A 72,089-nucleotide genomic window follows, 5' to 3' on the forward strand; every position below is an offset into this window, starting at 1 on the left:
GTCCTAATTCCATTCTTTTACATGTAGCTGTCCAGTTTTCCCAGCACCACTTATTGAAGAGGCTGTCTTTTCTCGACTGTATATGCTTGCTTCCTTTATCAAGGATAAGGTGACCATATGTGCGTGGGTTTATCTCTGGGCTTTCTATCCTGTTCCATTGATCTATATTTCTGTTTTTTGCCAGTACCATATTGTCTTGATTACTTTAGCTTTGTAGTATAGTCTGAAGTCAGAGAGTCTGATTCCTCGAGCTCCATTTTTTCCCCTCAATATTGCTTTGGCTATTTGGGGTCTTTTTTGTCTCCATACAAATTTTAAAATTTTTTGTTCTAGTTCTGTAAAAACTGCCATTGGTAATTTGATAGGGATTGCATTGAATCTGTAGATTGCTTTGGGTAGTATAGTCATTTTCAAAACATTGTTCTTCCAATTCAAGAACATGGTATATCTCTCCATCTGTTTGTGTCATCCTTTATTTCTTTCAACAGTGTCTTATAATTTTCTGAGTACAGGTCTTTTACTACCTTAGGTAGGTTTATTTGTAGATATTTTATTCTTATGGTTGCAGTGGTGAATGGGATTGTTTCCTTAATTTCTCTTTCTTATTTTTCGTTGTTAGTGTATAGGAATTCAAGAGATCTCTGTGCATTAATTTTGTATCCTGCAACTTTACCAAATTCATTGATTAGCACTAGTAGTTTTCCGGTGGCATCTTTAGGATTCTCTATGTATAGTATCATGTCATCTGCAAACATGACAGTTTTACTTCTTCTTTTCCAATTTGAATTCTTTTTATTTCTTTTTCTTCTCTGATTGCCATGGCTAGGACTTCCAAAATTATGTTGAATCACAGTGGCAAGAGTGGACATCCTTGTCTTGTTCCTGATCTTAGAGGAAATGCTTTCAGTTTTTCACCATTGAGAATGATGCTTGCTATGGGTTTGTCATATATGACCTTTATAATGTTGAGGTAGGTTCCCTCTATGCACACTTTCTGGAGAGTTTTTATCATAAATGGGTGTTGAATTCAGTCAAAAGCTTTTTCTGAATCTATTGAAATGATTATATGGTTTTTATTCTTCAATTTGTTAATATGGTGTATCTCATTGATTGTTTTGCGTATATTGAAGAATCCTTGCACCCCTGGGATAAATGCTACTTGATCATGGTGTATGATCCTTTTAATGTGCTGTTGGATTCTGTTTGCTAGTATTTTGTTGAGGACTTTTGCATCTATGTTCATCAGTGATATTGGCCTGTAATTTTCTTTTTCTGTAGTATCTTTTTCTGGTTTTGGTATCAGGGTGATGGTGGCCTCGTAGAATGAGTTTGGGAGTGTTCCTTCCCCTGCAATTTTTTGGAAGAGTTTGAGAAGGATGGGTGTTAGCTCTTCTCTAAATGTTTCATAGAATTCACCTGTGAAGCCATCTGGTCTTGGACTTTTGTTTGTTGGAAGATTTTTAATCACAGTTTCAATTTCATTACTTGTGATTGGTCTGTTCATATTTTCTTTTTCTTCGTGGTTCAGTCTTGGAAGGTTTTACCTTTCTAAGAATTTGTCCATTTCTTCCAGGTTGTCCATTTTATTGGCATAGAGTTGTTTGTAGTAGTCTCTTAGGATGCTTTGTATTTCAGCGGTGTCAGTTGTTACTTCTCCTTTTTCATTTGTAATTCTATTGATTTGAGTCTTCTCCCTTTTTTTCTTGATGAGTCTGGCTAATGGTTTATCAACTTTGTTTATCTTCTCAAAGAACCAGCTTTTAGTTTTATTGATCTTTGCTACTGTTTTCTTTGTTTCTATTTCATTTATTTCTGCTCTGATCTTTATGATTTCTTTCCTTCCACTACCTTTGGGTTTTGTTTGTTCTTCTTTCTCTAGTTCCTTTAGGTGTAAGTTTAGATTGTTTATTTGAGATTTTTCTTGTTTCTTGAGGTAGGCTTGTATTGCTATAAACTTCCCACTTAGAACTGCTTTTGCTGCATCCCATATGTTTTGGATCATCATGTTTTCCTTGTAATTTGTCTTTAGGTATTTTTTGATTTCCTCTTTGATTTCTTCAGTGATCTCTTGGTTATTTAGTAACATATTGTTTAGCCTCCATGTGTTCATGTTTTGTATGTCTTCTTCTCTGTAATTTATTTCTAATCTCATAGTGTTGTGGTCAAAAAGGATGCTTGATATGATTTCAGTTTTCTTACATGTACCAAGGTTTGATTTGTGACCCAAGATGTGATCTATACAAGAGACTGTTTTGTGTGCACTTGAGAAGAAAGTGTAATCTGTGGTTTTCAGATGGAATGTCCTATAAATATCAATTAAATCTATCTGGTCTATTGTCATTTAAAACTTGTGTTTCCTTACTAATTTTCTGTCTGGATGATCTGTCCATTGGTGTAAGTGAGGTATTAAAGTCTCCTACTATTATTGTGTTACTGTTGATTTCCTCTTTTATAGCTGTTAGCATTTGCGTTATGTATTGAGGTGCTCCTATGTTGGGTGCATATATATTTATAATTGTTATATCTTCTTCTTGGATTGATCCCTTGATCATTATGTAGTGTTCTTCTTTGTCTCTTGTAACATTCTTTATTTTAAAGTCTATTTTATCTGATATGAATACTGCTACTACAGCTTTCTTTTGATTTCCATTTGCATGGAATATCTTTTTCCATCCCCTCACTTTCAGTTTGTATGTGTCCCTAGGTCTGAAGTGGGTCTCTTGTAGACAGCATACATATGGGTCTTGTTTCCGTATCCATTCAGTGAGCCTGTGTCTTTTGGTTGGAGCAATTAATCCATTCACATTTAAGGTAATTATCGATATGTATGATCCTATTACCATTTTCTTAATTGTTTTGGGTTTGTTTTTGTAGGTCCTTTTCTTCTCTTGCATTTCACACTTAGAGAAGTTCCTTTAGCATTTGTTATAGAGCTGGTTTGGTGGTGTTGAATTCTCTTAGCTTTTGCTTGTCTGTAAAGCTTTTGATTTCTCCATTGAATCTGAATGAGATCCTTGCTGGGTAGATTAATCTTGATTGTAGGTTCTTCCCTTTCATCACTTTAAATATATCATGTGGCTACCTTCTGGCTTGTAGAGTTTCTGCTGAGAAATCAGCTGTTAACCTTATGGGAGTTCCCTTGTATGTTATTTGTCATCTTTCCCTTGTTGCTTTTAATAATTTTTCTTTGTGTTTAATTTTTGTCAAGTTGATTACTATGTGTCTCAGTGTGTTTCTCCTTCTCTTTATCCTGCCTGGGACTCTCTGTGCTTCCTGGACCTAGATGGCTATTTCCTTTCCCATGGTAGGGAAGTTTTCGACTATAATCTCTTCAAATATTTTCTCGGGTCCTTTCTCTCTCTCTTCTCCTTCTGGGACCCCTATAATGCGAATGTTGGTGTGCTTAATATTGCCCCCAAGGTCTCTTAGGCTGTCTTCATTTCTTTTCATTCGTTTTTCTTTATTCTGTTCTGTGGCAGTGAATGCCACCATTCTGTCTTCCAGGTCACTTATCCGTTCTTCTGCCTCAGTTATTCTGCTATTGATTCCTTCTGGTGTATTTTACATTTCAGTTATTGCATTGTTCATTTCTGTTTGTTTGTTCTTTAATTCTTCTAGGTGTTTTTTCTTTAATCTTCTAGGTCTTTGTTAAACATTTCTTACATCTTCTTGATCTTTGCCTCCATTCTTTTTCCGAAGTCCTGGATCATCTTCAGTATCATTATTCTGAATTCTTTTTCTGGAAGTTTTCCTATCTCCACTTCATTTGTTTGTTTTTCTGGGGTTTTATTTTCTTCCTTCATCTGGTACATAGTCCTCTGCCTTTTCATTTTGTCTATCTTTCTGTGAATGTGGTTTTCATTCCACAGGCTGCAGGATTGTAGTTTTCCTTGTTTCTGCTGTCTGCCCTCTGGTGGATGAGGCTATCTAAGAGGCTTGTGCAAGCTTCCTGATGGGAGGGACTGGGTAGAGCTGGGTGTTGCTCTGGTGGGCAGAGTTCGGTAAAACTTTAATCTGCTTGTCAGCTGATGGGTGGGTCTGGGTTCCCTCCTTGTTGGTTGTTTGGCCTGAGGTGACCCAGCACTGGAAACTACAGGCTCTTTCATGGGGCTAATGGGAGACTCTGGGAGGGTTCATGCCAAGAAGTACTTCCCAGAATTTCTGCTGCCAGTGTCCTTGTCCCCGCGGTGAGGCACAGCCACCCCCCACATCTGCAGGGGATCCTCCAACACTAGCAGGTAGGTCTGGTTCAGTCTCCTATGGGGTCACTGCTCCTTTCCCCTGGGTTTGATGTGCACACTACTTTGTGTGTGCCCTCCAAGAGTGGAGTCTCTGTTTCCCCCAGTCCTGTCTAAGTCCTGCAATCAAATCCCACTAGACTTCAAAGTCTGATTCTCTGGGAATTCCTCCTCCCATTACTGGACCCCGAGTTTGGGAAGCCTGCTGTGGGGCTCAGAACCTTCACCCCAGTGGGTGGTCTTCTGTGGTATAATTGTTCTCTATTTTGTGAGTCACTCACCCAGCACTTATTGGATTTGATTTTATTGTGATTGTGCCCCTCTTTCCATGTCATTGTGGCTTCTCCTTTGTCTTTGGATGTGGGATATCTTTTTTGGTGAGTTCCAGTGTCTTCCTGTTGATGATTGTTCAGCAGTTAATTGTGATTCTGGTGCTCTTGCAAGAGAGAGTGAGCAGACGTCCTTCTACTCTGCTGTCTTGAACCAATCTCCTAATGTGTTGCTTAAGGCCTGTGTTTCCTTATTGATTTTCTGTCTGGATGATCTGCCCATTGATGTAAGTGAGGCGTTAAAGTCCCCTACTATTATTGTGTTACTGTCAATTTCTCCTTTTATGTCTGTTCAAAGTTGCCTTATATATTGAGGTGCTCCTGTGTTGGGTGCATATATATTTACAATTGTTATATTTTTTTGTATTGATTCCTTGATTATTATGTAGTGTCCTGCTTTGTCTCTTATAACAGTTTTTATTTTAAAGTCTTTTTTGTCTGATATAAGTATTGCCACTCCAGCTTTCCTTTGATTTCCATTGATTTGGAATGGGAATCCCCTCACTTTCAGTCTGTATGGAAACAATTCCATTTGCCATTGTATCAAAAAGAATAAAATACATAGGAATAAACCTACCTGAGGAGGCAAAAGACCTATAATTCAAAAACTACAAGATGCTAATGAAAGAAATTGAGGATGACACAAACATATGGAAAGAAATACCATGTTCTTGGATTGGAAGAATCAATATTGTTAAAATGACTATACTATCCAAGGCAATCTACAGATTCAGTGCAATTCCTATCCAATTACCAATGGCATTTTTCACAGAACTAGAACAAAAATTTTTTAAGTTCATATGGAAACACAAAAGACCCGAATAGCCAAAACAATTTTGGGAAAGAAAAACAGTGCTGGAGGTATCACACTCCCTGATTTCAGACTATACTACAATGCTATTGTAATCAAAACAGTATGGGTCTGGCACAAAAGCAGACACATACATCAATAGAATAGGGTAGAAAGCCCAGAAGTAAACTTGCACACTCATGGTCAATTAATCTACAACAAAGGAGGCAAGAATATACAATGGAGAAAAGGCAGTCTCTCCGATAAGTGGTGCTGGGAAAACTGGACAGCTACATGTAAAAGAATGAAATTACAACACTCCCTAACACCATACACAAAAATAAACTCAAAATGGATTAAATACCTAAATGGAAGGCCAGACACTATAAAACTGTTAGAAGAAAACATAGGCAGAACACTCTTTGATATAAATCACAGCAGGATCTTTTTTGACACATGTCCTAGAGTAGTGAGAATAAAACCAAAAATAAACAAATGGGACCGAATTAAACTTAAAAGCTTTTGCACAGCAAAGGAAACCATAAACAGGACAAAAAGACAACCCTCAGAATGGGAGAAAATATTTCCAAATGAAGCAATTGACAAAGGATTAATCTCCAAAATTTACAAGCAGCTTGTGCAGCTCAATATCAAAAAAAAAACCAACCCAATCAAAAAATGTGCAGAATATCTAAATAGACATTTCTCCAAAGAAGACATACAGATGGCTAGTAAACACAGGAAAAGCTGCTCAACATCACTAATTATTAGAGAAATGCAAATCAAACCACAGTGGGGTATTACCTCACCAGTCAGAATGGTCATCATCAAAAAACCTACAAGCAATAAATGCTGGAGAGGGTGTGGAGAAAAGGGAACCTTCTTGGACCGTTGGTGGGAATATAAATTGATACAGCCACTATGGAGAACAATATGGAGGTTCCTTAAGAAACTAAAAATAGAAGTACCATGGGACCCAGCAATTCCACTACTGGGCATGTAGCCAGAGAAAATCATAATTCAAAAAGACACATGCACCCCAATGTTCATTGAAGCACTATTTACAGTAGCCAGGACATGGAAACAACCTAAATGTCCATCAAAAGAGGAATGGATAAAGAAGATGTGGTACATATATACAATGGAATATTACTCAGACATAAAAAGGAACAAAATTGGGTCATTTGTAGAGACGTGATCGATCTAGAGACTGTCATACAGAGTGAAGTTAGTCTGAAAGAGAAAAACAAATATCATATTTTAATGCATATATGTGGAATCTGAAAAAAATTGGTATAGATGATCTTATTTACAAAGCAGAAATAGCTACCCAGACGCAGAGTACAAAGATATGGATATCAAGCGGGAAGGAGGGATAGGATGAATTGGGAGACTGGGATTGACATATATACACTATCGATACAATGTATAAAATAGATTAACTAATGAGAACCTACTGTATAGCACAGGGTACTCTACTCAATGCTCTGTGGTGACCTAAATGGGAAGGAAATGCAAGAAAGAGGGGTATATGTATATGTATAGCTGATTTACTTTGCTGTACTGTAGAAACTAATACAACATTGTAAAGCAAGTATACTCTAATAAAAATTAAAAATAAAATAAAATTACCAGAAAGCTAAAAAAATAAAATAAAAAAAAAAAATACAAAGGAATAATAAAGAAAACCCCCCAAACCCCAAATAAACAAACAAAAAAATGCAGACTGCATTGTGGATTATAATGGCATTCTATTTTCCCTTTAGAGTTCCATGGGCCCTGTATTCCCTGCATATGAGAAAATGCAAAATGTTCTTGGCACAAAGAAGGAGTCTCCTTCTGCTTCCTCTGCTGTGACAAGTGACAGAGTTGGATAGTCAGAGCTGTAGTCATCTAGGGAGGGCACCACCCATGGTGTGCAATAAAAGAAAAGTCATACCTGAGGTACTGCTTTGCTTCAGGAATCCTCCATGGCCAGGTTTACTAATGTCTCTGAGCCAAGCTGGCCTCAGCCAAAGTAATTTTCTTCATTGAACATATTTATCATGGCACTTTAAAAAAGTGCCATGATAAATATATAGAAGTTAAAAGTCAAATTTAAAAGTTTCTGTGAGAGCTAGTACATAAGATTGGAAGTCAGAGGTGAGGAGTTGGGGATCCAGTATTGCCGCTGACTGGCTCTGTGACGTGGGGCTGGCACTCCAGCCCCCCAGATGACTCTTAAGGTGTCAGTCAGCTCTGGTTCCATTGTACTTTGTTATCCAAGGAAGCACGCAAGTACACCAGTGAGATAACACAGGAAAGAGTTCATCATGCTCTCTCCCCAACCAAGTGTTTACGTTTCTAATCTTGACTATCAGAAAATTATTTTTTTACATGTGTCAGTTTTCTCATGTTATGAGTTAAGTCAGAGGGGGAAAATATTTTTTTTCTGCATTACCTAACACTATTTCTAATATTATAGTTGATTAAAAAATTAATTGGATGACTGGATTTTTTTAACTGAAAATGGGAAACCAGGGGCCAGATGATCAGCATAGCTCTACCATTATTGACAGACGATGTTACTGAAAGATGAGTTACTAGCATTCCATATTCTGAGGTTTATTGCAGTTTTTTTCTATACTAGAAAGGCCACATCAAATTAATTTGGTGATTCTAGCATAATGGTTCTCCATTCTTTTTTTAAATTATTTTAATTTTTAAAATTGAGGTATAATTGACATAACGCTATGTTAATTTCAAATGTACAACATAATGATTCAATATTTGTATATAATGCAACATGATCACCACAATAAGTCTAGTTAACATCTACCTATATATAGTTACACCTTCTTCCTTGTGATGAGCACTTTTAAGATCTGCTCTTAGCAACTTTCAAATATGCAATACAGTACTATTGACTCTAGTCATCATGCTCTACATTACATATTACATCCACATGACTTATTTATTCTATAGCTGGAAGTTTGTACCTTTTGACCCCCTTCACCTTTTGCCCTCCCCTCACTTCCTGCCTCTGGGAACCACTAATCTATTCTCTGTATCTGCAAGCTCCTTTCATCTTTTCTTTTCTGTTTTTCTTTTCTTCTTTCTTCCATTTCCTCTTTCTTCTTTCCTTCCTTCCACATAGTTACTAGCATTGCATATTCTGAGGTTTATTGCAGTTTTTAAAAGTGAGATCATACAATATTTGTCTTTCTCTGTGTGACTTATTCACTTAGCATAATGCCTTCAGGTTCCAACCATGTTGTCACAAATGGCAAGATTTTATCCTTTCTTATGGTTGAGTAATATTCCATTATATATATATATGAGCCACATATTCTTTATCCATTCACCCATTGATGAACAATTATGTTGTTTATGTGTCTCCAGGCCTTAGCTATGGGTTTACTCCCTGTGTAGACCATTAACCTATGTACAAAGATCCCAAAGATTTGCTGCCTTGGAAAGCTAGGTTGTTAATCATGGGAGGTACACTGAATGGATGTAAAGATGGCTTGGTGTAACCTATCACCAAAACTGGAAAAAGTGCTATTCTACTTTATAATCATCTTGGTACTGGCATTCACATCCCAGAGTCATGAAAAATTCAAATTAATCTGTCAGGCAGAAAGCAACAAATCAGGGTGAGAAAGTAAGGGGCAGTGAGTTGAATTAAACATATTTAATGTAAGTATGGAAAAAGCTCCTATACTTCTGAAAGGGTTTTGAGATATCATTTAGATTTGAGAGTCACCAAATTAAAGGAGGTTCTCTAGCTCCCAAGCTATATTCATTATTTCTATAAACATGCAAGTAGTTGCCATGTTTTTGGTGGATCTGTGCCATCATGGCCAGATATGGATGAAGGAAGCTCCAACACATAGAAAACAAAGCAGACTGCTACACAAGCCTCTTTTATATAAAACTGTTCACTTTTTACTCCTTTTATTAGGACCAAGCTGGATTTTAAACATTTATAAGGACTTCTCATTGCTTTTATTTCCCTTTTGGGGTTTTGTATTTTACAGAAGGTATGTGAAGATAACTTAATCCAAAAAGCTTGCATTTAATATGGGGAAAATACATTTACATGGTATCCAGATCCTTTATCCAATTATATTTTGCATACTCCTCCAGTTTTTTATTGGTAACTTTTTCTTTCCATGTTCCACAGTATTATTTATCTTTCTGGCATTTACAGAGCTCCCCTTCTATTTTCTCCCTCACCAATAAGTATCTTTCAACTTTTGGCTCCTTTTCAGTCAAAAACACCTCTACATAGCTTATCTTCTTTCTTCCATTCATTTGGATCACATTCCCCATAAACTTGCAAATAAACTTCTAATAAACCCTAATTTGGGATCTATTCCTGAAAAATAATTCAAGTTGGTATAAGTGTTTTAGATTCTCTTTTCTAGGAACCTTGAGAAATAAAAGTTAAACGTCATTCCTTCAATTTTACATGTAAAGAATATAGTTCTAATAGCATTTGAGAAATATACCTATTTATAGGCTATGGATAATAAAAGATTTAGAAGGAATCTGACCAAAACGACATATAATATAAGCAGCAGAGGGGTCTTTAAGTAACACTGTCTTATCTAAAGCAAAGTTCTTTGGCCTGACTCTAATGCCTATTGAGGAATTTTTCTTTATTTGGTTTCCTTTATACTTGGAGTAGAAGAAAAAGGAAAAAAGAAAACTGGAAATGTAAAACAACCCTTCAGTCTACTTCCAAGAACATCTTGTGCAGCTCACAAGATAACATCTCCACCTAGTGTCATTTTAAGGATCCTACAGCAACTCCTTAAAAAATGATTAAACTTTTCAGACTAATATGTCTAACACAATTTTAGTTAGTTTAACCTTAAACATGTGTTATTTAGAATTAATTAATTGGAATTGAGGAGGCATCAGCATGAAAATTAAGAATGTAAGGAATCTTTTTCTTCAGAGAAATAAAAAGAGCAGCCACAAATAGTAATCAATATGATAGAACAATTATCATCCTTGTAGTTCCTGAAGTGGAGAAATGACATGTTTAAAAAAAAAAAAAAGCTAAGTAGGTGTATCCCATCAGTCTAGGTTTTCTGGTTGCTGTACTTTGAATGCATGCAGCCTATATAAATGAGATTGGTATTCATTGACTGAAAGGCAGAGAGTTTAGGGAAGAGTATTTGTTGAGCTTCTAGTATGCATTGAGTATTATGCCACTTGTTTCTGGACACACTTTGAGACAGTATAACATAGTGGTTTTGTCTGCAGGTTTCAGAGACAAACTGGGGCTACTTATCTGCTATATGACCTTGAGTAAACTACTTAAGCTCTGTGTGTCCCAGTTTCCCCAACTGAAACGTGGGGCTACAGGGGGCTAGCATGTTTGCCAAAGTTACTGGGAAAAATAAATGAACTAATATGTGAAAATCCCTTAAAGTTGTTTCTGGCACATAGTAAGTGCTCATTATTAACATCATCATTTAAACCTCATGAACCCCATTTTAAACTGGGGCTCAGAGAAGTTATTTCTCCAGGGTGTCATAATCACAAAATGGTAACATAGGGATATGAGCCCAGATCTGTATGACTCCAAAGTTCATTGCTCATTCCTCACTGTTGGAGTATGTTAAAAAAAAAAAAAAAAAAATTCGTTAGTGCCTCGAATATATGGAGACAACAAATTGAAATCACAAATTAGTGTAGAAGAAAGCAACACGAGGTTGGGAATTAGGGGGCCTGTGTTACTGCGTTAACTCAGTGGATTATTCTGGGCATCAAGTTCCTCCTTTGTTAAAGGAGAAGCTACATGATCTAGGTTCTTTCCAGTTCTAATATTCCATGAATCCATGGAGTTGGTTCCTAAAGTCATGTTTTTCTTTCGTTGTCTGCCATATAAACCCAAGCTCTATCTTTAAAGGAGGCAAAATTCAGGGTTATGCGTGCAGAATGCGACACAACCGTATCCATGAGAGCTGGTTTTACACGAGTACAGCCTGGTTCTTCAGCTCCACCACCGCCAAATCACTCTCCCAACTGATTAGCGGTAGAGTCCGACCTGTTACTACTAAGTCTCCGATTCAGCCCAACCTCTTGCGCACTTAAACTACTCAATCTTTACAAGTCTAGTCTATTGCAAATCCTCCTTTTCGGCTTATACCTCCCCACCCCCACCCCCACCCTCAAGTCCTTATTTAAAGAGGTCCATAGTTAGTATATATGACTGTCTTGGGTCAGACTAGCAGTTTAAGACTTGAAAACGCTGAGAAAAAGAACCTTTACAATGCATCCACATTCCCCCCAAGTAAGAGAAGTACGGAAGTTCAAATCACAGCCCTTGTTTTTAAACGTCTCAACAAAACACGCAGGACCCTTTTTTGGTATCAGTCTCTGCCCAACTGCGCCGACAACTGGCTCTTCTCGCTCCAATTGGCTAAAGCGTCTGTCACTCCAAGAGTTTTTTTCTCCCCTTCCAAGAGCCACCTTCGGATTTAAACCTTGGTCCCGCCCGCTCCCCCGCCCTCCCTCCCTGGGGCTGGTCACTGATTGGTCGAGGCGTCATTCCGCGTGGGCTGCCAAGGCCACCAAGCGCTGCGCCAGCTAGGCGCGAGGACCGCGCGAGCTCCTCCACGTGGGCTCCCCTCCCCCCTGCGGCGACCACCGCTCCGACCGACTGGCTCCGAAACGGTGGCGGCGGTTTGTGGTCGTTGGTCCCAGGGATTTAGGACGAACATTTGAAGACTCGAGGGGTGAGGAAGGGATGGGGGCCGCGGGGACACTGCCAAACCGCCGGTAACGGCTGGAGACCCTGCCTCCTGGCTGCAGAAAGCCCTGTCCGACTCCCTGCCCCGGCAATTGCGCAGCGTGGACCCAAGCCCGGCGGGAGGCGGTGTTTGCGGGTTGCCCCAGCCCCGTCGAGCAGCGGGAGGGCAGGTGCCCTCGGCGTGGCTTCCCGCCCCAGGGGCATCTTTTGAGCAGACTAGTCCCGCCGTCGCCGCTCGCCCCGCGTGGCCCCGCAGGCAGTCCGGCCCCAGCCCCGCGGTCCCGTCGGGGCCCCTCTGCGGCTCCTTCCGTCCGCGGCGCCCTGCCCTCTCTCCGCCTTATTTCCGCTCTCCCCCGCCGCCTTCCGGCCGCTTCCCATCCGCTTACCTCCATGTTCTTCTAACACTCTTCTTCTGTCGATCGCCGCAGGTCCAGGCCGCCCGCCTGACCTCCCGGCCGTGCAGCCGTTGTCGCGCCCGCGCGTCCCCTCTGGAGGCTTTGGGACGACTCCCTGGGCGTCCGACTGCTGGGTGAGATTTGGCAATTACGTCGTTCTTTTCATCGAGTTGTAACGGGGATGAGCCTCGAAGTTTCTTCTCTGCCTTGGACTCTCTTCTGTTCCTCCCCAAGGGCTCTCTTGTGTGTCGCGTGTTGACAGTGGCGGGCTGCGGGTGGAGAGGGCGATACCGACCCCTCTCCCCCGCGACAAGCGGCGTGCAGCCATGGACGGTGTACACGCGTGAATACCCGCACAGTATCATCTTTGTTTCCTAACGCCAGATGATTTTAATTACTAAGTAAATAAAAATATTTTTTGGAGGTACCGGAAAGACCGCTGAACCTGGAGTCAGGAGACCTGGGGTTTCATCCTTGCATTGGTTTGAATTCTGAGATCCTTGTGAAGCTGCTTGGTTTATTTGGGCACCGTTGCTTCATATGTGAATTTAGTTTAGCTAATGTTGACGTTTCTTTAAGCTGTCTCTTTACATTCTTGATGAATACTCTATAGCCTATATCGTATATGGTGATTCTAATATAGGCCAGTATCATGGAACATCAGCAGGTGCTTTTAAAGACTTGCCTTCTTTTACACATCTGTACCACTTTGTGTTTGAGTATGATGCTATAGAACCAGGAAGCAGGATATGTTGCATGTATAAGTAGACTAACATATAAATAACATTCGCGTGTTAATAGAATTTTGCTAATTTAAATAATTAGAAGGTATTTTCCTTTGAAGAATCACTGCAGTGTATAGTTGAGGAGTTCGACAAACTTCCATTTAGAGCTTTTCAGAATTAAAGTTCATCATGGGCTCTAATGATATATTCCTTTCCAGAGTACACATTAAAGATATTCTATTTTAAGAATAGCTTGTTTGCAATTATGTGCCATTATAGACATAAAGATTACTATTAGTGCTGCAGTTATTAAATATTAGCAGTGCCGTAATTAGCACTGCTTCAATTGCTAATTTTCACTTAAGAAGATGGAGTATTCAACTTGAACATAATTACCTAAGATTATAATACATATCAACACTTGAAATATAAAGTGAAATGTAAAGTATATTTTATTGAAAAATAAGATGTAGCATTACTAGATATATAATGAGGTAAAAATTATTAGTAACAAGAATATGCCCAATTTGTGGACAGAAATTAAGCCTTATATTTTTAAGGGTGTCATTTTTGTTGTTAGGAAACTTAGACATGCTAGTTTAAGGAGGGTTTGGTGTAAAATCTGTCCAGATATGCATATTAATGCTGGGTGTTGTTTCTCATTTTATTACCTGAGAGTTGGTGAAGCACGAAAATGAGGGAAGAAAATACGATCTCTGTGTTCAAATTGTAACAGATTTCAGGTGACAGATTATAGAAAACCTTATGTAAGCAATAGTAATGCATAATTTTGTAGTAGTGTACAACAATTTTGGTCCTATCATGGATAGCTTTATCCGAAGTTCAAAGAACATATTACACTTTTGTATCCAAAGCACTATTGTAAAAATTTATTTTTAGTTACAATTATTTTTTAAAGTAGTTCAATTTTTAAGTCTTTTCTGAATTTAAACCTGCCCTCCACAGTATTGCTAGAGGTTGTGAGACACCTAGTACTAAAACTTTTTATACTTTATGTATTTAGCTTCTAGGAATAAAAATGTGCTCTCATTCTTTTATAAAAGTAATGGAATTGAACTGATCCATTTATATACCCTTTTAATGTTAGACTTACACATCCATACATTTTTGACTAATCCTTCTCATTTTTCCAACCATGTTCCTGTAGTGCAGTCTGTCACTAAAATGAGTTGTTGCTAAAAAACCTCCATTGACCTGCTAACCAGGTACCATGTACCACACTCAGTAACAACTGAACAAGTGAGGAATTTAATGCCATGTAATTTGAGGGATGCCTTAAAGATCTAATGTGCTTTCTATAAATGTATTTTGATATTTTCAAAATTAATACTTTTTCACTATTGCATTCAGTTTTTAAAAATCCAAATAAAATTTATAAAATGTTCATTTTCACAACTTCATAAATTTTTACAGTAATTCAGAAGATGAAGTTTCAATTTAAGTAGTTTGAACACAACTGACAAGTTCCTTTAGATGAATGATTAATTTTCATTTATATTTTGCTAAAATTGTGCTTGTTATTTTTTCATTAATATATTTTCTATTTTGAAAGGCAGTAGGAATTTGAAATTTTATATTTTTGTTAACTTATTAAGATGTTTAATATTAATGAAGATATAGTTAGCATTTCATGCTAAAGGCTTGATTCAAATTGCTGCTTGAATATCTATCCTGTGATTGCCTATGCTATCTTGGACTTTTGCTTTATAGCTTAGTGGATTTTTTTTTTTTCTTTTTCTTCTACTTTTGAAACTGAGATGGAGAGGAATCTTTGAAAGTCCAAAGTTTAGGAAAAAAAGATTTAGCTGTGAAAGCTAGAGTTTATAGGGTACAACAACTTTTAATCTACCCTTCCTACTTTTTTTTTTTTTTTTTTTGCGTAAACCATGTATGCCATTCTCATGCTCAGGACCCTCCTTCCTTTACTCAGATTCCTTGGGTCAGCAGGGTAGGAAGAAAGTTTGTAAAACACTTAGGACTGTGAATACACAGCTGAAAGTGGCAGAGGACTAATTGAGCCTTGGAGGCTTCAGTTGGTATGTCAGCTTTTGTCATAATGTATTGGACTGCTATGCTTCCTTGGAATTTTGGTAATTCTCAGATTGATTCTGGAACATTTTGGAATGAATATAAAGATATTGTATGCCTGTTTTAGATTTGACTTATAATTCTCTGGTTGAGGTTCTTGAATTCTGGCTCTTTTAGAAATGTATTTTGGTTAAATTAAGTATGGTCTTCATGTTAGATATTTTTAAACTTTCTTAATTGTGACTTAGATATGTGTATATGTTACTTGTGTTTTGGAGACTTTAAGATAAGAACATACTCCTTTTTAAAGAGAGGGTAGGATTGGTGACTTTCCAGTATATCTTATACTTCTGTAATTTCAAGTTTTTATATTTTGATTGAGATTTCTTGAAATGTACTGAATATAATGTACGTTTCTAGTATTTCTTTAGTGAAAAGAGTCTTTAATGTGGAGTCTGGCCTATTGGGGGCTTTAGATAATGTCTTCAAAAATATAACTTCAGTGACATGGATTAACCCAAAATATATGTCTATAAAGTAATTGGAGGGGTGAGGTGAGTTGCAGAAATCAGCCATTTAGAGCAGGCTACGCATTACAGTAAAAAAAAAAAAAAAAAGTCCAAGACTTCTTTGGATAAAATGGAAGCAGAAGCAGTATTTATCTATTATGTTTATAGGCAGTAAATTTCATGTGTAAGGTAGCATATTAAACTAGAGTCTTTTTTTCCTCATCCTTCTTCCTGCAGCCTGTTTTAAGAATGGAAATCTCACACTTTGCTTTTCTCCACATTGTATCAACATGATGTCTTTAGTGTAGTGGGCCAGTATGATGTCCTGTGGGATGTTTATTCCATTAAGTTTCCTGTAGACTAAATGATAGAAGAGAGCCAGAGTTTATAAATCTCTGAGGGCTTGAGCCTCAGGTCTTTTCAGTTACTAGTTTTGTGACCTTAAGCAAATTTCCTTACCTTACCTTTTGATTTTCCAATGTATAAAATTGGAGGCGGTTTGAGGTCCACTTGCAATTATAATATTTTCTTACTGTAAAGTCTTCAGTGATGGTATAATGGCAGAACGTAGAATAAAAACCATCTTAAACGGAGAAAGGTAGTTATATCATTTAAAATGCTTTTGATTTTAAAGGAATGATAGTAGAAAAAAATTGTGTTTAAAGACAAAAGGTTGGTTAACTAATCTTTCTCTCATTAATGATTTTGATTGTCAAAGAGTAGCATCTCTTTTATAAGAATCTATTAATAATACATTGATTTATTTATTGGGATCTGATGTCACATTAATAAAATATATTCCTGAAGTGTAGTGTAAGGTACACAGCTGAATATACAGACTTAAGACTTTTCCCTTGATAAGACTTCTTTCCTACTTCTGCCATTTAGTAAATATATGAGGCCAGTAAATTAAAAGAATCTGAAAATTATATAAAGAGAAATGAGACGTTACTAGCCATGATGAAATGAACATGGAAGGAGGAATCGAGGAAAAGCTGAACAGCTTTTTACCTTTTCTGGAGATGGGCCTTTACAATGTAGCTTTATTATTTAAAACAAAAGTTCTTTAGGATATCACATATACCTGTTCTTCAAGTGTAAATACATTTTTAAAATGAATTATCAGTACCCAAATAATATTAATGGGTGGACATTCTGTTTTATTACAAGGATGACAGAATGTTGACTATTTAAGCCAATGTTGAATTCTGTTACTATTCACTGGTTAGACTAGGGAAGATTTAAGTTGTTTTTTTATTATATTTGGAAAGATAGCTCTTAATTAAGCTTGGACATATGTGAAAGTTGTGTCTTGGAAGAGGGGGATAAGTTAGGTCATTTCATGTATGGAGCACCAGTTGGATTAGAGAGGAGGGTGAGAAGAACTGGTGGGTTAAACCTAAGAAGATGAAATTCAGTATGACTCTAAAATCTGGTTACGTGATATAGTCTAGGACAGATTTGGGTTTTTTGGTTTTTGTTTGTTTTTTTGACAGTTTGCTTAATTTGAACTGTGAGTGTCATGCAGCTGTGTAAAACATGTAATCTTTCTCTGTACTGGTGGACTTTTCAGTCTTGGCCATCATGCTTTCAAAGGAAAAAGAGGATAGTGAGGGAACATGAAACTATACAAGAAGCAGTTAATACACCCATTTTTCCAAATGGCTCTATAGAAAGCTAATAGAGGTACTAAGGAAAGTTAGGGTATCATATTGAAATGTTTGGAAAACACTGAGTTAAACAAAGCTGAAAGGTTTGTTTAACTAAAACTTTTTGTGGGCTTAAATATGCTGGTGTTCCTTGTGATGCTCTTAAGAGGAAGGTATAGTGATTCTCAGATGTTTTTAGGCATTGAACACAATTTTGAGGCCTATTTGTTAATAACTCCTGGAATAATCATTTTAGGGACATCAATTTAGAAGATGTTGGGTTAAAGAAACTGATAATGTTTAGCCTAGAGAAGAGAAGAATCGTTTTTCAAATGCAGTTGTATGAAAGAGGCATGTTCAGTTTGGCCAGAAGAATAGAGTCAGAACCTATAGGTGAAAGTTACAAGGAAAGAGATTATGATCCATTAAAAGGAAGAACTTTCTTAAAGAGTTAGCCAAACTTACGTTGCTCTAGTGGATAGTGAGTCTGTTGTAAGAATTCAAGAATAAGATGGATAACTGCTCTGCAGCAATATTATAAAGAAGATGTAAACATCAGGTGGATGGTTGAATTAGATGATTTTTAAGGTCTCTGATAAGTTTGAAATTATTTTATTAGGGGTTTTCCAAAAAGTTTTTGTTGATGGATTTTTTTTTCCCTCTAAGTTTGTACAGTGTTGTGGTTTTTTTTTTTTTTTTTAATTGTATTGTAGTTTTTCAAAGAAGGCATGAATAATTGATTAGTTATTTTAACCTTTTTTTTTAAACTATTCTGAAAAAAGTCTGGATTCAGGTACTGGTATTGCAGTTTATAAGTTATATGATCTCCAGCAAATTATATCACTCTTTGGAGATCTCAGATTATTAAATAACTAAAATGAGGGTAATATAAAGTAGGGGTTTAGGAGTCCAGTATTTAGGCAGACGGGTCTCTAATTTGCATATCTACCCTACAAGTGCTATGACTTTTGTCTCTCTTAGTCTTAGTTTATTTATTTTTAAAATGGAAAAGAATACTTACCTCACAGGGTAAGTACTAAATGAGATAATGTGTATAAAGTGCCTGTCGTCATGCAGAGTATATAATGTGGTAAATAAATGAGTGCAGAAATAAGCATAAAATGGAATTTCAGAAATTAGTAAAAGTGTAAAGTGATTTGTCAAAGGTCTGTTGACTGAGAAGTAGAACCCAGGTCCATTACTTTTAGTTAAACCACAATGTCTCTCCCTCCCTGTCTCATTCATTGAGAATTAAACATATGCCAGGGAATGTACATTGTGGTAGAGATATGGAAATAAAAGACTAGACCCTTCTAAAACCCTGTCGGGGGTCGGAGAGGAGGAGCGGTAGGGGTTGACAGCCCAGCACTCTGAGATGGTAGCAGTACAAAGGAATACAGTACCTAATTTAGTGTTGAGAAGGGAAGGTCGACAGGGGTTTTTTTGGAAAATATTAAGAGTGGGAAAGGCAAAGAAAGTGAGGAAGGACTGTGGGAGTAGCCTATGCAAAGGCTGGTATATGAGAACATGGCACATTTGCGAAATTGCAACTAGATAAGTGTTGTTGTTGACATATAGTAAGAAATGAAGTTGGAGAGGGGTAGGTGGGCCAGGTTAGGAAAGGACCTTTATGACTTTTCTAAAAAAGAGTTTAGATTTTATCTTTACGGAAGAGTGGGAAATCCCTGAAAGGGCTTTCTGCTTTTAATAAAAGTAGCATACTCTTGATATTCACAGAAAAGTGACAAATTAAGGTCCCTTAACTCCTCATTCCTACTTACCAATGATAACTACTGTTAAAGTTCCTTGTAAATTTTTCCAAAATTGTATGCCTTAATTTTTGTATTCACAAGCATCTGTGAGTATATACATATATATCTTTAAACAAAACACACAGTTGATATATAGTAAAATGTATTGTTCTCCAACTTACTCTCATGTGATATTTCTTGAATATTTTTCCATATCAGCACACACAAATCTATGACATTCTTTAATAACTACATAACATTCCATTGTGTAGTTATACCATAATTTTTAAATCACTCCTCTATTGGTAGACAACTAGATAGTTTTTAGATTTTTTATTTTGCATACAATGTTTCAGTGAACATGCTTGTGCATATATCTTTATATACTTGTGCAACTATACCTATAGGTTAATTTCTTAGTAATTGAATTACTGAGTATATGTACATTTTAGATTTTAATAAATATTAACAAATTTTCCTCAAAAAAATCATTACAATTAAATGCATACCTGCCCAAAGTGTATGAAGTTATGTTAAGAATTTTTTTGAATTTTCTGTTAGATTCTTCATCCAACAAATAATTACTGAGTACCTACTGTGTACCAAGCACTGTGGTGGGTAACAGGGAAAGTGTTCAAGGCAGGTGGGATCTCTGCTCTTATGCAGCCCAGAGTTTAAACCACAGAACGTCTGCAGGTATTTTGTTTGGTCTCTACAGTTTTTATTATTGTTTTTTAAATTGAATTTCCAGTTTTTTTTTAAACCCTGCAACATTTTGTTTTCAAGGAACTATGAATCTCTTGTAGAGATAATGCTCTCTGAAATGCAGGCTTAAAACATAGAAGGCACCTAACTGGATGATGATGATGATATTACTCTTTCCTGAATTGTAAGTCCTTTTAAGGCAGGGTCTACGCGTGAACTCTCTTTGTACTAAATTTTGGAAGGAACGTTAAAAGCCACATGGTCCAGCAATGCACCCTTTGTTTGAATCTCTCCATCATGTCCAACCTGTATTTGAATACTTCAATTTGGCGGGAAGATACCTTCTGTTCAGCCCTTTCCAACTTTGTGCAGTTCTCTCTGCTTAGTAGAACAATATAATAGCCAGGTGTTCCTTTTAAAATGAAAGATCATATTACCCTTGTGCTCAGAATCTCCAGCGGCTCCTCATTTACTCAGAATAAACCCTGAAGTCCTTCGGCACCTGACTTACAAGGTCTGTGGGATGTGGCAGCTTGTTACCTCGCTGACTTCATCTCCCACTGTTCTTCTCTTGGCTTTACCATACTGGTCCCCTTGCTGTACCTTATATGTGCCATGCATACTTCTACTCTTGGGCCTCTGTCCTCATTTTTCCATTTGTGTTGAATGTTCTTCCCAAATAACTGCAATGGCTAGGTTCCTCAATGTTATAGGGAGGCCTATGCTGGTTATCTGTTTAAAATTACACCCTGTCTTCTGCAAACCTCTTCCCCACCCATGTGCCCTATCTCTGTTCTTTTTCCCCCTACTGTTATCTTTTAACATATATTATTTACATATTACTTGTCTTATCATTTGTTTTCCTTACTGGAGTATAAGCTGTACAAGGGAGGAATTTTGGTCTTTTACTTACTGATGTATCCCAGACATAAGGAATAGTGCCTGGCACACAGTTGGTCCTTAATAAACATTTCTTGAATAAATGAATAAATTTGAGTTTGCAGTCCCTGGTCAGCAGTTTGTTTTTTTATTGTTTTATTAATTTATTATACAACAGTATTATTTTATTAGAAATTACTATTAATTATATATTGTATTATATTAATTAGATAGTAAATACATTTATAGTGCTTATATGCAAAATACTATTTTAAGCACTTTATGCTTAATCCTGACAATAACTCTATGAAGTAGAAACTGTTACTATCTACCTTTTAGAGACAAACTGAGGCCAGACTTCCCCAAAGTCATAGCTAGTAAAGGGGAGGAACCAGGGTTCACATTTAAGCAGTCGTTTAGGTACCTGAATTTGCTCTCAATTATGACACCATGCTGCTCTTTTTATGTGAAGGAAATTAGCCTTTTATTATGTTGTGTTGCAGATCATTTTCCCTCTTTGTGATTTTCCATCTTAGTTTTGTGGTATTTTTTGCCTTCAAAATAGTTAATACTTAGGTAGTATAAATAATCTAGTAATATTTTTCTTTGAGGCTTTTTGTTTATTTTTTAGCAGGGCCTTCTTGACTCTAAGATTTAAAAAATAAATTTACCCATTTTTCCCCTTAGTTTTGATTTGTAGGAGAAGCTTAAAGTAGTCATATACATATTTTATATCATCTTGACAGCATTGTGGAGATTTTGTTTGTAAGAGACAAGGCTAAAACCTGGAACAATGGTTAGGAACCTAGCATAGTTGGCCCTCCGTATCCATGGTTCCACAGCTGCAGAGTCAACCAATCTTTGATCAAAAACATTTGAAAAAAGAAATTTCAGAAAGTTCCCCAAACTTGAATTTGCCAGGAATGCTGGCAACTATTTATATAGCATTTGCATTGTATTTACAGCTGTTCATATACCATTTACATTTTATTAGGTGTTCTAATAATCTAGAGATGATTTAAAGTATGTGGGAAGAGGTACATAGGTTATAGGCAACTACTATGCTATTTTATGAGACTTGAGCGTACGTGGGTTTCGGTATCTTTGGGAATCCCCTATGGATACTGAGTAATGAGGAACGACTATGCTAATTCAAGTAAGCGATAATTGAGAACAGGCTGTGGGGATAGACAGGAAAAGATTGATTTCAAGAAATATTTAGGTGGACACAAAGCACCAAGCTGATCTCCCTATGCTATGCATCTGCTTCCCACTAGCTATCTATTTTACATTTGGTAGTGTATATATGCTTGTAATCTCTATATGGCAGTTGCCTCTCGATGAGAACCAGTTCTTGCTGGTACATTTACCAAATGCATTTCATTTTTGAAAAGTAGAAATTAATTACGTGCTCCATCAGCTGAAGGAAAGGAGGTCAATTTATTTCGAAATGGTAGAATTTACATGGAAAAATTCAGCCAAAAGAAGTAAGAAATATGTATTGTAGGGTTACATTCAAGGTCTACAGTTGGTTCTACACGATGTTCATGACTTTATTTGTACAGCATTCTTTTTTTTTCCAGATTTTAAAAATTTTATGTTGCACATAATAGAGTTATTTCAAAGTTATTGAGAACTGTTAAATGTGATAAAAAATAAAAATTCTTTCCTTCAAAAGAAAAGAAAAAAAATATTTAGAAGGGAAAATATTCAGGTCTTTGTGACTGATAGCTGTGAGTCAAAGGAAGGACTCAGGGTTAAGTCCCAAGTTTCTGGTTGTGACAGTTTGGAGAAGGAGTAATACATACTCCTTGTGGTGCCGTTTATTGGTTGGACGGATGAATTGACGGAAGTCAGGTAAAACAGGAAGGAACATGTTTGGAAGATAAAATGACATTCAGTTCTGGATCTGTTGAATTCAAGATGCCAAATGAAAATCTCATTCTCAGTGCTCGTTAGGCAAACTCAGTAGGCAGTTTGATAAATGACTTTAATAGTAGTTTAATAAAGTAGTAGTTTATTAAGTTACTTTATAGTAGTTTAATAAAGAACACTGGGCTACTAAATTTAAAGCAATGAGGTAGATGGCAGGTAGAAGCTGTATGGGTGCATGAGCTACTCTCCTGCCGTGTTCAGAATTACATCATTGGATGCAATAGGATTGCTTGGAAAGAAATTTAAAGACTGTAAAAAGATTGTGTGGGTGTGATGTGTATGATATGGATGTGTTTGTAGCTGTATTCCTCATCACTCAGAAAAACTCAGATATTTTAAAACTAGGAAGGACTTTGGAGGTCACCTAATTTTAGCTCTATCACTTTATAATTTCTGAATACTTTGTTACTACTTCTGCTTGCTTTTTTCTCCTCCAACTCCCTTTCAGTTACTTCTGTTTTCCCACTTTTGTTTTTGTTGTTCCCTTTCTCTTTTTCACTTTTGACTTCCTTTCTTTGTAGCTTAGGCCTTAAAAAGGTACTGCTTAATTTATCAGAGACATTAAGAGGTTTCCAGCTTCCACTGTAGGGAAGAACTTTGGGGGCAGGGCTACAGTGATAACCAAATGTAGCAGCCACAACTATCCTTGTTTTTTTGCTACTCAAAGAAATGCTTCATAGATTCCTCCTAGTGCTCCATGTCATAAACACTGCTTTTAAACTTTGCTTTAGGAGCTGCAACCATGAATGAAGAAAATACAGATGGAACAAATGGATACAGTAAAGTCCGAACTGGTACTCAGAATGAAGCAGCATTACTTGCTTTGATGGAAAAGACTGGATACAACATGGTTCAAGAAAATGGGCAAAGGAAGTTTGGTGGTCCGCCTCCAGGTGTGAATTTGTTTATGTTCAAAAAATTGAATCTTTAATGTAGTCATTTACATCAGGTATATATCTCCACAAGTATCCCAAACAATAGCTCTTTCCTTGTAACCGCTGTAAGACGTCAGCAATCATTTTTACTGTTGTGAGGGAAAAGAGGTAGATTATATGTGTTATGCATGTCTTTCCCTTACATTTTTTAACTCTCCTCTTGGTTTAAGAAGCAGTTGAGAAAGAAGTCAGGATTAGGTCAGTCAGGAAAGGGTACTCTAGCTATGAAAGGGGAGGTCATTTGGGGAGGAATGTGAGAGTAGTGAGTAGAGGAGTGCTGTTTATACTAGATGCAAACAGGTTATTGGATATAATGTTTTGCCTTTCTACCAATAGCCAGTACAATTTCCTTGCTCAAACCCTCCAATTAACTTTCTGTCAGACTTTAAAGAAAATCTTGGCCTCTGACTGCATTGATGGCTACCATTTTACTCCTCCCTCAAGTATGCATTTCCTATACAGACCTGCATGCTCTGGTTGTTCTAATATAACTAATATAAAAAGCACTTGCTTTTCTTTTTTCTGATATATCCTCAAGGCTCATTCCCTCATTTCATTCAGGCTTTATTTTTCTCCAGAGCACTTATTACTCGTCTCCTTTCTCTGCTGAATATAAGCTTCATGAGGGAAGGGGGCTTCTAGTTTGTTCACTGTTGTATCCCCAACACCTGTAATAGTGCATAGCACATAGAAGGCTCACAGTAAATTTGTGGAATGAATTACTGAATAGTGAACATAAATATCTTATTAGAATTTATTTGTCTGTTTATTTATTTTTGTCTTTCAGGTTGGGAAGGTCCACCTCCACCTAGAGGCTGTGAAGTTTTTGTAGGAAAAATACCTCGTGATATGTATGAAGATGAGTTAGTTCCTGTATTTGAAAGAGCTGGGAAGATATATGAATTTCGACTTATGATGGAATTTAGTGGTGAAAATCGAGGTTATGCTTTTGTGATGTATACTACAAAAGAAGAAGCCCAGTTAGCCATCAGAATTCTTAATAATTATGAGATTAGACCAGGGAAGTTTATTGGTGTGTGCGTAAGCCTGGATAATTGCAGATTATTTATTGGAGCTATTCCAAAGGAAAAGAAGAAGGAAGAAATCTTGGATGAAATGAAGAAAGTTACAGAAGGAGTTGTAGATGTCATTGTTTACCCAAGCGCAACTGATAAGACAAAAAATCGCGGTTTTGCATTTGTTGAATATGAATCTCACAGAGCTGCTGCTATGGCTAGGCGAAAACTAATTCCAGGTAAACTTATACTTTTTCAAAGGTTATTTTTCTGTGTTAACCTTACTATACATATGGACAGACAACAGTACCTCATAGATCAATTTATGAAAATATGTAGTGCCCTTAAAGAGGAATGGAGATTGTTTAAGGAAGTAAAATAAATCAAGTGATTCCAAAAGACATGAAGCTGATCTTATGAGTCATTATTTATAATAATTTACTGATTTACTGAATGTATACATTTTAATTTAGCTGTTAATTGTTGTTGGATAAAAATACAAAGGACAGTACCTAATTCTTCTAATAAAGGTCCATCTTTGAAGTGGTTTTGTTCTTTTGACTCTTAAAATTAATTTCACCATAAGTTCTGGCTAGGTTTGCCTTAGTAAAAACTATTTTGTGAGTAGGAAACTAATGCTGACCAAATATATCGATATGTATTTGAGTTTCTGCTTCTTTGGAGAAACAGTTTTACTTAATTTTGACTTTTATTTGTTTTAATTGTCTTCAAATTAATTTATTCTTTTTTACAGGAACCTTCCAACTGTGGGGCCATACCATTCAGGTAGATTGGGCTGACCCAGAGAAAGAGGTTGATGAGGAAACCATGCAGAGAGTTAAAGTTCTCTATGTACGAAATTTAATGATCTCAACTACAGAGGAAACAATTAAAGTAGAATTCAGTAAATTCAAACCTGGTGCAGTTGAACGAGTAAAGAAACTTAGAGATTATGCTTTTGTTCACTTTTTCAACCGAGAAGATGCAGTGGCTGCTATGTCTGTTATGAATGGAAAATGCATTGATGGAGCAAGTATTGAGGTAACACTGGCAAAACCTGTAAATAAAGAAAACACTTGGAGACAGCATCTTAATGGTCAGATTAGCCCCAATTCAGAAAACCTGATTGTGTTTGCTAACAAAGAAGAGAGCCACCCCAAAACTCTAGGCAAGCCACCAACTCTTCCAGCTCGTCTCAATGGCCAGCATAGCCCAAGCCCCCCTGAAATTGAAAGATGCACTTATCCATTTTTTCCTGGAACAAAGCTTACTCCAATTAGTATGTATTCTTTAAAATCCAGTCATTTCAATTCTGCAGTAATGCATTTGGATTATTACTGCAACAAAAATAATTGGGCACCACCAGAATATTATTTATATTCAACAACAAGTCAAGATGGGAAAGTACTCTTGGTATATAAAATCATTATTCCTGCTATTGCAAATGGATCCCAGAGTTACTTCATGCCAGACAAACTCTGTACTACTCTGGAAGATGCAAAGGAACTGGCAGCCCAGTTTACATTACTTCATTTGGGTAAGTTTAAAAGAACTTTAAACAATATTGTAGAATATGAAATTAGGAAGTATTATTATAGATTATTTATAAATTCATTTCGTTTGAACTCAACATTAGTGGTGAGTATTTAACATAAATTTTACCTCAATTTTGTGAATTCATGGTAAATTTTGTTGAGACTTTTCTTTTGTATAAACTTCCTATATTTAGCTATTTAAACATTACTTACTTGGGGGGATCATTTAGTTTTGATTTACTTTAGAGTTCATGATCCTGTTTCATCAGTTTACTGTTTTTGTAATGACTAATCCTCATTTGAAATGATTTCTATATAAGTTACAAGATTTGTTACTTAAACCAATTTATAAGAGTGTTACTGCATCTTTGGTGAAGTGTACACAATAATCTTTTTTTGAGGGCAGGGATAGGGAGTTGGTAAAATCAGAGGCATTTCAGATGGGTCATGTGTAGACACAACCTTATGCTCACCAATCTGGAAATCTGTCATTATTACTCATGAAAGGCAAAAAGCATCATTAAGAGATGTTTATGACCATTCTCTTTAATTTCATGCTTTAAAAAAAGTAAGTTTCTCTAATGCATTTGAGGGATAATTAAGACAAGCTTTGGGCCATATGCTAACTAAATATTTGGCATTGTGAAGGAGGAGATGTAATATCACTCTGGTGTTTTCCTACTGCCTGTTTGTTACTGTGTTAACCTCTCCCCTCCCCCCGCACCAGTTTGTTTCATTTTTTAATGCAGCTATAGATTTCAGTTGGTTATTACTTCATGCTCAAGATAATATTTATTAGAAGAATATTGGCTTATTGAAAATTCCAATAGAAAGAAAAGGTCTCCTACTAAGGATTATACTTGTTCTTGATTATAATTGTCAAAGTCATAGCTTAAATTGATTTGTTATATAGTTGCAGAATCGTACTACTGAAGCTTATATCTATTTAAAATTGATATTCTCAAATTTGTTAAGAAAAGGAAATTGAAAAGGAAAAACATTGTCAAAAGGGAGAGTAATTTTTATACACTATATAGACTTGCTTATCCATCATGGCCACTCCCATGGTATTATGATGAATATTTTTAGGAGATTCTGATTAAGAGGTGGAGTCAGAATTTTAGAGCTGAAGGGAGGGTTCCCTACAAGAAACTTTTCAGCAGTGTCCTCAATTATTAGTTTGGAATTTGGGAATTTTACAATCATCTAAGTTAATAAAGTCTTAGGTATGATTTCTGTTAATTTACAAAATAGAAATCCTTCCATTTTTCTTTTAATAAAGACAACTGAGTTAAAGATAAAATTAGGTGGATAGCAAATGATTAACATTAGGGTTCTTAGAGCAAATTGGATTAAATTATTCTTTTGGAGTGGAATATTAGGCATTCAGTTGCTGAGCAAGATACTTGTGTCTGATTTAACATGGTAATGCTGAAACATTTTATTTCTATATCCATTCATTTCCCTTACAAATTTAACTTAAATTTCCGAGATTCTTAAAACTGTTTTTAGTTTGTCAGATTTTCTATTTAAACATGGTTTACCCATCTGCTTTTTTATTTATTTATTTATTTATTTATTTATTGGCTGTATTGGGTCTTTGTTTCTGTGCGAGGGCTTTCTCTAGTTGCGGCGAGCAGGGGCCACTCTTCATCGCGGTGCGCGGGCCTCTCACTATCGCGGCCTCTCTTGTTGCGGAGCACAGGCTCCAGACGCGCAGGCTCAGTAGCTGTGGCTCACGGGCTTAGTTGCTCCGCGGCATGTGGGATCTTCCCAGACCAGGGCTCGAACCCGTGTCCCCTGCATTGGCAGGCAGATTCTCAACCACTGCGCCACGAGGGAAGCCCCTACCCATCTGCTTTTAATTCGATTTTTAAGATGTTTTTTACTTGAGTCGTAGGGCCATAGTTAACTCCTATTCACCTATAGTTCCCAAAGAAAACCCCTGTTCAGTTATAGCATTTCCAACTTGATTATGTTCATTAGGGATACAGTTAGCTTCAAGAATTGAAATTCTTAGAGGGCACAGACAGTTTGCTTTAGCCATTCTATTTCAGATTTTATAAACTTTATATCAGAAGTGCTTATAATAAAAAATTGAACAATTTGTGTTCTATATATTTTTTCAGTTTTAGTTCATCATCAGAGGCAAAAGCTAAGATCCACATATAAGCCAAAAATTTCAATTAAATACTAGGGCTTGTAAACACAAGGCTCGAGGCCTTGTCTACAGACAGTACCACAAAAATCGTTATTGTGATTGACTAGAAATATGAGTGAAGCTTGAGTTAAGAGGCAACTAAGCAGGAAAAGAGAGAGAATTCAAGAAAGTGGAAGAATCAGAGATCAGGGGTCTAGGAATCTTTGATAAGAAAGCAAATATCAGATCTTCAGAGGTCATTAAAGTAGGGGCAGGAGCTATAGACAGCCAGGAAGTTACATATTGCCACAGGGCAGGTTAAGAATAGATTGAATATTGTTGGCAGTGTTTGGGCTTACCTTTTCCTTTTAATATTGGATCCTCTGGGTTTTAAAGAGCTGATGCCTTTTTATGTGCAGTTTCCTTTAGATAAAGGTTGTAGGGTTTCGCTGGATGGCTCAGGGTTGAGATCATTTGGTGGTAGTGATGTGTTTTTAGAGGGGAAGGGGTACTGTGTTACTGATATATCCTGCATGTTTCAAGCATTGGATTGTTTTGAGATCTTGAGAGGTTGCTACTGGTTTCTAGAGTCCCTTAAATGCAGTTCATTAGATCATCCTTTGCCTCTGTTTTCTTGAAGAATTTGAATCTAATTTTCTAGATAGTGAATTTAACTGCTATTTTAAGATGTTTTCTTTGGGTGTAGTATTTTTTTTTTTTTTAATTTGCTTTGACACTCTTCTATTACCCTTTCAGTTTTGATGCTATTTCGAGCATTACTATCAAATCTTACCTTAATGATCTTTTGCTATTGTATGTGATATAAACAGTCCTTTACCTTTTTATTTCAGAGCTCTTTAAGAATGTGCTTTTACTATCCACATTGTTTTGGCATTACCACGGCCATTTTTCAAGTCTGAAAAATAAAAGAGAAAAAAATTAGACTTTATTTAGATAAATGACGATCATTGGTGTTGAGGAAAATAGAAGTTTTTTCCAAGGGAGAGCAGACATCTATATAAGTACTTAAACCCAGAGTACTTCTGGTGACCATTTAGTGCTCTTACTAGAATCCCAAATGTTCTCATTGCATAGTACCTTAAGATAAATTTTAAAAATATTTTTTTTTTGGTTCCATTTATAGCAAGCTTTATTTTAAGCAAAATATTTTAAGAAAAGGTGAAAACTGGGGTTAATGCCAAAATTACCCCCCCACACACACCTTTTTTTACTTCAAAGATAGAGACTGTCTCCATCTTCAAAATGTCAGAGAATAACCTCCCTAACCTCACTGGGAACTCAGCACCCAACCAGCAGGGTAAGAAATTATCTATCACCTGGTTATATTAGGAAGCTGTAATAAATGGGATACTTACTGGGTTTAATGGGTAGAGTACAGACTTGGGGGCTAGGAGGTAGGTTCTATACTAAATATTTGATGTATGGAAACATCTTAGGTCATTCAGTATCACATCTTTTTAAATAAGCCTTTTCTATCTCATAATTTTGTATCTGTTTAATAATGGAGCAAACTATCAGTGTGAATAATCCTGCTTTTGCTAAAATTTTGCCTCTGTTTTGAATCTGGGCCTTCTAATATTGCCACTGCTTTCCCCTGGAGGATTCTTCACCATCTAGGAGATCAAAATCAAGGAGATAAAGGAAAGTCTTAGTTTTGAAGAAGAAAGTCCTGGAAAATATTTAGTAGAAGGAGGGAGGTAGCCTCAGTGTGTGTTCATAATTCATTTTGTTAAATAATTTATTAACAAATAACTGTAGGCAAGGCATTTCTTGTCTCATTTCTGCGTTTGTGTAATCCTGTTGCAAGTGGTAGTTTTTTACTTGAATGACCAGCTAAAACTTTTAAAACAGAGGTGAAGAACCTCTGTCACAAACGAGCTTGTGCCATTGATTTAATTTCATCTGACTTTTGTACTGTTGTTTTGGCCATGACTGATAAAATTTAATTAAAGAACAAATCTGTTTTGAATGCCTCTCATGTGTTAATTGTACTTTCCTAAGCAATCTGGAGCTAAAGATAAATAAAACATTGTTTTGGCTCTTAAGGAGTCACAGTCTGCTGAAGAAGGCAAAGACACAAACTCTAAGCATAGGTTATTTGGGGAGTACAGAGGAAGGGGACACCTCCCACCTGATCTGGGTTGTAAATCTTGAGGAGAGTTTATGGGCAGAAAAGGGCACAATATGAGCAAACACCTATTAGAAAAACAGCGTGATGGTGACTAAATGGCAAACAGTTCTGTATAGCATTTGCTTTGGTGATTTCAGTGAGATTTTAAGAATTAGAAATTGAGAAGATGTGGACTTTTAGTTAACTGAAATTTTATCAGTCCTGCTTTTTGAGACTTTGCAGATTTTTTTTTTTTTTTAGGACAACTGTGTTGACTGTGCTTGCTTTTTCTCTAAGTAATTTTTTTCTTAGATGAATCCATTCTGATTTGTGTGGACCATTTTATGTGTGAATATTCATTTTTTTATATCTTCTGTACTTTCTTCAGTATTCATTTTGTGTCTGACTTGCATATTGCTTCTCATATTTTGACTTCGTAATGACAAACATCATCAGAAACTTTAATTTTTTTCTCGTCATTGAGTGCTAAAATATTTAATATATATATATATTCTAAGCATGATAGCCATTGTGTTTGCTATCCCTTTAATATCATTTAAAGATTAGGGGATTAGGTTTTGATTTCTGTTATCACTTGTAAGTTGGTTGAAAGTTATTGAAATGGAAGACACAGCAGGATGAAGGTATACTATTCTGAGAAGTTTTAATCTGAAAAATAATTGGTGCTTTTTTCTTATGAGCTATCATAATTTCCAGATTGATGGGCAGAAATGCAAAAATAAAATTTTGATTTAAAAAATTTGCCAATAAATTGCTTTGAAACAAAGAGAAACCTCTAGTTTTTTTAAATTTAAGGAATAATTTTAGAAGACACTTAAGCTAAGTATAATATAATGGTTATATTATAGTGAAATTTTATTATAAATAATTAGAAGAAAAATAATACTTTTAGAAAGTTATTCTTTTCTTTCCAGTTTTAATTATAGATCTAACTTTTATACTGTTTCAAACTTACATTTTAAAGAACAAAAATAATTTGCTGAATTTGCTTTAAAATTCACCTAGTTATGTAGGATGAGCACGAGCATTTTATACATTGATTTGTTTTCATATGACCAAGTGGTGAGATGAAAATTCCATTAACTCAACTATGTTTCTTTGACCCTCTGAGAGGGCCCAGTGTTCATGAAAATGTGTTTCTATTCCTCTTGAAACTTACAGGTTTTTTTTCTGAAAGATCATCATCTGGTATTACTCATAATTCTTATCTTACTAGCACTTGTATTAACGGACCATAATTGTTACAGAGTTGCTGCTGTGAGAAGCGAAGCTTAACAGAGTAATGAGTAGTCAAGTAAAAGTAAAAGAATCTGTAGTCTCAGCTGCCAACAAATTGTGACCTTGAAATGGGCAATGAATCATTTACTCTTTGTGGACCTCAGTGCCTTCATCTCTAAAGTATCAGGGTTTTACTTGGTGACCTCTAAGGACATTTTTATCCCCCAAATTATGGTTTTGTTTAAAATATGACAAAAACTCTATGAAGTACCAAAAATAATACTTGAGTTTTTTTTGTGTGTGTACTGAGATAGATATTTGAATTAAAAATAGTTTAAAATCAAGAGCTACTTTTGTAGGAATTAACTCTTCTCAGTTTAATATTCCTTTCTTCATATATAATAATTCAAAGCTTATATTTGTCCACTTCATAGCAGAACAACTAGATAAAAAAAAAATGAGTCAGTTACCTGTTTCATTTTCATGATGACAAGTATTACTTTTTATTTCTTTCCCTGAATTTGTCAATTAATTATAATCAAAACCAAGATTTTATAAAACAACCTAATTACTTAACAGTTCGGAAATTAGTTTTCTTTTTGTAAGAGAAAATCTAGGAAAATAATGATGCATATTAAAACATATCATGTGACCAGTATTTGTTCCATAGTTATGTTATTAACTGATGAATGTGATCATGTGATTTCATTTACTTTATACATTTATTTAGTCATGCTTGATCCTCTGTCCTACAATTTCTTAGTATCTTTGGTTAATACATTCCTAAAATATTTGTTCTAATACACTAGTTTTAATAGTAGCTACTGCTGTTTAATTTATAAATTTAATGTATGATATTTTTATTTAGTATTTTAAAAAATCATGGTTTGTAAATTTTCACCTATTGTATCAAAGGCCACACAATAAATTTTGCATGTGCATTCTTAGATGTCAGCAGCAATTCATAATTTGCCACATGATGTCCCCTAAAATATTTTTCAGTGTGGCTTTAAAAGGAATTTCAATGTTGTATTGATTTTTCTCTCCTCTAAGGCTTACTTATTTTGGGGGGTTTAGAATAGTGAAAATCTATGTAGAGGTTGCACTGTTGTGCCTTTATTTCTGTTTCCTGTTTAATATTTAGTAGACAGTAATTGCTTGTGCTATAGAATGAATGGGCTAGTGAATGGAGACAGAAAATGTTTTGGAAAAATGGTTTTACTGTGATGAATTTATTCAAGTGATCATCTGTGCTTTTAACCATTTTAAGATTATTCAATGTGAGTTGCTTCCAGGCCTTTTGGTTAAGATTAAATATAGTATCTACTTTTATTAGTTAATTTCAGATATATTATCTATCCTAGAGCAATTCATCCTCTATCCTAGAAGGATACATCCTCTATCTAAGATCTGGTAGTGAGTTACCTCTAAGAGGAGTGCACGTCCCTCTGGAGAGTCAAAACAAAAGCAAACAAAATTTAAAAAACTCTAATTAGAATCTCTAAATTGACAAAATGTTAATAACAACTTGGATTTTCTTGCCCTTAAATTTGTAATATTTGGTTAAAGATCTATTAGTTACATGTGGGCCATTCCTTACAGCAAGTGACATTTGAGCTGTAAAAATGGCCTGTATATTGATTTTTATATGTATATAATAATTAATATTTTAAGAAAATGATTTATTTGGCTAGCTGTATACCTTCCTGCATTGCTTTTAATAAATATAATCTTACATACCACACTGATAATGATTTCTACTATTTATAACTTTATGTTAAAAAGCATATAGGAATGCAGTCATTAGAAAACATGTCTGTTGTAATTGTATTGCCTGATAATTTGATGAGTATATTCTGAACTCCCTCATTTCTTACATGTTTAAACAGTATAGCTTGATTTTTTTTTTTTAACTGATAGTTTTGAAGAAGGGAGTGCTTTTTTTTTTAAATTTTTATTTATTTATTTATGGCTGTGTTGGGTCTTCGTTTCTGTGCGAGGGCTTTCTCCAGTTGTGGCAAGTGGGGGCCACTCTTCATCGCGATGCGCGGGCCTCTCACCGTCGCGGCCTCTCTTGTTGCGGAGCACAGGCTCCAGACGCGCAGGCTCAGTAATTGTGGCTCACGGGCCTAGTTGCTCCACGGCACGTGGGATCTTCCCAGACCAGGGCTCGAACCCGTGTCCCCTGCATTGGCAGGCAGATTCTCAACCACTGCGCCACCAGGGAAGCCCTAGCTTGATTTTTATACACAGATTAATCAAGAATAAACGTGAATAAATAAACATTGTAAACTAGGAGGTACAACTCCAGCTTCTTTTATACAGTAGTTATGTTGACCTTCACTTTTTCTTTTGCATATTTGATTTCCTTTCATTATATTTTCTAAGGATGTTATTTCTAGAGATACTTCACGCTTTTTTTTGTAATCCTGTTTTATAGGTGGATTGTTGTAAGACTACAAGCCCATGAAATTAATTTTTTTCTTGTTACCTTTGTTTCAGCATACATGTTCCAGTCTGCTTGTTTACTGGCCAGATTAGGGGGTAAACAGATTTACAGCAGATGTGCCGTATGTGTCTATGGCTTTTTCTTCTGCTGCTGCTATGTCAATTTTTGGTCCAAAGGTGACCAAATATGTAGTTCTAGATTTGTGAAAGTACAATTTCCCCCCAGTATCCAAGTTAGAGTGTTCCTGTGAAATCTTTTGTAGGCTGCAATGGCATAAAGCGAAGAAGCAGTTACCTTAGGACACATCTTGCTAACAGATGGACAAAATAAATCAAGGTAAAGCACAAATGCTCACAGACACAGTTCAAAGCTATGATGGCTTGATGCTGAGGCACTGATGTAGTTCTGGGGGAAGGATCTTGGCCATGCCAGTCTGGATGTTCAGGCTGCATGCTGCCTTTATAACGAATTTGCTACAAAACAAACCCTGAACGCTATTTTTGCTTTTTACCTTTTTTCATAGAAGGGAAAATCCTCTTTGGATTTCTTCTGGTTAGTAAAAACAGATACTAATGTATGGTGTAAAGTGAACTTTTGAAAAGTGGGGGATACCTGTATTGGATAATTTGGGGCACAGAATTTAAAAGGTTCCAAGTGAGCCATTATGATTCTTTGAAAAACAGGTTTAAAATTGTATTCTGCACTATAAAGTTATTTTTACCAAAAGCAAAATAATTCAAACAGAAATGTTTACTCATTTAAATGTCTCACTTGTGTGTATTAGGTGTCTACATATATTTCTTTGAGAGATCACAAATCAAGTTTCCTTGAGGGATTCCTAGGTGTAAAATTTAGATATATCAAGTATAGAAATAATGAAGATATCAAAGCATTGGAAAGTTAATTTCTTTTCTCTTAAGAACTAGAGGGAAAGAGGAGGTACTGAGCAAAAATAGGATTACTTACCCTGTGAAAGCACTCTTTTGGCTTCTGAGGGGGATTTACAAATATGATGAGATAGCTGTGATTGTTTTCCTTCTTTATTTCTTAAGTCTATGATTTACTGACTTAAGATTTTTAAGTACTTGTATTGAAATGCATCTAGGATATCTGTGACTCTCTAGGATATCTGCTCTTTTTTACAATCATCTATTTCTCATTTGTGCACCAGTGTCTTTTTTAAACCTCACTTTTCCTGATTTTTAAAAATATTTGCATTTTTATTTATTTACTTGCTTATTTATTTTTATTTATTGTGGTTTATGCCACAAGCAGGGAGTGGCTTGTTACTGAACATGACTTGGGAAGGAGGATGAACAGCCTTTTTCCATCAATCGTATTAGGTTTTGGCAAGTAGATTGATGTCAGCCAGTCTTTGATTTAAATTGGTAAATAAGGCAAATTTCATTGCCTTGAGATTTTATCTGAATTTTTAGGCAGTAATAATTTTTATTTTCAGTTCTTTTAGTCTGATGTTCTATTTTTAAAGTTTTCATATGAGAAGAAAAATTTCTATAGTCAACTAACAAATATTTATGTTTAGATATGAGGTATAAATAAATTGAAACTAAATAATTCAAATGTCGTTGCCTCATTTATCTAATTATATTTATCCTGGGATGCTCTTTAAATATGTAGTTCATTAATTCAGGGAATTTACATACATTCTAAAGCCCTATTATAAAATCCAGGTTAGGAGTAAGATTGAAAGATGTTCAACTTCCCCTCAGCTCAGTTTCTTTTTGGGGAGAGATAGCATTGTCTCATATTGATGGGGCAGGCTGACCTAAGCAAAATATTAATCTTACCTTTATCTTTTTTTTTTGCTTGTGATGGGCTATCCACTGTAGTCCCTGCTTCACTCCCTGAAAGATATGAGGTGGCTTATTAAAAATAAGTAAAATACGAAAAGTTTCAAATCTTATATTGAAGGAATTGAGGCAATGGGAAATTATGAGTAGGAATATAAAGCCAAGCAAAACTAAACAATATATTGTTTAGGGATGAAGGAATATATGACAAAACTATAAAGGAAAGCAAGAGAATGGTTAACACTTAAAAATTAGGATCATGATTACTTTAAGGACTAAAAGGAGAAGTTGGAAAGGATACAAGAGAGACTTCTAAGGTATTGATAATCTTCTGTTTCTACACCTGAGTGGTGTGTGCATGTTTTTATTTTTAAAATTACGTTGACTGTACATCTATATTTTATACATTCCTCTGTTTGTATAACATACTTTTATAATAAAATAAATAAGGTGACAAAGAATGAAAGTCAGCCAACCAACCAATAGTAAAAACCTGAATTATTTTGTCAAAACCAGAATGAGAGTCATTCTACTCTAGAGATTGTCAGATTAACATACATACCCTGGAAACAATATGGGTTTAAATTGTGCTGGTCTACTAATATGTGGAGTTTTTTTCAGCAGTAAATGCTACAGTACTATGAGATCCAAGGTTGGTTGAATCTGCAGGTGCAGAGGGCTGACTATAAGTTATATGCGAATTTTCAACTGCTCAGAGGCTCAGCACCCAACCTCTGCATTGTTCAAGGGTCAACTGTAACGCAAGGCAAAATTGGAAAGTTATGTAGTATTCAGACCAAATAATTTTATTCTGCTCAGCCTATATCTGGAATGTTTTGTTTGCTTTTGGGCACCAGCATTTAATTAAACATTGACAACTAAGGAAGACTTAGAAACTCTGTAATAAGAAGTTGGGACAGTGAACAACTGAAGTATGTAGGTCTGTTTAGTCTGTAAATATTAATGCAGTATTTACAGGAGGAATATGATTGCTGTCTTTAAATGCTTGAAGAGCTGTCACATAGAAGAGAGACTTCAATATGAAGCTCCAGGGGTTGGAATTAAGTCTAAAAGAGGAAAGTTTCAGGGAGGTAGATTATGATTGAATATAATGCAGAACCATGTAAGCTTTTAAACTACTAAAAGCTCTGTACAAAAAGAAAAAAACCTTTACTTTTTTAACATTTATTTTAAAATTTTAATTTTTTAATTGAAGTATAGTTGACTTACAATATTATATTAGTTTCAGGTGTACAGCATAGTAATTTGATATTTTTATAGATTATACTCCATGCTAAACTGTTAGAAAATGCTGCTATATTCCCTGTGCTATGCATTACACTTTTTTAAACTTATTTGTTTTATACCTAGTAGTTTGCACCTCTTAAACCTGTTTACATTGTTAAGTAAATGTATGGAGGCAAAGCAAGATTCTTTACTAGACTATTTTAACTCAGAATTATCTTCTTTAACACCACGTGGAGTGTATTAGCCTTGCTATTTTGATGCCCTCTGAAAAATTTGCCCTTTTGCACACTTTGATTTTAGAAAGTTTATTTTTAGAATCCTTATTCTTATCATATGAATAATCTTTTTGTTATTATTCAGTCCTGTAGGCTTAATTATTTTCATTTTCAGTTTATTAGCTGGCTGATGGTTAATCCTTGTTAGCATATATGTTCATGCAACAAATATGTATTGAACACTGTGCTTTATATGAAGTCCTGAGGATCACTGTAGTGAATCAGACACAGTTGCTGCCTTCATAGAGTTTACATTGTATTGAAGGAGACAGTTATTCAGTTACAGTTCTGATAAACACTCTAAAGAAGTATGAGGTGTTATGAGAAAATATAATTGCATGACCTGACCTAATCTGAGATGAGAGGGTCAGGAAATAGTACATTGCATTTTAGAAAGAATTACAGCAAAAGGAAGTTCTGTACTTTAAATTTAGTATAGTGTACAGGCCACATTGAATAAAAGAGCATGGCATTCAGAGCCAGATTTCCTGGATTCACATCCCAGCTTCATTACCTACTTGGAAAAGTTACTTTAACCTGTCAGTACTTCAGTTTCCTCATCTGAATGTTAACAGTATTTATCTCATAGGGTAATTATATATATTAAATGAGTTAAAATTGTAAAGGGCCTACAGCAGTACCTTTTATATTAAAATATGCTATATAAGTATCGAAGAATAATACTTATTCAGAAAACAAATCCAAGACAAGAGATTTTTCCAATTATTTATAATAATGAATTTTATTAGTAATAATAATAGTTAAGATTCTTTGAGCACTTACTGTATGTTAGGTACTGTGCTAAATGCCTTTACATGATACTACATTATTCTGTCAATTCTTTGAGGTACTATAGATATTATTTTAATGTCTTCACTTTCTTTTTTCTAACAAATGAAGAAACCAAGGCTTCAGTAGATTGAATAATTTGCCTAGGATCCCCCAGTTGGCTAAGAGGCTGTGCTCTTAACTGCTCTTCTTTGTTAACTTCACATGATCCCAGTGAAAAACTGACCTTGGCTAGTGTTAAACATTTGATAACAGACTGTGAACTTGTGGAATATTATTGGCAAGTTATTCTTCTAAAACTCAAAATATAGTGTAATGGGCTTTTGTTTCATACTTTATCTCCTTTTCAGAGACAGTTTTATCTCCACTAGTCCAACAAGCCCATATACCGGACCACTCCAGGTAGTGTGGACCTAGGACATCTGTCTGAATCCTGGAAGAATCATTCTGAGCTACAAAGACCTTGCAAACATATCTTGTTTACATTGTAGCTTTGAGATTTTTAAGTTTACTCTAGGATTAGCATTGCCAGCTGATGGTATATGTGTCAGGGTGGCAGAAGATACGTGTCTTTTTCCTCCATCAGATGCTAGACAGAATTTCAAATAGGCAAAGTTTGTTTACATCTATTTCATGGTCTCTTGTTGCTTGGTATTCTCATTTTACTTTTTGATTATACTCCAAACGTCTTATTTTGTAATTCAGCTACATAATTTATCACTCCAGTTATGTCTGATTATTCTTTTTCATTGTTATTTCCTTGCTCAGGAACCTACAGTGGCTTGCTATTGTAATGTAATAAAGTCCTCTCAACTCCACATTCTCCTGTTCAGGATGCTCTATTGTTTGGCCCCATCTTACCTAACCATAGATAATACCTCTTGCTTTGATTATCTGAACTTGCCATGCTCATTGGTGTTTCCAAGCTTTTCCTAGTGCTGCTCACTCTACTTGGAATATTATTCTACTTTTATCTACTTTATCTGTTATACAAAGCTTTTCTTGGACATTGTAACTGAGAATGATTTGTTCTTTATAATATTACTCAACAGTTTAGTAATTTTTATATTACTGTTTATTTACTATTATAAAGTTTTGATCCATTAGGATTATAAAGCCAGGGGACTTTGTACATATATTTTTTTAAATTGTTGTTATTATGTCCTTCATTTATTATAGGTCAGTACTATCTCCTCCTTTAATACTCAGCATGTGGTGCTTTTCAAATAATTGAAAGTGATCTACATTCTGTAAGATTAAAAGATAAAATTCTGAGGAAAGATTAAGTTTGGCTGTGCTTTGAGCAGAAAGAAGAAAGGATTAAAAAAGAAATATCTGAGATATAGAGTTGGTAGGTGCAGACACACAATCAAATTATGAATGGTGCTTAACAGGATGATATATATTTATATCTCACTGAAGTAGAAATGAACAGTAAATAATTTTTAAAAGGCTGATAAAGTTTTAAAATAGTGAAACCTTTGAAATATAGACTGAGTCGTGGGTTACTTTGAATATGTTATATGTTATGAACATATTGAATATGTAGATATGTATTGTGTGTGTGTGTGTATGTATATATATGAATGAAATTTGGATATTGGAAGAACAGGAGAGTATGGTTGTAGTAGTTGCTTTTAAACTATCTGAGAAAAACTTCATGTTTTTATCTCTGTCAATAAAAAATGTAGTATAGAATATAATGGATTGTATTATGTACAATATTATTATTATTTTAATGAACATTATGATAGCTTCCTAATAAGTTCATTATGTAATCCACAGTTCTATTTAGTGCCATTTGTTAGGACTTCACAAGTGGAAAATAATTGGCAATAGCTTATTGTGTATTATTTCTAAACTTAGTTTATATTAGCATTGCATCTCTTCATTCTTCTACACAGGTATAGACCTAGGAGATGGAGTTGTTTCAGTTTAGTTTCCTAAAGGCAGGAAAAGCCCTGAAAATTCAGGATGCTAATATAGCAGTCTTATTTGGAATATACTGGAATCCTGTGCATTTAGTCATTTTCTGTTTTCAGAAGAAGAAATAGCAGTATGACACATCCGAGAGTCTGAAAAACAGCTTTTCATCTTCATACCATTTACTATAAAATGTATATGGAAATCTTCTTCAAACTGAAACCAGTAAAATCTTCAAAGATACAGAATATACTTGTAACATTTAGTTTTAAGTGACTTTTTAAAATAAATTTATTTATTTATTTATTTTATGGCTGTGTTGGGTTTTTGTTGCTGTGCGCGGGCTTCTCATTGTCGTGGCTTCTCTTGTTGCGGAGCACGGGCTTTAGGCGCGCAGGCTTCAGTAGTTGTGGCACGTGGGCTCAGTAGTTGTGGCTTGTGGGCTCTAGAGCGCAGGCTCAGTAGTTGTGGCACACGGGCTTAGTTGCTCCGTGGCATGTGGGATCTTCCCAGACCAGGGCTCAAACCCGTGTCCCCTGCACTGGCAGGTGGATTCTTAACCACTGCGCCACCAGGGAAGCCCTTAAGTGACTTTTAAAACTTTTCATCACATCTTTATAGAACAAGTCATAGTTCTACAGTGTCATGTCTTCATGAGTATAATGAAAATTAGAATCCTAGTTAGTGGAAATTATACGTAGTTTATCTTTCTTTTGACTCTTATTCCTACATAGCAGAAGAGTAAAATAACATATCCAATTATTTCAGTTTTCAGAAAACAAGATCCTGTCTCTGACCTTTGAAGTTTAATGTATCCTGTTCTTATTCTTGACTTTCAATATACCTTTTCTTTTCCTGGCCCCTTTCTGTGCCTTGATTACTGAATAATCTCATTCAAAATAATTTATCAGAATATATCAGTCTTTTTTTTAAAGGAACGACACTAATAAATGGCAAATTAAACTGGACTAAAGCACCAGCAGTAACCTTGTGTTTGATATTAAATTGAGGTTCTGCTGATAGGTTTTCACCATCTCTTCTGTGTATTTATTAACAGAAGTGTAATTGTCCTATATCAGTAATTGAAATCCCAGCATTTTTTTCCTGTTGAACTTGATTTCATTTAACTTAAAGATTAACAGAAAACTAATTCTTAAAACTCCAGGTCCAGGTGGTAGTCTGTGAAGGCATTTTGGAAGGAAGACTTGTTCCATATTTAATAGTAATTCCATTTAGCATCTCTACTGAAAATCACCATTATAGTTTTTTAAAATTACTTTGAATCATTTTTCTTTTATATGTTATTCTGTATTGATAGTAACTTTATTAAGTGGTTTAATTTTTTATAATTATAAATGATCAACTTCTCTTTATGTGTATGTTCTAATTCCTCTTTTTTATAACTTACTACATTACATACAAACAGAAAAGTGCACAATTCATAACTGAAAGCTTTGTGAATTGCCACAGAGGGACCACATCAGTGTAACCACTAGGTGAAGACATAAAATATCAATACCCTAGAAGCCTCCTTTGTACTCCCGCTCAGATATTACTCTCTCTGTTCCCAAGGAAACCAGTCTTCTGACTACTTCTGTTTTTGAAATTTGTACAAAATTTTGTAAACTTTTGTCTGGCTTATTTTGACATTATGAGATTGGCCCATGTTGTTGCATGTAGCAGTACTGTTCATTCACTCTTATCGATGTAAGGATTCAATCGAAATCATAGAATTTATTTGCTATTTCTGTTGTTAGAAATTTGAGTACTTTCGGTTTGGGCTGTTTGAGATAATGATGCTGTGAAGATTCTTGTACATGGTGTTTTTGCATGTATTTCTATTGAATACATAAGAGTGAAAGTGGTAGGTCATATTTTTAAAACTTGAGTAGATAATGCCAAACAGTTTTCCAAAGTGATTATACCAATTTACACTTTATTAGCAGCACATGGGTTTCAGTTGTTGCATACATATCCCTGCCAATACCTTGGGTATTATCAGTCTTTTAATATTGAATATTCTGGTTAGTATATATTGCTGTCTCGTTGAGATAATAACTTCTGTATCACTATTTAGTAATGATAGTGAGCATCTTTTAATAGGGTTATAGGGCATTAATATATCCTCTTGATGAAGTGTCTCTTGATTTAAGTCTCTTGTCCCTTTATTGTATTGGGTCATCTGGTTTTTTTCTTTATTACTTAAGATACAAGCCCTTTGTTGGAGATATACTTTAACAGATACCTTCTTCCACTTGTGGCTTACCTTTTACTCTCTTCATGATACTCTTTGAAAAAAACAGAAGTTGTTAATTTTAGTGTGGTTCAATTTATCAGTCTTTAAAGTTAGTACTGTTTGTACCCTGCTTAAGAAATCTTCGCTTACCTTGAAGTGATAAAATAGTCTCCTGTATTATCTTTTGGAAACTTTTTTTTATCTTTCAAATTTAGTGAGGTTGTGAAGTATATATTGTATGTATGTGTGTGTACACACATACACATACCTATATACACATACCTATGTATAAGTTTTACTATACATTCAGTATTCTCTTCCATTGATCGATTTTATTACAGTGTGTTAATTATGAAAATCTTAATATTTGGTAGAGAATATCTTCCCAACTTTTTTCTCCATAATTATCTTGACTCATCACAGCCCTTATATTTCCACATGAATTTTAGAATCAGATTGTAAATTTTTACCAAAAAAATCCTACTGAGAATTTGATTGGAATTGAATTGAACCTGTGGCTCAATTTGTGAAGAAATGACATTTTTATAGTATTGGGCCTTCTGATCCATGAAAATTATAGATCTATCCATTTATTTAGACTTTCTTTAATTTCTCTAAACATTCAGTAGCTTGTAAATATTTGTGTAAATATCTCCTACATTTTTTATTAGATTTATTCCTAGGTATTTAATGTTTTTCAATGCCATTGTAAAAGGTGCCTTTTCTATTTTTGATTGTTCCTGATTATATAAATACAATTTATTTTTTATGTATTGAATAAAACATTTGAGTATAATGGTTTGTTTTGGCTCTACATTATTTAAAATTTTTCTACATAGACAGTCATGTCAATTGCAAATAATGAGAAATTTTTTCTTCCTTTCTACCCTTATACTTTTCTTTTTTCTCTTGCCTTATTGCACTGGCTAGAACCACTTGTCCAGTCTTGAATACAAATAATGATAGAAGGCATCCTTGTATACTTCCAAAATTTCTCCATTAAGGTATGATGTTTGCTGTGGTTTTTATTATAGAAGCCCTTTATCACAGTAAGAATAGTCCCTTCGAGTCCCTTCCTAGTTTTTTAAGAGGTTTTATCACAAATGGGTGATGAATTTTTTCTGTATCTATTTAGATAATTATATCATTTTGTCTTATTCTTTTAATGTGGTGAATTGCATTGGTTGATGTTTGAATGTGACATCAGTCTTGTATTTCTGAAATAAACCCAGTTTGGTCATGGTACATTATCCTTTTTATGTACTATTGATGAATTTGATTTTTGATACTTTCTTTAGGATTTTATGTCTATGTTCATTCATAAGGTTGGCCCATACTTTTCCTCATAGGAACATTAGGAAGTTTTTTCTCTTTTACCATTCTATGGGAGAGTTTGTTTAAGATTGGTGTATATTTTTTGGATATGTGGAATATCATTTAAGAAGCCATCTTAGTTTAGAGTTTTCAGCCTTTCTTTTATTACATTGTATGCATTTCCAGGCTACAAATTGACCTCTTAAGTATGGTTATAGCTGCATCACATACGTTTTGATGTACTTTATTTTTATCATCATCTTTTTGAAAATATTTGGATTTCTTTTCACGAGTATAAATTTCTAAACATATGAAGATTCTTGTAGTTATATTTTTTAATTTTACTATGATTGGAAAGTATATTATGTATCATTTCAGTCCTTTGTCTTGTTTTTTAATGACCAATTAAAGTAAATATTTCATGCCTGCTTAAAAAGGATGTGTTTCCAGTTGTTAATTGCTGTGTATTAGTTTGCTAGGGTTGCTGTGGCAAAGTACCACAATCTGGATGGCTTCAGCAACAGAAATTTATACTCCCACAGTTCTGGAGGCTAGAAATCAGAAATCAAGGTGTTGATGGGGCCATGTTCCCTCTGAAGCTGGTAGCGGAGAATTTCCTTGCCACTTTTAGCTTCTAGTGTTTGCCAGTAGCCCTTTAGTTCATTGGCTTATAGATGCATTATTCCAATCTCTGCCTGTGTTGGATATGGTTATCTTCTCCCTGTGTGTCTCTGTGTCTTTACGTGGCATTCTCTTCTCTGTGTTTCTCTATTCCTATAAGGATATCAATCATAGTAGAATTAGGGTCCGCCCTACTCCAGTATGACCTCATCTTAACTAATTACATTTGCAGTTACCCTATTTCCAAATAAGGTCACATTCTGAGGTACTAGGGGTTAGGACTTCAATATATCTTTCTGGGCACACAGTTCAACTCTTAATATAAATTAGGCCAAGTTTACTAATTGTATGTAAATTTCTTTATCTTTCATGTTTTTTTGGCCTGCTTATTCTATTACTATGAGAGGGTCATGAAAATCACCTACTATGACTACAAATTTATCTTTTCCTCCTTTTGGTTCTGTCAGTTTTTGCTTTTTATATTTTGAGGTTGTGTATTAGGTGCATAGAAATCTAGAATTGTTATATTTTTCTGGTGAAGTGTACCTTTTATTATTATACTGTGTCATTCTGTCTCTATCATGCATTCCTGTCTTAAAGAATACTTTTTCTGATATTAACATAGACTTACAAGCTTTCTTTTGATTAGGGTTGCATGCATATATTTTTCTATATTTTAACTTTTACTTTCCCTGTATCTTAGTCTTAAGATGAGCCCAATATATGGTTAGGTTTTGTTGTTGTTGCTGAAGTTTGTTTTTGTTGAAAGTCTGTGTTTTGAGTTTGCTCAGCTTGAACTGAATATACTTATTGAAATGCATAGAATTAAGTCTGTTGTCTTGCCATTTGCTTTCTATTCCTTGTTCTGTGTCCCTATTCTATTTCCCTTTTCTCCTTTCTTGCCTTCTTTTGATGGATTATTTATTTGCCCTTTTCTCTCTTCTTCTTTTAGCTGTATTAGTCATAGAGTCTTTATTATCCTTTTAGTTATTACCCTGTAGACTCCAACATGTATTCTTAACTCACTGAAATCTAATATTAATTAGTGCTTTTATTCCATTCCAGACAATGCAAGGACCTTAGTACACTCTAACTTTTTAAATTTTCTCTTCCAGTTTTGTGTAGTGTCTTGATATTTCTGTATGTCTTTAACTTATATGTTTTAACTCCCCACATACCTAATTATAATTTTTAGTTAATATAGATTAGTATTCATTTACCATTTATATATCATTTCCTTTGCTCTTTATTTCCTCCTATGTGTCAACTATGATTATTTCTTTATTCTGCTCAAAGAACATTCATTTGTGTTTTCTTTGGTATGAATACACCTATGACAGGTTACCTCAGTTTTGTTTGCCTGAATATGTCTTTAATTCACCTGCCTTTTGAAAGGGTATTTTTACTAGATCAGCAGTTACTTTCCTTTAATTCTTTGAGGTTATTAATTCCACTCACTGTCTTCTGGCTTCTGTTGTTTCTGTTGAGAAGTCAGCTATAATTTGCTTATTACTCCTTTATTGTAAACCTCCCCACCCCCCAGCTACTTTTAATATTTTCTCTTGTGATTTTCACAAGTGTTACTGTGATAGACTTACGTGTAGTTTTCTTAGTTTTTATCTTAACTGGGACTTTCACCACTTCTAAAATCTGTGGATCAGTGTTTTTCACTTGTTTTAGAAAGTTCTAAGTGGTTCTGTTTTCATATATTGCTTTTGTCCCATTTTGTCTATCCTTTCTATATGGTACTCCAGTTATACATTTCTTAGACCGTTTTACTGTATCCCGTTTATCTACTATGTTCTTTCTGTTCTTTTCCATTCTTTTGTATGTTTAGTTTGCATATTTTCTTCAGACCTATCTTTTGGTTCATGAATTCTTTTTTTCATCTATGTCTAACATGATAAAACCATTATTTGAATTTATTTCTCAGTTCTAAAATTTCATTTGACTTTTTTTTATGATTTTCACTTTCCCTCCAAAATTTTCAGGTTTGTTTTTTATTTCCTTGAGTATATTAGTCATAATTATTTTAATATCTAGTTCTGAAAACTTTATCTACATTTCCTGTAGATCTGTTACTGTTGACTTCTGTTTCTTGTGCTTTTAGGTCACATTGTTTTATCTCTTTATTTGATTGGTTCTTTTCTGAATTCCAGATATTGTATATGAAAAAATGTGGAGATAATTTGAAAGCGAACATGCTGTTAACTTTATTCAGAGAGGATTTATTTTTGCTTCAGAAAGGTGACCAAAGGACTGGCAATCCCAGATTGTCTTAATCCAGGCAGGGATTGAGAAGATTTGAATTTAGTCATCATTAAAGTTGGTCTACTTCTGGTTCAGTTTTATTCACGGTTCCAGACTTGCCTCATCAGTAGCTCCTCAGTTCCAGTTTTTGTCCTCTTATCCTCAGAAATTTGTCTGTCTCTTGCCATCTTCCCTTGCCTTTCAGATTCTTTAGAATTGGCCAATCCTCCTAGGCAAAACACACCTCCAGAAGATGTGCACACCTCTTTGGGTTTCTTGTCTAAGATCACAGTCCCACAGTTCTTCAGTCTTGGCCATTCTCAGTGCTTTCATGTAGGTAGTTTTGCTTTTAATAATTGTCTAGGTGTTCTAGTTCTCACTGGGGGGGTTGATTAAATTACCTGTTTTGTTATGTAAAAATCAGAAAATATTATGACTATTTTTTCTGCTGAGTTATCTTCAAGATGGGTATTTAAAAATCTGTAGTTTTATGTGGATCATCAAACATTTTTCATTTGTTCATACTCTAATGCAGTTTCTTAGCATAGCTTTGTATATACATTCCTATGAAGAGAGAGCCACCAAAATGGATGGATGTCCAGAGTTGTACTATATATGGCTAAACTAGGCTTCTAAAGTTTAGCTGTTAATAAGCCAAATATTTTTTATGGTTTGTATTATTTTGACCATTTATTTCTTTTTAAGGTGGAAAGAAAGGATATTGATATTTTTCAAATTCACTTAGATTCTTTGGCTATCTGCTTATCAAAAATTGGGCAATCTCAGTTGTTTTTAAAATCCTTTTCTTATTTTATTGGTAGAGTAGTACTTCTTGGAAAAACCAACTAATAAGGACTTAATTTGTATAGAAAGATATGTTTTTTCTGTTAATGTATTAACTCATAATTTTCATTCCAAAATCAAAGTACTGTTCTCTTTGTTCATCTTTGCAGAACTTCAGAAATAACTATCACTTTTTTCTTTTCCTCTAAATTTATTTTCATATTTACTGATCAAATAGTTTTTACCTAAAGTTATCAAGGATTCCATGCACTTCCAAGATAAGGGGTAACAACAATCTAAAGACTCAATTATTTTCTGTCTTCACTGCTTACAGACAGGGAACACAATCTCTTCAGCCTGGACCTATGTAGAAGAATTTGGAGAAAATAAACAGGTAAGAAAAAGTCTCTTAGGAATATTAAGTGATATATTTAATTTCCAGAAAGCCAGTTATAAATTATTCTTCTTATGGTTTTAAGAAGAAATATTTAAAATTGTTCAATGAAACCTTGTGAAAATTTTTAATTATTATAGCTTTGTTAATTATAGATGCGTTAAGCAAAGTTTTAAAAAGTTAAACTGACTTCTATGTTTCAGGTCTTCTGAAAACTTTTAACATGCTAGTGTGTACATTGTGAACCACCAGGATGGCAAACAGTATTAAGGTAGATGTAGTTGGAATGAGTGTATTATAAAGTAGATTACCCAGAATTTCTCAAACTTATTTGAAAATGAAACTCTAGTTTTTTCAAACTTACTAAACCAAAATTATTATTGATACAATTTAGAATAAAAGTTATGTTTATTAGGAGTCACTGTTTAGTTTTTCCTACATGGTACTGAGAAGGATAAGTTTTAGTAGGAAGCTAAAGGTAGTTTATAGTTTGAGTAAAGATTATTACTATCCAAACTCCTTTTTACATGTAGAGGCAAAAAGAATGTTGTAGTTCCCTGGGTAGTAATCCATGTGTTCTTGAGTAGGTTACAATCCTAGTTTGCTATAGCTTGGATCATAATTTTCCCTCTCATAGGCTGCTCTTTTATTCCTCTTTCCAAAATGGTATAGAAACTAGCATTAAAAGGAATTTGACAAAATTCAATCTCTTAATACAAAGGTAGCAAACTGGAAGCTCTTGATATGATTTGTTTGGTCTCTTCAGTTTTTTGAAAGGAAAGCAACTGGGTTTCATTTCAGTACAAATAGCTGGACAGCATTTGTTTTATATTTGGTCCTTTTTGAGTTCTTCTTTTGTTTGTTACATCTTGGCCTCTGAAGGCATTTGAGTTTGTAATTGCTGTGTTTAATGTATTTTAAGAATTTTTCTGATTTGTTTTTAATGTTTTCCCATTATATAGTATCCCTATTAAAAGTTCTTCCCAAACTGATTTGCCAAGTTGTTGAGTGAAATAACTGTTTCTATGGTCAAGTTTGGGAAGAACCATGTACTATATATACTCCCCTTGGAAATCATAATGCATGTTAGCATCCTGAATAATTGTAGTAGCAATTTGTTTAGCTGTTAAACCCATCTTTCCTAAAATTTTCCCAATGTTTTTTGGCCTAAGGGATTCTTGTTTTGACAGGGTACTTGAATTGTGTGGGATGTCGTTTGAGAAACATTTAAACTAACCTACAGAAACACTTGGGATTTCTTTATAACTTTTTTGAGGTATAATTGAAATACAATGAAATGCACATATTTAAAGTGTACACTTTGGTCAGTTTTGCTTTATGTATAAGTCTGTGAAATGACACCATAATCAAGAAAATAAACATTTCTATCACCTCTACTATAATCCATTCCTCCTTCTACTCTCTTTCCCAGGCAACCACTGAACTGATTACTGTCACTATAGTGACATTAGTTTGCATTTTCTAGGATTTCAAACCCTTGTTTTTGAAGGTTTAAATTATAATCTTTAGAGATAATTTAGAATGAAACGGCTGTACTTTCTTAAAAATAAAAGTACTGATATCTGACAAAGTATATGTTTATGATTGTTATACAATATCAAAGTTTCAGAGTAAGAATTTAAAATCCAAATCACTCTTTCAAAATTATATGGGAAAATACGTTGTAAATTAAAAAAATAATTTAGTTGAAAACAGAAATAGATGATTTTTCCCCCAAAATTGAATCTGAAAAATATAATCATCTAGTAAAATCAGAGAACTAATTAATTAGAACCTTATAAGGAAACAGTTATAGACAATAATTTTCTTATCCAGCCACCTGTTACTAAGATTATCATACTCAAACCCTCCTATAAATCATCTTAAAACAGAAATAGTGGCCTGAGTTACCCTGTGGGCCTAGTCTTAGAAAAAATATTGGTCATTGCACGTCTACTTTTTGCCCTTTGCTGTCAGTCACCTGATAGGAAAAATTAAGTAGACAATAAAAATACTTTTTAAAAATTGAATTGAAGTAGGGAAAGTAAATGAAGTAAGAATGCCAGTAAATTTGATAATACTAGTGTATTCCAGCCAAAAGTATCACTTAAAAATTTATAGTTAATGATTTTTAAATATTTCATAGGTTATAAGTTGCTTAATAATTACCAACTCTGAAAATTCTTTCCTCTGCCTTATAGTTAGCTCTTGGTCTTCTGTACTAGGAGAAAGTACAAAATAATAAATGATAAATGTTAATAATATTCTAATACAGATGATTTTTGTAAATCTCTGTCTTTGTATGTATAATAAATACTGTTACCAAAAACTTGTTTTGCAGATGAAATTCAGTGGTTCAGTAAAAGAAGGTTATTGAGTTATTACAGTTATGGCTCTTGGAATGTTAGAAATTGAAATAGTAAATAGTAAATAGTAAAATGAAATAGTAAAATAGTAAAATGAAATTTTACTATTTTAGTAGTAAAATGTAGTAAAATAGTAAAATTAGTAAAATAGTAAAATGAATTTTTTTCAAAAATTTTAATAAAGATCTCATAGAAATCTAAAGAAATGCTTAAAATATGTATTAAGGTGGGAAATGTATTTCATAGGTCAAAATATCAGGTGCTTCACCCTTATACATTGCTGTTGGGAGTGTTAAAATGGTACAGCTGCCTTGGAAAATATTTGGCAATACCTCAGAAAGTTAAACATAGAGTTTACCATATGACCCAGCAATTCCATTCCTAGTTATTTACTCAAGAGAATTGAAGACATATGTCCACACAAAATCTTGTGTATATTATTCCTTAGCGACATTATTCCTAACGGCCAAACGGTGGAAGCAACCTGGATGTCCATTGACTAATGAATGGATAAACAAAATGCAGTATCTCCATACAGTGGTTATAAAAAGGAATGAAGTTCTGATACATACTACATGGATGAACCTTGAAAACATTATGCTAAGAAGCCAGTTAAAAAAGACCACATAAATTATGTGATTCCATTTATATGAAAAATCCAGAATAGGCAAATCTATAGAAACAGAAAAATTAGTGGTTGCTGGGTCTGGCGGAGAGGGAATGGGGGGTGATTGCTAGATTGTGCAGAGTTTCTGTTGAGGGTGATGAAAATGTTCTGGATAGTGGAGTTTGGTTGCACAACTTTGTGAATATACTAAAAACCACTGAATTGTACACTTTAAAAAGGTGCATCAAAAAGAGAGGGGGTGGGTGTGAAGGTAGAACTCAGAGCTAACAAGGAAAAGTAAAAAACCAATTATGAAGAATTTACTTTCTAATGGAAAATCAGTTTAAAGAATATCTGGTCAGAAACAAACTAAAAGAAAAAGATTAGTATGAGAAGACACTTTCAACTGAACTCACTTTAAAGTCTCTATTAAGGGTTTCCCTCTCCATATGAAACAAAAGCAGCTAGAGAATCTGTGATGTTCGGTCAAGAGGTGTAAGAGAATTAGAAACAAAAAAGGGGCAAACAAGAAGAGAGTAAATCAGTATATATCTATTGCTTAGTTTTCACTGAGGAACATATTGGTGGTATTCGTCTCTTGTGCTGGACAGAGAAAGGTAGGAGACCAAATTATAATCGCTGCAGAGGCGGGACTGGCAAGCAGGTGATGAATGTGCTGCCAGGCTCTGCTCTTGCGCCCATGTCAGATGTGGCGCTACAGTTACTACTCACTTTCTTGCTCATTCCAGACACAGCCTCAGAATCTTTTGGAACCCACGGTCCTTTTAGCGATTACTGCTTGATTAGAATTGGCACTTAAGGTTAAGCCTATTTACTGGTCTTAATATAGGTCAAAGTTATTCTGTAAAAATGTATCCATTCAACATATAAATGTGAAATTTTAGAGGATTTGATCAAAATGTTATCTCTAATAATTATATTAAAGCGTTATATTAGAGCAAGTTACTCTCATACGTTTTTTATTTTTGTGCAGAAGGGTCTTTTCTTCAAATGAAGTGTTACATAAAAGTTTAGCACATAAAGCAAGGGAATGCAGAGCTGTGTGAGTTGAAGTGGGAAGTGTGGGCGTGGGTAGGCTCAAGCAGAAGCCAGGTAGCTTAGAGCGCCCTCTACTTTATTTCTCTCCCCCTACGCACAACAACCTTTTTTTTTTTTGGCTGTGTTGGGTCCTCGTTTCTGTGCGAGGGCTTTCTCTAGTTGTGGCAAGTGGGGGCCACTCTTCATCGCGGTGTGCGGGCCTCTCACTATCGTGGCCTCTCTTCTTGCGGAGCACAGGCTCCAGACGCGCAGGCTCAGTAATTGTGGCTCACGGGCCCAGTTGCTCCGCGGCATGTGGGATCTTCCCAGACCAGGGCTCGAACCCGTGTCCCCTGCATTGGCAGGCAGATTCTCAACCACTGCGCCACCAGAGAAGCACCACAACAACCTTTTGAAACGCTTTCTCTCAACCCAGTTTTGAGAAGATTGCCAGAGTAAAAAAGCTTGATCAAGTGGAAATAATACTTTCCTAGGAACTGGGAAGCCTAATTTTTAATTTGTTTTTTTCTCCATTTAACTGTGGGAATATGGAACAGTCACTTAATCAACCATCTTTTGTCTGTAATATTCTTCAGTGAAAGAGGTGGTTTGAATTAGAGATTTCCGAGGACTCAACCTATTGCTATTTAATATTTTGATTTAGAGAATCTAATTAGTCAAAAACTTTATTGATATCAACGGTAAAAAGACAAAACTAGTAAGAATGATCAAAAGGCTTGAACAGGGCTTCCCTGGTGGCGCAGTGGTTGAGAACCTGCCTGCTAATGCAGGGGACACGGGTTCGAGCCCTGGTCTGGGAAGATCCCACATGCCGCGGAGCAGCTGGGCCCATGAGCCACAGCTACTGAGCCTGCACATCTAGAGCCTGTGCTCCGCAACAAGAGAGGCCACGATAGTGAGAGGCCCGCGCACCGCAATGAAGAGTGGCCCCCGCTTGCTGCAACTAGTGAAAGCCCTCGCACAGAAACGAAGACCAAACACAGCCAAATAAATAAATAAATAAAATTAAAAAAAAAAAAAAAGGCTTGAGCAGATACTTTACTAAAGAAGATGTTCAAATGGTCACTAAACACATTATTAGTCATAAGGGAAATCCAAATTAAAGCCAAAATGAGATACCATTCATATCACTGGAATAGCGATGATTAAAAACACTGGCAATAACAAATGTTGGTGAGCGTTTGGAGCAACTGGAGCTCTCATATTTTATTGATGTGAGTGTAAAAATGGTCACAGTGCACTGTTCGGCAGTATCTATCTCTAACCTACCACCCAGCAATTCTACTCTTACTTATTTACCCCAAAGAAATGAAAATATGTATCCACAAAAGGCCTTGTATAAGAATGTGCATAACAGCTTTATCCATAATAGTCAAAATTTAGAAACAACCTAAATCTTTATCAACAGGTGAGTGTGAGCAGATAAAGAAATTGTGGTATATTCATTCAATGGAATACTACTGAACAATAAAAAGGAACAAGCTACTGATATATACAATATGAATGAATCTTAGAAATTATGTTGAGAGAAGACTTAAAAAAATACTTTAAGAATACATTTTATATTAAGTCCAAGAACAGTCAAAACTAAGCTATAGTGATAGAAATCAGAAAGTGGTTGCCTCCAACAGAAGGGCTCTTGACTGGAATGGATAATGGGAACGTCTAGATTGATGGACATGTTTTATATCTTGCTTTGGGTGTTGGTTACATAGGTTTATACAGTTATCAGAACTCACTGAAATGAACACATAGGATGTATGCATTTTATTGTATGTAAATTGTACCTCAGTTTAAAAAGTGTTAATTAAGACAGTTGAATAATTCTCAGTGTAAAACTTAAATTCTGAAATTGGCTCTGTATCATTCCCTTAAGAAGAGGGGGAAAGGGGAGTAATATCCCAGTCTGAGGCAGAAACAGTGGGATTGAAGAGCTAAGGATGTTCATTGGGAAGAAAAAGCAGGGGTGGGCAAGTAAGTATATGTTAGGAATTTTAATTCATTTGTTAATTTGTTAATCAGTGATGTTTTCTGATTTTTATTGTCTGTGATATGTAAGTTGTATGTTAGGGGAAAACATGGTTCATCTAGGTTTATCTCACAGTTATTGTCTCAAGTTTGACATGTATTATATTTTCTAATCACCCAGATTTTTCCCAAATATATTTAGATTCTTAAATTGTAAAAAAATTATTTTTTGAAATGCTTATAAACATCTGAAGCTTTTCATTTCCTAATCTTTGTAGTATTAGGGGGAAATTTTTTTTCTTGATTTATCCTCTATGAATAAAGTCATCAAAGTGAACTTTTAATATGATACTTTAGTCTCCTTAAAAATGTGAGAATAAAACAGTCCATTAGGGTATTTGTAAATTGAAGGTTTACATCAGGGGAATATCAGAAATACAAATTTTCAGACCTGATAAGCACTCTGCTAGTAGCCAGTTGTCTGTCTATCTTCTTTGTGAAATCTTCTCCTGAAGATCTCTTTTTTATCCACATTTCATGAATGGGCTGCATTAGATCTTAAATGGATATAAACCCAAAGTGAAAGTGATTTCTCTGAAAACTACATTTCCCCACATACAGAAGTATAACTATTTAAAGATCTGTTCTTCTAAATCATGTTGTCTATACCACACTGTTAAAATTTGAAAGAGCTAGTTATATATACCTGCTTAATAAGGAATTTATTGTATTTGCGTGATAACGTTTAGAAGGAGAGAATCAGAACTTTTTTTTTTAGCAATTATTTGAATTATCAGGAACACTAAGGTTTTTGTTTATACTCAATGCCATAACGCTTCAGGCAAAGTGGATCCATTAAGAGAAGAAAAAAAGTTCTCTAATACCTAGAGTTATCCTACTTTTGGATATTAGAAAAGCAAATGGTGTCAAAGTCATTCCTTATCCAGTTTCAAAATACTGAAAATATTTTGAACTGTATGCCTTGAATGTATTTATGTCTTCTTGGAACAAACTGCTTTTATTGATCTTATGGTACCATTAATAAAAATAAAAAGGTTATAAAATTATTCTAATTAGAGTTTTACAGTGCTAGAAATTAAACCTATATTTAACTGATTTTTATTTTTTCCATTTTTTTTCTTAACTAGGTCCTTTCTGATGTTGCTTGAACTTATTCTCCTGCAGTTGATCTCATTCCTGTTGGCTTAATATTAAGTCCCATGACAATACTAAGTTAACATTCATTTTTAGGCCTTATTTATAGCACCAGGAAAATATAGAAAAAACTTTACCTGTGCATTAGATGACCTAATTTCTTCTGTTCCTAGAAACACCATACCTTTTATAAATAATCACTTCATAGTCATTTTCACACCCTTGGCTTACTCTACACCAAAGAACATAGTTGAGTTTTTGGAAAGTACAGGATTTACAAATTTGGTCTTTAGTACTCACACATATCTATAAACATTATAACTAATGAAGCAGGAAATTATTGATACATAAGATGAATGTTTATTGTGGAACAGTAGTATTTCAAATGTTGGTTTCTAAAGAAATAATTTGGTTTAATTTTTGGATTTTTCTGTACTGTAAGTTGATAATGGTTTCTTGAAGTTTATTTTATAAAGGTGATTCATTTTACTGTTTTATGGTACCAGTAGGATTCTAATGTTAAATTGGTTTGTGGGGTTGTATAAATGTTTACATTAGTATTTAAATAATGAAATATTAGACAGTTTTTGCAGTCCAGGGGTAAATATGTCTGCTGGTTTGATACCTAATACAGTTTCAAAAAAGAAGCAAATATGAATTCACTGTTTTATATCTTTTCTTCTTGGACGATCCCGTAGTGTCAGTACCAGATTTAAAAGGAGCTTCCTTGTGGATAGAGCAAGAGAAATCAGAGGTTCTCTTTTTCGGTGATCATAAAGACACAAAACAATTAATAGATATCCAAGAATGCATTCTAGTAAGATCTCTGAAGCATTGTGTCAGTGAAAGTTTACGTAATACTGACTGATGAAATTATCAGGATTTGCAATGCAGTGAATGCTGAAACAGTCTTTACCAGCAATATAAGATTATCAGGATTTTGAATGTTAGAACATTATGTTAAACTGTGATTATAGTTTTAATGCTTTGTTTCTTTGAATTAAATTTGTAACCATAAAGATGTGAAGCATAATTGTTACGTATTTATTTACAGACTACAATTTCCGTCGCAGCTCAATAAATAGTCTTTCCCCTGTTAGTGCTACCCTCTCTTCTGGGCCTCCCAGCCTGCTTCCTTACACTTCAAGGCCTTATTCTTATCCAAGCTATCCCTTGTCACCAACAGTATCACTTGCTAATGGCAGCCATGTTGGACAGCGGCTATATATCTCCAATCAGGCCTCATTCTTCTGAAGAAAATATTATAAACAGGGGTATGAAAGTTTCCTTGTAAAACATGCAAATTAAAATACTGTTTTATTTTAGAATCGGGTTTGTACATTTGGTTTTAAAATGATAATTATATATTTATTTCAACATAGTAAATATCAGTCACAATACAGAATAACCTCCCATTGTAAAACTTTTAAAAATGCTAAGTTTAAAAAGTTACTTAGTGATTTCTCTTGATAAAGTTATAACAAACTGCTGTTCTTTTTAAACTTTTGGGATTTTAAATAACTTCTGATTCCTGAGTGGTCAGTAGAACCCAGAAGTTTACATTAAATTTTTTCATTATAACTTTGCTAAATAGAGTTTCTCAAGTATTAAAGCACTTGCAGACAATGGTTACACTAGATTTGATTACCAAGGATCACTATCTGTATTAGCGATTAGAACAATTATATAAACAGAAGCATCTAACTATTATGTAGAAAGAAATGAAGGGCAAGAAGATTAAGACGCAGATTTTATGCAGTACTAAAGAAAAAGCAATCTACCATTGTGGTCCTTGAAAATAACTATAAATATTTTAGTTAATTGTTTGTTGTAGAAATACATTATAATTTTGCTGTTAATGTATTTAAGGTTTTTATAGTTATGCTCCATTTGTGTTTTTGATATTCACTGTATAGTTCTTTGAGTAATAAGTGTTACGGTTTTTAATGTTGAAATCATGTGTTAATTTTTGTACTTGAATTCAAGTTCTTTGACATTAAATATACGATGCTTCTAATATGCACGTGTTTCACTTTTGTTTATTAGTATGCACAAAAAAATTAGCTCTCACATCGCCTTGACCTTCTGAGAACGATTTCCCCTGCTTGGTATACATAGGCTCAGTGTCTTCATTGGGACCAAAGCAAAGGATACTGCAGAAAGAAAATTAATAGTTTTGTGAAACGTAACCAAAGTCCTTTTCAGGGACCAATAGAAATACTTTGTTCATGAACCCAGTGACGTTTCCTCCACTTTTTAATGAATAATTAATGAATCCAGGTCATTTGGACTGTTTAATAGTTTAGCATCTATTTTACATCTGTAATCAGTTTCTAATGACGGTTTGCATAATTTATAGAGACAAAAATCTTTCCTCTTAGAATACCAGACATTAACTTTATTGATCAACTCATTGTATGGGGTATAGGGTTTTCATTAATAGAATATGAAATAGTTGCATATATTTCTTCTACTAAAGTTTTTTCTAGCAGAAGTTATTGGAGAGTAAATTAGTTTCTTTTTTCATCCTCTAAAGAAAGTTCATTCCATCTAACTGTACGTAATACTTTCCAGGTTACTGCCTTAGATCTTCTAATTTAAATGAGCATAGACATTATACTTAACTAGCATTAATTTTTTTCTGACATCTGATTTTACAGTTTGACTCCCGTGACTCACATGTTCATATCACTCCTTCAGCAAACATAACGAGTATTTATTTCATTAGCTACTGTGGAAATACCCTTGGGATGCAGAGGTGACTCAGATTGCAAACCAGAAGATAAACAGACAACTTAGTTTTTCATAGAAACATTTGGAATGGCCCAAATAATAATAATTACAAGTTCCCACATAACTTTTTCACTTAAAATATTACACAGTTGACCCTTGAACAATATGGGTTTGAACTGCACAGGTCCACTTAATACATGGATTATTTTTTCAATAAATACGTACTGCAGTAGTACACCATCCATGGTTGGTTGAATTAGCCAGTATGGAACCATGGGTGCTAGAGGGTGGGCACCCCCAACTCCTGCATTCTTCAAGGGTCAATTGTATATCGCAAACAATTCAGAGAGCTTACTGACCACATAGTGTATTTGGAGGTCCATAGTTTTATGGTGGGAAACGTATAAGCTTTGGCATCAGGTTTGATTACCACTTCTGCCAAGTAACAGCTCTTTGAACTTGTACACATTTTTTAATCTCTCTGAGCCATACTTTCAAATCTGTATAATCATGATATAAATAAACCTTATAATGTTAAAGGTAAAACACTTGCTAAGTAGAAGGCACTCAAATGGTAGACTATATTGTTTAGGTATAATTATATAAAGAATATAGTAGTCATTTATTTGTACTGGTTTTTCATTCCTTCTGCCCCCTTCAACCAGAAATATATAAATCAGTGCATTCATATCAAGCACTGTCTCTTTCTATGATGTTATGGTTGAGCAGTTTTATTCATACTGCACATGAAATTTCATTTGACTTGTGAACATAGCTACTAATTATTTGCTGCATTAATTCTTGTAGCACAGGCTCTATAATAAGCTATCGACCACAGCCATTATTGGTAAGTTTCTTAGCTATATCATGCAGCTCATTGGGCAGGGAAACACTTCTAAAGACAGCCCTTTATCAAATTCTTTGTACAATTTTGTGCCAGGGGCTGTGGCTGAGATGTTCTACTAAGTAGCCATGATCCCTTGGCTTGCATAAAATCCCTTGTAAGCAGAAAGAAAGGTTATGCAGAAAGTTTAACCTTACCTCTCTTTAGTTTTTCTTTTACAATATTGGAGTGGGAAAGTTTTCCCTAACTATGACTCAAAATCTAGAGGCCATAATAGAAAAATTTGGTAAGTCCAATTTAAAAAGGAAAGCCTGTGTGGCAAGAAAGTGCCGTGGGTCGTGTCAAAAGACAAATGATGAACTTGAACAATAATGGCGAATTGTTTCACAAAGGGCTAATCTCTAATGTTTCTAAATTTCAATAAAAAGATCATCCACTCAAGAGGAAAATGCACAAAATGTATGAAGGCAGATGACAGATGGCCCTTAAATGTATGAAAAGGTGCTTTATCTCACTCATAAGAAAAATGCAAACTAAAAACTCAGATTTGCAGAAATTCAAAAGGTTGTTAAACCTTTGGAGGCATTGAAGGAAATGAGCATTCTCATACATTGCTGGTGGGATTATAAACTGGTGTAGAGAACAATTTGGCAGCTATCATCCAAAATTACAAATACTTAAATCTTTTGATCCAGCAATCCTACTTCTGGGATATACTTGCATATGTGTGCGAAATGGTATGTGTAAAACACTATTCATTGAAATAGTTTTTTAACCCAAATACCCATCATTAGGGGACTGATTAAGTAAAATAATAAATTTATTGGTGCATAATAAAAGGTTGTACAAAAGAATAAGAATACTCTTTATTCCTAATATAGAACGAGAGATGTGAAAAAGAGCAAGTTTCCGAAATATGTGTGTAAGATCCTATGATGTATTTTGGGTAAAGAGGGAGAAAACATTTGTATGTGCTTATATATTTGCACACCAAACTGTGGAAGGATTACAAAAATCTAAATGATTATGAGGAAAGCATACAAGATCACACTTTAAAAGTTTCCTTTACTTCAGACACAGTGCTATGATAAATCTATCTATCTATCTATCTATCTATCTATCTATCTATCTATCTAACCTATATTTTATCTAAATTTCTTTTAGCTAAAAAGACATATCTGTTCTCAGAAACAAAATGAAGATCTTTAGTGAACCATATCCAAACAAAAACACATTAGGAAAAACTACACTGATGTATTTACTGAGTGACCAGAGGTTAATGGGTTTTGAGTAGGGATCTAGGGCAAAATAAACACGTGGTAAATGCAGCAATGCAATCAGCTATTCACTTCACCAATTTTGACTCAATGGGTTCAACGTACTTCAAATGTGTCACTAATTATTATATGTGCGTGAAGCATGTATAATCTCTGATAGTAAAAACAATGAAGACCTCTAAGATTTGAAACAAAGTTGTGTTATTTTAGGCAAATAATTCTCCTCCTTCTGAAAAACAGGTCTTAGCTCTTGATTTGGCTTAATAGAGACTGACCCGCATGAACTGGGTGTTACTTTATCACCACGTACAAGTCCAGCAGCACCACCATCAAGTGGAAATGGCATATCACAGTCTAAAGAACTTTGTGCTATACTGCCGTCCTTTGCTCAATCTTTTGTATTATGGGGATTCCTGAAGTCAGTTGGCTAAGGGGAAACATTTTGGAAATAATGGAACTCACCAAAACCCAAATCTCTTTACACATCCTCTGTAAACTATACAGAACAACCAAAAGCAAATAAAGCCACACATGATCCACACCTTTCGCACAGCTAGAGAACACTACAATTTGCAAACTACTCATAAGTAAAAATAAATATGGATAACAAATTCCAGAAGTGTTTTATTTTATTATTGAGATGTATTTTACATATAACACTATATTAGTTTCAGGTTTATAACAATGATTAAATATTTGTATATAAAAATAAATCTTAACATCCATCACCACACATACTTACAAGTTTTTCTTGTAATGAGAACTTTTAAGATCTATTCTTTTAGCAATTTTCAATGTACAATACAGTATTATTAACTATAGTCACCATGCTGTACATTACATCTCATGACTTAATTTTTCCTTTTTTAAATTTTTTATTTTTTACATCTTTAAAGGAGTATAATTGCTTTATAGTGTTGTGTTTCTGCTATACAACAAAGTGAGTCAGCTATATGTATACATATATCCGTGTATCCCCTCCCTCTTGAGACTCCCTCCCACCCTCCCTACCACTCTAGGTCATCACAAAGCTTTGAGCTGATCCACCTGTGCTATGCAGCAACTTCCCACTAGCCATCCATTTTACATTTGGTAGTGTATATATGTCAATGCTCCTCTCTCACTTCGTCCCAGCTTCCCCTTCCCCACGTGTGTCCTCAAGTCCGTTCTCTACGTCTGTGTCTTTATTCCTGCATGCCACTAGGTTCATCAGTACCATTTTTTTAGATTCCACATATATGCGTTAGCATATGGTATTTGTTTTTCTTTTTCTGACTTCACTCTGTATGACAGACTCTAGGTCCATCCACCTCACTACAAATAACTCAATTTCGTTCCTTTTTATGGCTGAATAATATTCCATTGTATATATGTGGCACATCTTCTATATCCATTCATCTGTCGATGGGCATTTAGGTTGCTTCCATGTCCTGGCGATTGTAAATAGTGCTGCAGTGTACATTGTGATACATGACTCTTTTTGAATTATGGTTTTCTCAGGGTATATGCCCAGCAGTGGGATTGCTGGGTCGTATGGTAGTTCTATTTTTAGTTTTTTACAGAACCTCCATAGTGTTCTCCATAGTGGCTGTACCAATTTACATTCCCACCAACAGTGCAGGAGCATTCCATTTTCTGCACACCCTCTCCAGCATTTATTGTTTCTAGATTAATTGATGATGACCATTCTGACCGGTGTGAGGTGATACCTCATCGTGGTTTGATTTGCATTGCTCTAATGATTAGTGATGTTGAGCATCTTTTCATGTGTTGGTTGGCAAACTGTATGTCTTCTTTGGAGAAATGTCTATTTAGGTCTTCTGCCCATTTTTGGATTGGGTTGTTTGTTTTTTTGATATTGAGCTGCATGAACTGCTTGTAAATTTTGGAGATTAATCCATTGCCAGTTGCTTCATCTGCAAATATTTTCTCCCATTCTGAGGGCTTTTTGTCTTGTTATGGTTTCCTTTGCTGTGCAAAAGTTTTAAGTTTAATTAGATCCCATTTGTTTATTTTTCTTTTTATTTCCATTACTCTAGGAAGTGGGTCAGAAGGATATTGCTGTGATTTATCATAGAGTGTTCTGCCTATGTTCTCCTCTAAGAGTTTTATAGTGTCTGGCCTTACATTTAGGTCTTTAATCCATTTTGATTTTATTTTTGTGTATGGTGTTAGGGAGTGTTCTAATTTCATTCTTTTACATGTAGCTGTCCAGTTTTCCCAGCACCAATTATTGAAGAGGCTGTCTTTTCTCCACTGTATATTCTTGCCTCCTTTATCAAAGATAAAGTGACCATATGTGTGTGGGTTTATCTCTGGGCTTTCTATCCTGTTCCATTGATCTATATTTCTGTTTTTGTGCCAGTACCATACTGTCTTGATTACTGTAACTTTGTAGTACAGTCTGAAGGCAGGGAGCCTGATTCCTCCAGCTCCGTTTTTCTTTCTCAAGATTCCTTTGGCTATTCGGGGTCTATTGTGTTTCCATACAAAGTGTGAAATTTTTTGTTCTAATTCTGTGAAAAATGCCAGTGGTAGTTTGAGAGGGATTGCGTTGAATCTGTAGATTGCTTTGGGTAGTAGAGTCATTTTCACAATGCTTTTTCTTCCCATCCAAGATCATGGTGTATCTCTCCATCTACTTGTATCATCTTTATTTTCTTTCATAAGTGTCTTATAATTTTCTGCATACAGGTCTTTTGTCTCCCTAGGTAGGTTTATTCCTAGATATTTTATTCTTTTTGTTGCAATGGTAAATGGGAGTGTTTTCTTAATTTCATTTTCAAGTGTTTCATCATTAGTATATAGGAATGCAAGAGATTTCTGTGCATTAATTCTGTATTCTGCTACTTTACCAAATTCATTGATTAGCTCTAGTAGTTTTCTGGTAGCATCTTTAGGATTCTCTATGTATATTATCATGTCATCTGCAAACAGTGACAGCTTTACTTCTTCTTTTCTGATTTGGATTCCTTTTATTTTTCTTCTCTGATTGCTGTGGCTAAAGCTTCCACAACTATGTTGAATAATAGTGGTGAGAGTGGGCAACCTTGTGTTGTTCCTTATCTTAGTGGAAATGGTTTCAGTTTTTCACCATTGAGGATGATGTTTGCTTTGGGTTTGTCATATATGGCCTTTATTATGTTGAGGAAAGTTCCCTGTATGCCTACCTTCTGGAGAGTTTTTCTCATAACTGGGTGTTGAATTTTGTCAAAAGCTTTCTCTTCATCTATTGAGATGATCATATGGTTTTCTCCTTCAATTTGTTAACATGGTGTATCACATTGATTTTTTGCATGTATTGAAGAATCCTTGAATTCTTGGGATAAACCCCACTTGATCATAGTGTATGATCCTTTTAATGTGCTGTTGGATTCTGTTTGCTAGTATTTTGTTGAGGATTTTTGCATCTATGTTCATTGGTGACACTGGCCTGTAGTTTTCTTTTTTGTGACATCTTTCTCTGGTTTTGGTATCAGCGTGATGGTGACCTCGTAGAATGAGTTTGGGAATGTTCCTGCCTCTGCTATGTTTTGGAAGAGTGTGAGAAGGAAAGGTGTTAGCTCTTCTCTAAATGTTTGATAGAATTCACTTGTGAAGCTATCTGGCTCTGGGCTTTTGTCTGTTGGAAGATTTTTAATCACAGTTTCAATTTTAGGACTTGTGATTGGTCTTTCATATTTTCTATTTCTTCCTGGTTCAGTCTTGGAAGGTTGTACTTTTCTAAGAATTTGTCCATTTCTTCCAGGTTGTCCTTTTTATTGACATATAGTTGCTTGTAGTAGTCTCTCATGATTCTTTGTATTTCTGTGGTGTCAGTTGTTTCTTCTCCTTTTTCATTTCTAATTCTATTGATTTGAGTCTTCTTCCCTTTTTTGCTGATGAATCTGGCTAATGGTTATCAATTTTATCTTCTCAAAGAACCAGCTTTTAGTTTTATTGGTCTTTGCTATTGTTTTCTTCACTTCTTTTTTCATTTGTTTCTGATCTGATCTTTATGGTTTCTTTCCTTCTGCTAACTTTGGGTTTTGTTGTTGTTTTTCTTCTTCTTTCTCTAATGCTTTAGGTATCAGGTTAGGTTGGTTATTGGAGATTTTTCTTGTTTCTTGAGGTAGGATTGTATTGCTATAAACTTCCCTCTTAGAACTGCTTTCCCTGCATCCCATAGGTTTTGGGTTGTCACGTTTTCATTGTCATTTGTTTCTAGGTATTTTTTGATTTCCTCTTTGATTTCTTCAGTGATCTCTTGATTGTTTAGTGGCGTATTGTTTAGCCTCCATGTGTTTGTATTTTTTACAGGTTTTTTTTCCTGTAATTGATATGTAGCCTCAGAGAGTTGTGGTCAGAAAAGGTTCTTGATATGATTTCAATTTTCTTAAATTTACTGAGGCTAGATTTGTGACCCAAGATATGATCTATCCTGGAGAATGTTCCGTGTGCACTTGAGAAGAAAGTGTATTCTGTTGTTTTTGATGGACTGTCTATAAATATCAATTAAGTCCATCTGGTCTAATGTGTCATTTAAAGCTTGTTTTTCCTTGTTTATTTTCTGTCTGGATGATCTGTCCATTGGTGTAAGTGGGGTGTTAAAGTCCCCTACTATTATTGTGTTGCTGTTGCTTTCCCCTTTTATGGCTGTTAGCGTTTGCCTTATGTATTTATTAACCTGCTCCCATGTTGGGTGCATAGATATTTACAATTGTTATATCTTCTTGGATTTATTCCTTGATCATTATGTAGTGTCCTTTCTTGTCTCTTGTCTTTATTTTAAAGTCTATTTTGTTTGATATGTGTATTGCTACTCCAGCTTTCTTTTGATTTCCATTTGCATGGAATATCTTTTTCCATCCCCTCACTTTCACTCTGTATGTGTCCCTATGTCCCTGTGTCTGAAGTGGGTCTCTTGTAGACATCATATATATTGGTCTTGTTTTTGCATCCATTCAGCCAGTCTGTGTCTTTTGGTTGGAGCATTCAATCCATTTACATTTAAGGTAATTATTGATATGTATGTTCCTATTACCATTTTCTTAATTGTTTGGGGTTTGTTTTTGTAGGTCTTTTGTTTCCTGCCTAGAGAAGTTCCTTGAGCATTTGTTGTAAAGCTGGTTTGATGGTGCTGAATTCTCTTAACTTTTGCTTGTCTATAAAGCTTTTGATTTCTCCATCGAATCTGAATGAGATCCTTGCTGGTTAGAGTAATCATGGTTGTAGATTTTTCCCTTTCATCACTTTAAATATATCTTGCCACTCCCTTGTGGCCTGTAGAGTTTCTGTTGAAAGGTCAGTTTATCACCCTGTGTGGATTCCCTTGTATGTTATTTGTTGCTTTTTCCTTGCTGCTTTTAATATTTTTTCTTTGTGTTTAATTTTTGTTAGTTTGATTAATACGTGTCTGTGCATGTTTCTCCTTGGGTTTATCCTGTATGGGACTCTTTGAGTTTCCTGGACTTGATTGACTATTTCCTTTCCCATGTTAGGGGAAGTTTTCAACTATAATCTCTTTAAATATTTTCTCAGACACTTTCTTTTTTTCTTATCCTTCTGGGATGCCTATAATTCGAGTGTCAGTGTGCTTAATGTTGTCCCAGAGGTCTCTGATATTGTCCTCCATTCTTCTCATTGTTTTTTTCTTTATTCTGCTCTGAAGCAGTTATTTCCACCATTCTGTCTTTCAGCTCACTTATCCGTTTTTCTGCCTCAGTTATTCTGTTATTGATTCCTTCTAGAATATTTTTAATTTCAGTTATTGTGTTGTTCATTACTGTTTGTTTGCTCTTTAGTTCTTCTAGGTCTTTGTTAAACATTTCTTGTATTTTCTCCATTCTGTTTCCGAGATTTTGGATCATCTTTACTATCAATACTCTGAATTCTTTTTCAGGTGGTTTGCCTATTTCCTCTTCATTTATTTTGTCTTGTGGTTTTTTATCTTGCTCCTTTGCCTGCAAGATATTTCTCTGTCTTCTCATTTTGTCTAACTTACAGTATTTGAGGTCTCCTTTCCCTAGGCTTTGGGGTCATAGTTCCTCTTGCTTCTGTTCTCTGCCCTCGGTGGTGAGCTTTGTCCAGTGGATTGCATAGGCTTCCTGATGGGAGAGACTGGTGCCTGCGTTCTGTTGGGTGGAGCTGAGTCTTTTACCTCTGATGAGCAGGGCTATTTCAGGTGGTGTGTTTTGGGGTGTCTGTGAGCTTAGTATGACTTTAAGTAGTCTGTGTGCTGATGGGTTGTTTTGTGTTCCTGTCTTGTTTGTCATTTGGTGTGAGGCGTCCAACACTGGGGTTGCTGGCAGTTGGGTGGAGCCAGGTCTTGGATTCAGAAAGAGGCCTTTGTGAGAGCTCTCAGTGATTAACCTTCCCTTGGGCCGGGAATTCTCTAGTGGTCCAGCATCCTGGACTCGGTGCTCCCACCCCAGAGCCTCAGGCCCGATTTCCTGTCAAGGAACTAAGACCCCGTGAATTGCTCATCCCAGCAGTAGAGGGTATTAAAAAAAAAAAAAAAGTCTAACAAACCCCCAGACAAATGGTAAAAAGTAAAATCAAACAAATAAAAACAGAAACAAGGAAACACACACAGAAGAAACAAAAACAGAACCAAATAAAACAAAAATCAAGAGAACAACCAGACAAAGTAAAGAACCCCAGAACGAAATCAAACAATTAAAAAGAAAACTGACAGAAACAAAAAACTGAAAAACAAAACCAAAGCAGAGTGCCAACTGAAGAATGAAGCAAAGAAACAAAACAAACCAACAAAAATGATTTAAAAAAAGAAAGAGAAAACGAGAAAGGGGAAAGAAGACAGATCAACAGAAAAGCAATGTAGAAAAAGAAATATAAAAAAATAAAATAGAAAATATATTAAAGAAAAATAAAAGAGAAACAAAACCCCAGAGAAATGGTAAAAACAAAGTCAAACAAACAAAAACAGAAACAAGGAAACACACACACATGCAAAAGAAACAAAAACAGAACCAGATAAAACAAAAAGCAAGAGAACAACAAGACAAATTGAAGAACTCAATTAAATCAAACAATTAGGATCAAAACTAACAAACATATAAAACGTAAAAACAAAACCAAAGCAGTGTGCCAACTGAAGAATAAAGCAAGGAAACAGAACAAACCGATAAAAATGATTTAAAAGAATAATAGTAAAATAAAATAGAAAGGTAAAAAACACAGGACAACAGAAGAGAAAAGTAGAAATGGAAATATAAAAAAATAAATAAAAGATATATTAAAGAAAAAGAAGAAAAAAATAAGGAAAATAACACAGAACAACAGAAAAGCAAAGTAAAAATTGAAAGATATAAAAAAATAAAATAAAAAATTTGTTATAAAACATGAAGATCCCAAAAGACTAAAAAAAAAAACTAAAACAACTACAAACAAACAAACAAAAGAAAGAAAAAAAAACCCAAACAAGCCAGAACCAATGACAGAATGAATCAAAACATAATAAAATTAAAAGTAATAATTATGTTTCCCTGGGGTCTCAGCTGTAAGTGTCCTGGCACATGCTATAAGACACAGCCCCCCTCTGCCTCCCCAAGAGCCCCTCCTCTGCCTCTGGGCTGGTCTCTGGACCTGCTGTGGGCATTGTGGGGACCACTTAGACTCTGATCTGGCCCAATTCCTGCATGTGTTTGCCCCCAAAGTCCACAGCTGCCAGAGCTAGACTGCTTTCATTTGTGGGAACACTCATTGTCTACTCAGATATTCCATAGATGCAGGGTCTACCTAGCTGATTGTGAGGATTAAATCTGCAGCTTGTACAGCTTATGGAAATATTTTTGATCTCCTTCCTCAGTCGCCCCGTCCCTGGGGTTCTGCTTGGTTTTATCCCCACCTCTGCATGTGGTCCACCCACAGGAGTCTTGTCCTGAGGCTTCCTTGGAGCTCTTGGATCTGCCCCAGTGAGGACTGGGTGCAGAGGTGGTATGACTGCTTGGATTGCAGCAGCCCTGCTGGCACCAAATGTGCAGGGAATCTGGCTGCCAGGGGTGCAAGAGTTATGGCCCTAGTGAGGGCCTTTTCTGGCGCCTGACATATGGTGCATGAGGGCCGGCCCTGGGAGGGTTTTTTTTTTTTAATTGCCCTGCAGCCAGAGCGTGAATGCCAGCCTTGAGGGGGCTTTTATTATTGCTAGTCAGCCAGCACACAAGAGCCTGCCCTGAGATGGCTTCTTGTATTGTCCATCAGCAGGCGCCGGCAAGTGGAGAAAGAGAGGCTACAATAGTGGTTCCTCCCCCTGCATGTGACTCAGCAATAGTGCCCTGCTTCCATGGCTATCTGGTCTTCCTCTGTAGGAATTCCCTGCTGCAGATTTCCTCCCTCCCATCCCCTCAGTCCATCTTCCCACAGCCAACAACAGTTCTTGCTCCAGGCCTGTTCTCCAATCCCCATGCTCCAGCTCTCAGCCCCCTTGCACAGCTGTGAACACACGTCCCATTCTGGAGCATGTACAGCTGCAGTACGGACCGTCTATGTATTTCTCACTCTGTCTCGTCTGCCATAGATCGGCCACTTCACCCTCTTCCAACAGTCTCAAATGCTTCCCTTCTGTCCCCGGAGAGGGTGTTTCCCCTTCAGAGAGGGGTTTTCCCCAAATTCGGGAATCTCTCCTCTGCTTCAGCTCCCCCATGCCAGGGTGCAGGTTCTGTCCTGCTTCCTCTCCTCCTCCTTATCCCTTCTTTTTTTTTTTTTTTTGTCCTACCCAGTTATGCAGGGATGTTTATAGTCCTTTCTGGTGTCCAAGATCTTCTGCTAGTTTTCAGTCAGTGTCCTGTGAGAATTGTTGCATCTATAGATACTTCTGATGCATCTGTGGAGAGAGATGAATTCCATGTCCTCCTAATCCTCCACCATCTTAACTCCTCTGACTTATTTATTTTATAGCTGGAATTTTGTATTTCTTTACCCCCTTTACCCATTTTGCCAACTCCCAGCCCCTCGGATTTGCACTCTGTACCTATGAGTTCAGGTTTTTTGTTTTTTGCTCTTAGGTTTCACACATGAGATCATACAGTATTTGTCTTTCTGTTTAACTTACTTCACTTAGCATAATGCCCTCAATGTCCATCCATGTGGTCACAAATGGCAAAATTTCCTTTTTTATGGCTGAATAATTTTCCATTGTATATATATACCATATTTCTTATCCATTCATCCATTGTAGGGCACTTAGGTTGTTTTTCTGTCTTGGCTTTTTAAGTAATGCTACAGTGAACATAGGGTGCAGATATCTTTTTCAGATAGTGATTTTATTTCCTTCAGATAAATACCCAGAAGTGGACTTGCTGGATCATATGGTAGTTCTATTTTTAATTTTTTGAGGAACCTCCGTACTGTGTTGCATAGTGGCTGCATCAATCTACACTCACACCAACAATGCACAAGTGTTTCCTTTTCTCCACATCCTTGCCAACACTTGTTATTTCTTGTCTTTTTGATAATAGCCATTTTAACAGGATGAGGTGATACTTCATTGTGGTTTTCATTTGTACTTCCCTCATGATTGGTTATATTAAGCATCTTTTCATGTGCTTGTTGAAAATATGTATGTGTTCCTTGGGAAAAATGGCTATTTTGCCCATTTTTAATTGGATTGTTTTTTTGCAGTTGAGTTATGTGTGTTCTTTATATATTTTGGATATTAACCACTTATTAGATATATGATTTGCAAATATTTTCTCCCATTTTGTAGGTTGCTTTTTCATTTTGTTGATGATTTCCTTTGCTGTGCAGATGCTTTTTACTTTGATGTAATCCCACTGTTTATTTTTGCTTTTGTTGCCTTTGCTTTTTAAACAGTCATCACCAAGAATGATATCAAGAAGCCTACTGCCTGTAATTCCTTCTAGGGGTTTTAGAGTTTCAGGTCTTACATTCAAGTCTTTAATTCATTTTGATTTAATTTTTTTGTATGGTGTAAGATAGGGGTCCAGTTTTATTCTTTTGCATGTAGCTCTCCAGTTTTCCCAACAACATTTATTGAAGAGACTGTCCTTCCCCCATTGTATATTCTTGGCTCTTTTGTTGTAAATTGATTGTCCATATATTTGTGAGTTTACTTCCAGGCTCTTTATTCTGTTCCATTCGTCTACGTGTCTATTTTTTACCAGTGCCATATTGTTTTGATCATTATAGTTTTGTAATATAGTTTGAAATCAGGAAGCCTGATGCCTCCAGCTTTGTTCTTCCAGTAGAGTTATTTTTTGAGTTCTTGATGCAAACCTTTGTGGAGGACAAGGGATGTGTTAAGGGGTCTAGAAAACTGTAGAAAAGGAAATGGGAGAAGAAAGCTTAATGTAAGCTAACAGTCCACCTCAACTGTGAAAATAGTGGGGAAAAAGTCCTGGTATATACAAGCAGTCTCTTCTTGGAGAAGAAAGTCAAAAGGAACTGGGACATGCCCTTTGGATTCTGGATAGTGAAGGGGAAAAAATGCAAAAGGTGAAATTCAGGATTCTGCAAGACAAATGAGAACCACAAGAGAAAAAGGAGCATACAACCCTTATCACCCACAAAAAAAAATCCATTTAAAAAATTGTACTTTACTACACTGAGAGCAGACAGCATTTTTGAACATAGAATCTTATGAACCATTCCAAATTGCCAAGCCTATCTGGTGAAATGAGTAGACAAAAGCAGTCTACTTCTTTACAAAGCCACTATAAAAAGAAGACAGAAATGAGAACACATCTCAACTGATGAAAATTTCCTGAAAAAAAAAAAACACTAAATAGCAGAAAACAATGACACAATACACTAAACTGAAATATCCTCAAACAAGAATTTGGCAATGTGAGAAAAAACAAAACCAAAAAGCACCTTAGGCACTCGTGAAATATCCTTCTGAGGCTTCTTGAGAAATCTACTAAAGAGTGATCTTTCAACAAAGATATGACTAGGGAAACTTTAGGAAAAGAAATGATGGTGAGCATTTCATTAATTGTAGATCTAAGACTAAAAGGTGGGGCTAAGGGTGGGAATATACATAATTGTTGTTATAACAAAGTAGAAATAATGCAACTAAAAGTGGGAGAAGGGAAAGATGAAGGTGGAATAAGCTCTTTGTTTTGTAATTGGTCGGTAGCACTCAAAGGATTCCCTTAATGACTGACAAACCAGATTGTAAAATGTCAAATAAGAAAACAGGGACTAAAAAGCTTTATAAAAGATATAAGTAAAAAGGTTACCACAAGGGACTGGCCAAGATAGAAGAGTGGAAAGACCCTGAGCTCAACTCCCCTCATAAGCACACCAAAATCACAACTATTTGCAGGAGAACCATAGATGAAAAAGACCAGAACCTAACAGAAAAGATCTTCTACAACTAAAGACATAAAGAAGGAACCACAATGAGACCAGTAGGCAGGGTGGACTCGTGATATAGTCAAGTCTCACAACCCTGGGTGGGTGACCCAAAAACTGGAGAACAATTATATTGTAGAGGCTCTCCCACAGGAGTGAAAGTTCTGGATCCCACGTCAGGCTTCCCAGACTGGGGATCCAACACTGAGTAGATGAGCCCTCAGACATTTGGCTTTGAAGGCCAGTGGGGCTTAATTTCAAGAGTTCCACAGGACTGGAGGAAACAGAGACTTCACTCTTAAAGGTGCACACAAAATCTCACATGCTCTGGGACCCAGGTCAAAAGCAATAATTTGATAGGAGGCTGGACCAGACCTACCTGCTGGTCTTGGAGAGTCTCCAAGAGAGGTGGGGGGTGACTACAGCTCACTCCAAGGGCACAGACATTGACAGCAGCCATTCACAGGAGTTCCTTCTACTGTGTGGATGATGGTGCAGGTGGGTGTCATTGCAGAATCCTCCCTCTAGCTCATTAACTCCATCCAATAGCCTGTAGGCACCAGTGCTGGGACACCTCAGGGCAAGCAACTAACTGGGAGAGGACACAGCCCTACCCATCAGCACACAGGCTGTCTTAAGACCACCTGAGCCCACAGCTGCCTCTGGACATGGCCCTATCAGCCAGAGAGCCCAGGACCTAGCTCCACCCATCAGGGGGCAGAAACCAGATACAAGGAAACCAAAAGCCCACAGCAGGTGAGACCCTGCCCTGGGGCCAACTGGGCCCCAGCCCTGCCCAATAGCAGGCCAACACAAGCTTCAGGACACCCTGGACCCTGTACCCAATGGTGTCAGGAATGGTCCCCCAACCAACCAGTGATCTGACACCAGCTCTGGGATTCCTAGGCCCTGGAGCCAGACTCCATGAGCCTGTTCTGCCTGCCAGTAGTCCAACACTAAACCTGGGGTCCCC

At 35.4% G+C, this 72,089-nt stretch overlaps 1 protein-coding gene across 2 annotated transcripts; it reads left to right on the forward strand.

Moving 5' to 3' along the window:
- The first annotated feature begins 23,444 nt into the window (after positions 1 to 23,444).
- RBM46 (RNA binding motif protein 46) lies at positions 23,445 to 56,200 on the forward strand. 2 transcript variants are annotated; one of them, XM_068542090.1, is made up of 4 exons: positions 23,445 to 23,595; positions 24,425 to 24,892; positions 25,408 to 26,190; positions 56,001 to 56,200. In XM_068542090.1, the coding sequence occupies exons 1-4, from the start codon at positions 23,445 to 23,447 to the stop codon at positions 56,198 to 56,200; spliced, it is 1,602 nt and encodes a 533-aa protein (XP_068398191.1). The 2 variants fall into 2 exon arrangements, with proteins under 2 accessions (XP_068398191.1, XP_068398192.1); XM_068542091.1 differs by lacking the exon at positions 56,001 to 56,200 and adding an exon at positions 47,732 to 47,787.
- Positions 56,201 to 72,089: the final 15,889 nt, after the last annotated feature.

The sequence above is a fragment of the Eschrichtius robustus genome, chromosome 4 (assembly GCF_028021215.1).
Source record: "Eschrichtius robustus isolate mEscRob2 chromosome 4, mEscRob2.pri, whole genome shotgun sequence".
Classification (NCBI taxonomy): Eukaryota; Metazoa; Chordata; class Mammalia; order Artiodactyla; family Eschrichtiidae; genus Eschrichtius; species Eschrichtius robustus.

What these genes read in the sequence shown, in the direction of transcription:
- RBM46 (XM_068542090.1), top strand. Translation starts at nt 23,445, where the DNA reads ATGAATGAAGAAAATACAGATGGAACAAATGGATACAGTAAAGTCCGA. An exon ending in TAGGCGAAAACTAATTCCAG is followed by an intron (nt 24,893 to 25,407) that starts GTAAACTTATAC and finishes TCTTTTTTACAG; the next exon opens with GAACCTTCCAACTGTGGGGC. An exon ending in GTTTACATTACTTCATTTGG is followed by an intron (nt 26,191 to 56,000) that starts GTAAGTTTAAAA and finishes ATTTATTTACAG; the next exon opens with ACTACAATTTCCGTCGCAGC.